General features: G+C 45.4%; 5 protein-coding genes across 6 annotated transcripts in view; all 5 read right to left on the reverse strand.

The window, feature by feature from the left end:
- Positions 1–13,617: 13,617 nt before the first annotated feature.
- On the reverse strand, positions 13,618–23,660 carry B4GALT7 (beta-1,4-galactosyltransferase 7). The gene is made up of 6 exons (XM_056859927.1): positions 23,614–23,660; positions 21,569–21,919; positions 16,132–16,357; positions 15,765–15,848; positions 15,462–15,566; positions 13,618–14,002 (listed from the first exon to the last, which is right to left on the reverse strand). The coding sequence occupies exons 1-6, from the start codon at positions 23,658–23,660 to the stop codon at positions 13,847–13,849; spliced, it is 969 nt and encodes a 322-aa protein (XP_056715905.1). The 3' UTR covers positions 13,618–13,846.
- A 3,147-nt stretch (positions 23,661–26,807) lies between these two features.
- On the reverse strand, positions 26,808–30,901 carry TMED9 (transmembrane p24 trafficking protein 9). The gene is made up of 5 exons (XM_056858417.1): positions 30,751–30,901; positions 30,358–30,458; positions 28,098–28,223; positions 27,816–27,962; positions 26,808–27,234 (listed from the first exon to the last, which is right to left on the reverse strand). The coding sequence occupies exons 1-5, from the start codon at positions 30,899–30,901 to the stop codon at positions 27,085–27,087; spliced, it is 675 nt and encodes a 224-aa protein (XP_056714395.1). The 3' UTR covers positions 26,808–27,084.
- A 2,831-nt stretch (positions 30,902–33,732) lies between these two features.
- LMAN2 (lectin, mannose binding 2) lies at positions 33,733–40,304 on the reverse strand. The gene is made up of 8 exons (XM_056858425.1): positions 40,136–40,304; positions 38,781–38,899; positions 38,482–38,599; positions 36,906–36,985; positions 36,552–36,713; positions 36,172–36,286; positions 35,457–35,576; positions 33,733–34,138 (listed from the first exon to the last, which is right to left on the reverse strand). The coding sequence occupies exons 1-8, from the start codon at positions 40,272–40,274 to the stop codon at positions 33,978–33,980; spliced, it is 1,014 nt and encodes a 337-aa protein (XP_056714403.1). The 5' UTR covers positions 40,275–40,304; the 3' UTR covers positions 33,733–33,977.
- A 6,138-nt stretch (positions 40,305–46,442) lies between these two features.
- On the reverse strand, positions 46,443–51,533 carry LOC130489725 (ADP-ribosylation factor-like protein 3). 2 transcript variants are annotated; one of them, XM_056863519.1, is made up of 6 exons: positions 51,436–51,533; positions 50,760–50,903; positions 48,653–48,769; positions 48,214–48,264; positions 46,728–46,913; positions 46,443–46,557 (listed from the first exon to the last, which is right to left on the reverse strand). In XM_056863519.1, the coding sequence occupies exons 1-6, from the start codon at positions 51,451–51,453 to the stop codon at positions 46,510–46,512; spliced, it is 564 nt and encodes a 187-aa protein (XP_056719497.1). In that variant the 5' UTR covers positions 51,454–51,533; the 3' UTR covers positions 46,443–46,509. The 2 variants fall into 2 exon arrangements, with proteins under 2 accessions (XP_056719497.1, XP_056719488.1); XM_056863510.1 differs by having other exon boundaries at positions 50,760–50,937; positions 51,436–51,486.
- A 9,507-nt stretch (positions 51,534–61,040) lies between these two features.
- LOC130475560 (uncharacterized) overlaps positions 61,041–70,006 on the reverse strand; it is an 11,834-nt gene continuing 2,868 nt past the window's right edge. Inside the window, exons 3-12 of the mRNA XM_056847368.1 lie at positions 69,173–69,266; positions 67,461–67,559; positions 67,125–67,215; positions 65,991–66,197; positions 64,859–64,967; positions 62,952–63,076; positions 62,553–62,733; positions 61,911–62,023; positions 61,734–61,827; positions 61,041–61,103 (exon numbers count right to left, since the gene is read on the reverse strand). Coding sequence (XP_056703346.1) covers positions 61,041–61,103; positions 61,734–61,827; positions 61,911–62,023; positions 62,553–62,733; positions 62,952–63,076; positions 64,859–64,967; positions 65,991–66,197; positions 67,125–67,215; positions 67,461–67,559; positions 69,173–69,266 — 1,176 coding nt within the window. The remainder of the gene's footprint in view (positions 61,104–61,733; positions 61,828–61,910; positions 62,024–62,552; positions 62,734–62,951; positions 63,077–64,858; positions 64,968–65,990; positions 66,198–67,124; positions 67,216–67,460; positions 67,560–69,172; positions 69,267–70,006) is intronic.

Genomic DNA, 70,006 nt, shown 5'->3' on the forward strand with positions numbered 1-70,006 from the left:
CAAGAGTCCAGGAGCACCTTAAAGACTCACAAAAATATTTCCTGGCAGGGTATGAGCTTTCGTGAGCCACAGCTCACTTCTTCAGATACAGATTCACATTCTAGCTGTATCTAAAGAAGTGAGCTGTGGCTCACGAAAGTTCAGACCCTGCCAGGAAATATTTTTGTGAGTCTTTTAAGGTGCTACTGGACTCTTGCCCTTTTCTACTATATAAGAATAAGTTACATTCGATCCCAGTAGCCCCTTCGAGACTAACAAGAGCGTTTCAGGATGTAAGCTTTCGAGAGTCAAAGCTCCCTTCGTCGGACACAGAGAAGCTTCCTGAAACTTCGTAGAAGAGAACCTGGGCAAAGACCCTTCCCCTTCAAAAGAGTCGTCCCGGACGCCAAAGCCATTCGCGCCAGGACACGGCTGCAACCAATAAGGATTCGGAAGGATTCTGCAAGAGGAGGAGCTAGGAATGACTCCGCCCATCCCGTTGCCCGCGAGCCCCTTTCTACGCTGTAAGACAGGAATGTTAGGCCGCGCGCGCTCCGTTGCCAAGGGAACAGGTCGTGTTCTGCGCGAGCGGCCTCCATGGATCAAAACGCAAAGGAGGGATCCATAAGACCCTTCCCAATGACCGGGTAAAGAATCACCCAGTTCTGTGGAACAGCTACGCCTTCCGCCCCACCTCAAATAACCCTGCTATCCATTCTTCTTAACATTTCTAACCCAGCCTTCCTCTAAACAGCTCTGGGCTCCCCACATTTTAACCAAAATCCATGAAATATCTTTATTAGCGCCAATCAAAATGACACAAAATATTGTGGAGAGCCAGCAGGGTGCAGTGGTTAACAGTGGCGGGCTCAAGTCCCCACTCCTAAATATGAAGCCAGCTGGGTGACCTTGGGCTAGTCACGCTCTCAGCCTCGCCTACTAAACGAGGTGTCTGTTGTGGGGAGGGGAAGGCGATTGTAAGCCGTTTTGAGACTCCTTAAACACAGAGAAAAAGCGGGGTATAAAAACCAACTCTTCTGAGCTTGTATGAACCCTCATCAGGCGCTGCAAAAATTAAAGACATGGGCAGGGGAAAGGCTGGAGGAGCAGGAGGGAGAGAAAGAGAGTGACCAGCCCGGAAATTCACAGCTGAGAAGGAATGCAAGCTCCTTGCTCAACTCCAACACTACACTGGTTGCTACTGGGGAATTACTTAGCTTTAAGGTTAACAACAACAAAATTGAAATTGTTCAAGATTTTCTATCCCTTGGCTCCATCATCAAACAAAAGGGAGACTGCAACCAAGAAATCAGAAGGAGATTGAGACTGGGAAGGACAGCCATGAAGGAGCTAGAAAAGATTCTGAAGTGTAAGGATATGTCTTTGGCAACCAAAATCAAGATAATTCATATCATAGTATTCCCTATTACTATGTATGAGTGTGAAAGCTGAACAGTGAAGACATTTGACAGGAAAAAAGTTGATTCATTTGAAATGTAGTGTTGGAGGAGAATTTTACAGATCCATGGACTGCCAAAAAGATAAATAATTAGGTTCTAGATCAAATCAAACCTGAACTTTCCCTAGAAGCTCAAATGACTATCGTACTTTGGTCACATTATGAGAAGACAAGTCACTGGAAAAGACAATAATTACAGGAAAAGTTCAAGGCAGCAGGAATAGAGGAAGACCCAACAAGATGAATTGGTTCAATCATGGCAGCCACAGCTTTCAGTTTGCAAGACCTGAGCAAGGCTGCTAATGATAGTACATTTTGGAGGGCATTAATTCATAGGATCGTCATAAATTGGAAGCAACTTGACGGCTCTTAACACACACACACACACACACACACACACAATGCTATGGAGGCCTCTGTACATAGGTTAGGCCCGCAATATGTTTTAGTCCAGCCCTTCAGTCACCCTTCCTGCTGCTCTTTTCCTTTCTGTTTTCTCAAGGGAGACTTTCACATAACTTTTGAGTCTCGTGTGCTGTGTGATCTGCCTTGAGTCTCAGTGAGATAGATGGACTATAAATGACATAACACTTTTGTACCCCCATCTCCTTTTCCTCATATAAGCTACCTGAGTTCTTCAGAGCATGGCTGGGAGAAGAAGAGCAAGGGCCTAGTTTAGATGGTTTGGTTATGCCCATCTCCCTTACACACCAGCACAAGGTGTGTTTGGTTGTGGGCTCACCATTGGACTAGGCCTACCATATCCATTTCAGGCCTTCTATAGCTGGTACCTCTTCTGCCACTAAGGGTTCTAAATCCTGCCTGCCAACTCAAGTTTGTATGCCACTCCTGAGGCTACAGATGCTAAAGCTTCCAGGAAGAAATGGCCATATCTCAGCCAGTTTGTTGCTCTCCATTTCATCTACAGAATAATGCTTGCCTGTCTGTTAGTTGACATCACATGCTACGTTAAGTACCCAACACACCTACTAATAATGATATTTTTCTCCCTAGGGAGACCGAGGAAAGAGAAAATGAGCAGGAATGGCACCCTACCCACCTGCGTGTGACTGTCCTGCGTGCCTGCTCCCTGCTCTCAAAGGGAACTGCTAGCAACCCCTATGTTGTGATCCAGCTACAGAAGCAAAAGTTCAGGACCTCCATTGCATCCCACAGCCTAAATCCTGAGTGGCATGAGGAATGTTTACTGCAGCTGCCCAGTGTGCTGGATGACTCAGAAGAGCACAGCCTCATCCTCACTGCCATGCACCAGTCCTTGCATCACTTCAACCAGTTCCTGGGCAGAGTCTCCCTGCCTCTGGCCCAACTTTTTCGGGACAAAGCAAAAAGAAAAAATGAGTGAGCATAGTCAGACAGACAGCACCACACCCACCCTGTAGAGTTAAGTTGAGGTCACTTATCCGACCTGCGGAGCGGGATCAAGTATGGGATATGGGAGAATGCAGCTTGGAGGGGATAACTTTGGGGGTTACCGCACTTTGTATTCCCAGCGATGTATTAAGAGTTTGAAAATGTTATAAAAAACATCGCTTTAAAAGGGTTTTTGGATACCACGGCTTATAAATGGTTGGAAGACATCTTCACAGCTAAAGAGGCCAAACAAAGTGCGAACAGTATTTTTTATAAAGTTTTCAAACTCTTAATACATCGGTGGGAATACATAGAAAGTGCGAACAGTATTTTTTATAACATTTTCACTCTTAATACATCTCTGGGAATACAAGTGCGGTAACCCCCTTTGTTATCATTGCCTTAGTAAAGAGGATAATACCATATTTAGGCAGCAAAACTAGGGCAAAAGTAATGAACAAGTGCATCCTACAGCAAAGGAACACAATGTCAATGGTACATTCTCCAACTGAGCTCGGAGGACATCTTATCAGCGGGTTTTATCGTCCTATGCTCAGGGAGGCAGGAGTTAAATTCTTCACTTCTCTCTCTCTGGGCTAGGTGCGCCCCCTGCTATCCAGTTTTTCCTCCTGCCTTAGAGGGAGCAGCAGGCTTTTGGGCAAGCTCTACAGCTAGCCTATTTTTCTATTTCTTATTTCCTTCTACCATCTATTCTTTCTCTACATTTGTTGTCAGCTAACATCCCCCGTTTGTTTTCTACTTCTCTTTCCCCCCCACTTCTCGACCTTTGAGGTTTGTGGTGTGAATTCTCCTCCTCCCCCCCCCCTTCTCCTCGCTCAAGCCCTGAGGGGAATGGCAGACAGTAAGGAGGAGAGTATTGAAGAGCTCATGTCCGGGGACGAAGAGCAGGTCTCTGGACTTCTGTCCCCCCGGCGGACGCAGGGGATGTCTTCTAAACGCCACGGGGAGAGCGGGCGGTCTAAACCCCGCTCGGACGCAGCGGCGGCAAGCAAAAAGAGAGGCGCCGAGGAGGGCATGAAAAACGGCGCGAAGAAGGCGCGTGAAGAGAAAATGGCCGCCGCAACTCCCCGTTCGGCCCAAAGGGGCAACGAGGGTGAGTCGGATCCCGGCGCTTCAGGATCCTGCCGGAAAGAGGATGCATCGGTCGAGGCAGCAGCCGGGTCCGGTAACGTAACAACCCCTCCGTTCCCCTGGCCAGTGGGAGGTGCGGGCAATCGGGCCTTGATAGACCTTATGAGACAAGCTCTTAGGGAGGAATTCGCCCAGGCCAGGGAGTCCTCTTTTAGGGAGGTCGCCAGCTCCAGAGCCTCTTCCCCCGGGACATCGGTCTCCGTACGCCGCAAACGTAAAAGCCAAAGCGGCCCCAAGGTCACTAGCCATGCCAGGTCTTCCAGGGCAGCTAGGCAGCCTTCCCCCCCGTCCAGTAAGCCCAGCCCTTCCCCACCATCTTCTGACGAAAGTGAGAGGGAGGAAGGCGAATTCTCTTCAGGAGAAGGAGAAGAGGGGGGGGGGAGGAATCTACTTCCCAGGAACAGCAGTCTCGCCTCTTTGCTGGGGAAGACTACCAGACCCTTCTTTCCAAGGTTATGGCCACCCTGGATTTGTATGAGGATGAACAAAATGAGGCAACTAAAAGTAAAGCCAAATTCAGAGGCAATAAGAAATTTTTTACCAGGCTGAGAAGCCAATCACGCTCTGTCCCATTCCCTGAGTACTTCGAGGATTTGGTGAGGGCAGAGTGGGAAAGACCTCTGTCAGGTAGACAATTCCCCACCACCATCAAGAAGCTCTACTCTTTAGAGTCCAGGGGGGAGAAATTACTTCAAGTCCCCCTAGTGGAAGCTCCAGTATCAGATTTGCATTCCATAGGCCTGGTTTCCCAAGACGGGTCGGGTAATATAAGAGACCGCCTAGATAGGAAGGCAGACTACGCTGCTAGAAAAGCACACGAGGCCTCTGCAACCTCTATCCAAGCCTCAGCTACTGCAGCCCTAGTCTCACGTGCTTGTATTATGTGGTCAAGAAAACTAATTGATTTAGTCCCACAGGACAACAGGAGAGTCTTGGATGGCCTGAATCGGATCCTCAAGGCGGTGACCTTCCTGGCTGACGCCACCCTGGATTCAGTTACATTGTCTGCCAGAGCCCTAGCAGCAACCGCAGTCACCCGGCGCGCTCTGTGGCTCCGCCCCTGGTCAGCGGACAACGGTTCGAAATCTATTCTACTGGGCTACCCATTCGAGGGCGACCGTCTCTTCGGAACCAAACTGGACGGTATCCTTATCGAGACAAAAGACAAGAAGAAGGCTCTTCCCAAGTACCTTAAGAGGGAAAGCAAACCCTCCTACTCGTCCTACCGGCCCTTTCGGTCCTCCCACACCCTGTCCCGGCCCAGGGCTGACAACAAAAGGGGAGGCTGGTCTTCAGGAAGAGGATTCTTCCGCAGAGGCTCCAGATCCGGAAAGTCATCTCAATTCAACCAGAACCAAGACAAACCAGCCAGATTCAGTGACAAACCAGGGAAGCAATGACTACGCTCAGCTTCCGGTGGGCGGGAGGCTACAACACTTTCTCCAGTTCTGGGAACCTACCCGTCCAGACGCTTGGGTAACAAGCATCATTCGCAACGGTTACAGATTAGAATTCCGCAAGACTCCCCCAGACCGCTTCCTCGTCTCGCATCCCGCTTTCAAACAGGAAAAGCATGCCCGAACAATGGCCGCAATAGAACACCTGCTAAACATAAAAGCCATCGAGTCTGTTCCACCAGCAGAGCTGTACGCAGGGGTATACTCCTATTTTTTCACAGTACCCAAGCGCAACGGCGACTGGCGTTCAATCCTGGACCTGAAGCATGTGAACAGGTACATTCGCCTCAGACGCTTCAGGATGGAGACTCTGCACTCGATCGTCGATGCCTTACGCCCACAATCCTTCCTCACCTCCATGGACCTGAAGGAAGCGTATATGCATATCCTAATCCACCCTCTGGATCGCAAATTTCTACGGTTCTCCTACAACACTCTTCACTACCAGTTCCGGGCCCTCCCCTTCAGTCTGTCCTCAGCTCCGAGGGTCTTCACGAAGGTCCTGGTGACTCTAGTGGCCCATCTGCGGGAGCAAGGGATACACGTCTTTCCTTATCTGGACGACATCCTGGTGATGGCTCCATCGAACCAACTGTCCAGACAACACACAAACAAGGTGCTTTCCGTTCTGGAACGTCATGGCTTCCTGGTGAACAGGGGCAAGAGCAAACTCGTTCCCACGCAGTCTCTACGACATCTAGGGGTGATCATAGACACGGCACGAAGCATGATTTTCCTCCCAAAAGACAAGATTGCCAAAATAACATCCTCGACCAAGAAGGTGATCTCCTCCAGGTCCACTGGCCTCTCGTTTCTGGCCATGTTGCAGGGTCTAATGGTATCGTGCATCGGCTCAGTCCCGTGGGCTCGCTTTCATATGAGAAGACTACAGTGGTTCTTGAAACCCTATCAGGCACAGATCGCACTGAAAAAGAATCCACTCATTCCTATTCCATCTCCTTTCAAAATCAACTTGAAATGGTGGACCAAACACCATAACCTAGCCAAGGGTCAGACCTATATTCAGACAACGACCGTACAACTCTTCACGGATGCCAGCTTAGAGGGGTGGGGAGCCACCCTCCTACATCACATGGCTCAAGGTCAGTGGACAGCCTCAGAAAAACGCCTACACATCAACAGGCTGGAACTGCGAGTGATCCGGAACGCCCTCATCTGTTTTCAACCTCTGGTTCGAAATCAACATGTCCTTATTCGAACCGACAATGTGGCGGCGAAGGCTCATCTGAACAAGGAGGGAGGATCCCGCTCCTCCTCCCTCCATTCAGAAGCGGAGAGCATCCTGACATGGGCAGAGGCCCATCTTGCCTCTCTACGGGCGGAACATGTCAAAGGGGTACTAAACACCCAAGCGGATTGGTTGAGCCGCCAACAGATAGACGAAGGGGAGTGGTCGCTGAAGAAGGAAGTCTTTCTGCTAATATCAAGAAAGTTCGGCACCCCCATCGTGGACTTGTTCGCGGCTCCCGACAATCTTCAAACCCCGAGATTCTTCACGAGGTTCGACCACCCGACAGCGGAGGGGGTAGATGCACTGGAATCACCTTGGCCTCCAGGTCTCTTATTTGCCTCCCCCCCTCTCCCGATCATACCGAGAGTACTTCGGAAGATCAGACAAGAGAGGGCACATGTCATCGTCATTGCCCCGAATTGGCCCCGAAGGCCGTGGTTTCCAACACTGAGAGAACTTTCACAACGGAACCCCTGGCCACTTCCATCAATTCCGGACCTTCTACATCAGGGTCCCCTCGTACACCCAGACCCAACCTGGCTGCAACTGACCGCCTGGGACTTGAAAGGAAGCGGTTACTAGACCTGGGATACTCTGCAGAGGTAGTCTCCACTATGCAAGCTGCCAGAAGACAGTCGACCAACCGGATTTATAACTTCTCATGGAGAGCTTTCGCGTGGTGGTGTACCCGCAAGCATCTGAACCCAATATCCATCACTACAGTGAATCTGTTAGAATTCCTTCAAGACGGAGTAGCCAAGAACCTGATGGCTTCCACACTGCGAAGACAGGTGGCAGCCATAGCCACCGTGATTCCACACTTGGAGGGACACGCTACAGGCAGACACCCTCATATCATTTCCTTCCTAAAGGGTGTGTCGGCTATCTCCCCTCCAGTTTGCCACAGGTTCCCCACATGGCGCCTCAATGTGGTCTTGCAAGCACTCACAAAGCATCCTTTCGAGCCCTTGAGAGAGGTTCCACTTTCTCTTCTTAGAATGAAGGTGCTCTTTCTCACAGCGGTCACCTCGGCCAGGAGAGTCTCCGAGCTGGGGGCTCTCTCCTCTAATCCGGGACTGTGTATTTTCCACGCGGACAAGGTGGTCCTTCGACCAGACCAGACCTTTGTCCCCAAAGTTAACTCCAGGTTCCATCTGCAACAAGAGATTAACTTACCTTCTTTTTGTCCTCGTCCTTCCCACCCTACGGAAAAACAATGGCACACCTTAGATTTGCGACGGGCTCTGCGTATCTATCTACGGCGGACCAAGGACATTAGACGCTCAGATGCTCTATTCATTTCGGTATCTCCACCTAACAAAGGCAGTAAAATGTCCAATTCAGCCATTAGTCGTTGCATCCGACAGTGCATACAGCTCAGCTATCAACACAGCGGCATTCCAGTCCCAGTCGGGATTACAGCGCACTCAGTCCGTAGTTCAGCTACCTCGGCTGCATTCAACAAGCAAGCGTCGGTCGAAGAGATCTGCAAGGCCGCCACCTGGTCTAGCCTATCTACCTTCACGCGTCACTACAGAATAGACTCCTTCTCGTCTTCGGATGCCGCCTTTGGCAGAAGGATTCTTCAACACGTAGTGACTGACGATTGACCCACCCGTGATGTCCAGCTTTTGAACATCCCGCTGATAAGATGTCCTCTGAGCTCAGTTGGAGAATGGAACCTTGGCTTACCTGTGAGGGTTCCTTCTCTACTGAGGGAGGAGGACATCTTGCCCGCCCTGGGTGAAGATGAGGCAAGTACGAGTTGAAGAATGGGATCCGAATAAACTGAAATCAGACTTTCTACAAGTCATCCGAAATCGATCTTCGATCTGTTCCCCTTACGTTGTTCATGTTAATAGTTTTCATGTTATTAACGGTTCTGAGTTCTTTGTTCTTAACGTTACCTCTTGAGTGACTAGTTCAAGGTCTCCTTCGATTTATCCTGCTTGGGAAGTCGTCACACTGGATAGCAGGGGGCGCACCTAGCCCAGAGAGAGAGAAGTGAAGAATTTAACTCCTGCCTCCCTGAGCATAGGACGATAAAACCCGCTGATAAGATGTCCTCCTCCCTCAGTAGAGAAGGAACCCTCACAGGTAAGCCAAGGTTCCATTCTCACATGGTAACATCTTAGAAGGAAACCCACATCTGCAAACAAAAAAGACAAATTCAACGTATAGTCCCCTTAAATAGTACATACATATTAAGGGTATGAAAATGCACCTACTTGCAGCTGCAGCACTTTTACTTTCAAGAGCTGTTGGAATTTATGTCAGGGATTGGGTTACCAGCAGGCAGTAGAATGAAAAGCACTGGGCTAGAAGTTATGGGGAAGTATTCTCAGCTGGCAGTGGCTGCTAGATCGCAGATCTGTTCTTTTAGCTTACAGGGAATATTTAGCATAACCCCTTCTTTTGCCATCAAATCACAGCTGACTTATGGTGAGCCTGTAGGGTTTGTAGGATTTTCAAGGCAAGAGACGTTGGGAAGTGGTTGCCATTGCCTGCCTCCGCATCATGACTCCGGTATGCCTTGGAGGTTGCCCATGCAAATACTAGCCAGGGTCAAGGCTGAGTGTGTGTGACTGGCCCAAGGTCACCCAGCAAGCTTGCATGGAGCAAGTGGGGATTTGAACCTGGGTTTCCCAGGTCCTAGTCCGACACCTTAACCACTACACCACGCTGGCCCTCCCTACTAGCCAGGTGCAGTATCTGGCAAGTTCCAACTGCAATGAAGCATCAACCCTACTACTTTTACCATTTGCACTGAAGGGCAGGCAGCTGTTACAGTGAATAAAGATAACCTCATACCAAGTTGTATCTTACAGTGGTAGCTATATAACCAAGTAAGTAGATGGTCATCTGTAGGATCTTGCCAAGTGGTGGCAAGAACTTTTTTCAGACATCTTTCTCTACTCAGAACTCTACAGGAGCAATAACATTCTTTTCAGCATTCAGTAGGACCCTCCAGCTAACACTATTGTTACATTCACACTATAGTCAGGTACCAGCTGGTAAATTAGCATCAGCTTTCTTCCAGGGTATATGGTATCAGAGGCTGAAGCTTGATCTGCTACAATGTCACCCTAAGGGTCAAGATACATATTGTGCCTTGGTAGCTGACAGGAGTTGACCACATGTGGCAGGAACCATGCTTTTATGTCTGCAGGTGGTTTGTACTGAAATCTCGGCCTGGGAAGAAAGAGAAGATGAGAGGACAGTTACAGCTCGACATCCAGTTCCTGCAGATCTCCTCACCTAGCAATGAGACATCGTTCAGCTCTCCTGGGACCTGGTCTATCTTCACCAGATTCTGTGGCAGCAGAAAGCGCAGCAAGTACAAGGCATACAAAGAAACTCAGTCCCAAACATCCAGCATGGTATGTGGAGCAGGGCAAACCTGTTGCCAGATCTTTAATTTTCCCTTGGAAGAGCTGCATGCCACAGAGAGCCCCTGATCTGATATTCAGCCAGGAGGGCCCAGAAACACTTGGAACATGTTCCATAAGGGTCATATGAATATCATTTTACATTATCCACATGAATACACTTCATGAGACCTAAATTGGTTAGAACATACATTCATTTTATGAACAGCTCTCTTCTACTTCCTATTCCATATTAATACTGACATATTGCAGACTAAAAAGCATTCCTGGTATCACATTTGAACAGTCTTGGTCTGAGTCCAAAATACCTGGACTTAATGCAGTGCCAAGCTTCCCTTCCCACTAGAACCAAAAATGCTACTTAAGAACGAATACTAGAGAACACAGCTTCCTAAAAAGCAGCTTTCCGTGTAAATAAAAGAGGAGCATGACTCCCTTTCTCACTTTGTTTGGGGAAACAGTTCTCTAATGGGGGAAATGAAGTAACGTTGGGGAAAAGAGCAGCCTAGACCATGAAATATTGCAAATAGCTTTACAGACTATCTTGCTATAAAGTGCAGCACCAGTTGGGGTGGCACACAATAATTCCAATTGAGGGTTGGTGTTTGAACAGCAGCATGTTTGTCTCTAAGGCTGCTGTGCTGCCCTCATGCGCTTTTCTTCCACAGACAAATGAAGAGGATTCCTCTTCTTCCAGCATGAACACTGAGCTAGAGATCTCTGCAGCAAAGTCTGGACCCAAGCTGGGGGGCTCCTTGCCCATGGTAGCAGGTGACTAAGACATTGCAATGCCTCTCTAGACAATTACAGCTGTACTCAAAGACCTCATTGACTGAAATGAGTTGAAAAATCCCCTCCTGTTGTTAATTTCTACACACACACACACACAGCCCTTAGATGTAGACCCTGGGGTTAGATTACCAGAGGTGGTCCCTGGTTTTATCCTTGTGTCAGAGAAGGAACAAGTAATTAACCTTCAGGACATGGAGCACAAGCTTACTTGAGGCAGAAGTACCATTCTTTGTTGGAGAAGGAAGCATATCCAGATTGCCTTTAGGCTAATAAGATACCTGCTCAGAGCCAAGAATGGCAACACTGTAATCAAACCCACCTATTATTTTCACACATCCTTCTGCATTCAAATAAGCAGCAGACACCCAAGTTCAGAAGCTGCTTAATAAGAACCAGATAACTGAAGATGAGGATTTTTAAAGCTTTAGGCCAGCTTCCTGAATTGGCTCCCACCAATCCCTACCTGCTGAAATAGCTTCCTCATAGCTGAACAGTGAGATGTGAAAGTTCACGCTACCAGAGGGATATGGTCTGCAGCTGGCAGGGGCTTGGGGAAAGTATTGCTCTGCTCCCTTGCATCATTGTCTCATTCAGGGCTGTACCTACTTTTTGGTAGCTCTATACATACTAGAAAGTCTAGGCAGCACAGTCCTATGTTTTCCCTATGCCTTGTTCTTTTCCATATTTTCTCCATTTGCCTTGATTTCTTATTCACAGGTAAATATAATCCCTATATCTAACAGCCAAGAGCAGTCTCTCATAGAGATAGGAAATCCCCACAATGGGGCCAGCCATAGTTACAATAGAGTTTTGCAAACCTGGAGGAATGCCCCAAGAGGAGAGCCTTTGGTGGTAGTGGGGAGGAAGGAAGGCAAAGTTGGTGTCAGAGGAGGGGGAAAATATGATTTTCACCTCCCTTGCAAGTCCTCACAGCCTCCTTCCAATCATTATGCCAACCCCTCAAAGTTTTTGTTAAGGGACCATAGATTTGGCAATCAGTAGCTCATGCAGAGTAACCTACTTCACTGTACTTTTTGAATAGCTGAAAAATTTGAAAGATGTGAGTAGACTGGCAAGGAAATATTAGGTTGAGAATGGGAGGCAGTATAGCAGACCCAGAGGCTTAGAAGCTGGGAAAGAGAAACAGGACATAACATTGGAAACCAGGTTGAAAACTCACTTTGAATGCAAGTATTGAACCATCTTGTATGGTTTTCAAACATTTCTGTATTCTCCTATAGTATCGGGCCACAAACGTGGATTTTAGGTTCCAGATGCTACAGTGTAGCGGAACAGGCACCCTGGGACACCTTTGCCTTATGACAGCCTTTTTGCATGTGGTCTCCAATGCAGTAGAGGCAGTGGTGGGGAAAGCTTTAAGTGGTAACCACTTTCGGGGAGCTAGGAAGTCACAACTGTGTATCCCTTGTGACTTTACTCTCTTACAGCAGCTATTGCTGGGAGAAAACCTGCATCTACAACAGAGCTGCAGAAGCTCACGCCATACAACTACAAGGAGTTCTCATCTGAAGCTATGGACTTTGCAGCCTGTTCACCTTACACAAGTCAGTCAGAGCACCCAAGTACCCTGGAACAGTTTGGTAGCATCTTTACTCAGCCTCCCAAGAAAAAATCTAAGCCTCTGAAAGAAGAGAGGAGTCCAGAAGCAGCAGGTATCGCTATGGAGCCTTGGCAAGCATCTCTTCCTCCTCTGCATGCTGCAGGACCCAGTAAAATCCCACCACGGGCACAGACCCTCCACCTCTCTGCAGTGAGCCTTCATCAGACCACCAGCTCCCCTAATGCTAACTCTGCAATCAGCCACTTCCGCAGGTGCCAGCTGCAACTACATAGGAGCTATGACTCCTGTCTTAGATGTTTTGGCTTGGGTTCCTGATACTGGAGTTTCAGCTCTGTTTCAAAACATTCTTGCTGAAAAAAACTCATTGAAGTAGGCAGCTATGTACAAATGTATCATAATCAAACAATATCTCTGTGTGTGTTTGTGTGTGTGGCTGGTTGCTTTGGTGTTAAGGAGCTTCTGGCAAGATCAAGGCTAATCATGGCTCAGAAGATTGGTTTAGGTTACAACTCTGGATTCCAGAATTAGAAAGCTGCATTGTTAGAAAAGGAAAATTGAGAGAATATGACTGTTTATGTGACAGTGCCTACCTACATGCATATTCCACCTATGTTGTCCTTTCAACGTTCACTCGCTTTAATGCCCTTTTTGAAATAAGCCAGCAGCCTTTACATCATCGAAGACCCCAAATCCACGTTCCCATGCCACGACAGGCTTCAGTAAGGTGGAAGGCAATTATGCTCTTGGAGCAGGACTGCAAGACATCATGAAGTGGTCCTGCAGGGGGAGTTTCACAGCAGGAGCCTAAGCAGATTTTGGCACATAAGGGGAGTTTCACAGCAGGAACCTATGCAGATTTTGGCACACAAGCAGCCTTCCAGCAAGCTAACCAGATACTGATTCTCTAAGAGTGTTGCCCTTAGGTATCAGCCTGAGCAAAAAGGTCTCCAAAGCAAGCTTTCAGTCTTTGTCCCCCACCCTGCCATTACGACCGAGGGACTGAAGCCCCGGCTGGCAGAGGCAGGATGATTCAGTCACAGTCCTGCTGCTTAGTCTTCAGTTTATTAAAGTGTAGGCAAACAAGTTAATTCTTCCAGCAGAGACTATCTTCAGGTAAGTTGAGACAGCATCCTTCTGAATGGCAGGCTACACAGCGACTCAGCCAACTGATGCTTGCCAGCAACTTTGCATTCATTGTCACCTTACAGTATCCACCCAGGACAGGCAATGCCCTGCATATGCCTGTCACCTGATGGGACTCCTCAGCCTTCTTTTTAACCATCTGACCCACAGGCATCAATGCCCTGCTGTTAGTTTCTGTGGGGGGGAATCTGTCTTCTGTGGGTTCAGCTGCAATCCTGGCAACCAGCTGCTGCTGTAGTAACATAGTAAGAAGTCTGTGCAGCGAGCGCCTCAGCCAAAGGCACACCAGGGTGTCTCACTGGGGTCACAGTCTAGCAAGATATTGAGGACTGTGCAAGGAGCTCCTGCCACACTCAGTGGAGTGCGTGATTCCACTCTGTACTGCAGGTTGGTCAGTCCTCCAGTACGGTCCACCTTGAACTGCTCCTGAAACAAAAATGCCATTATTATTCACAAAACTCTGGAGCAGGAGATGAAAGAATCCCCTTATGAAAAACCTGAAAGGAAAGGCTAAGAGAAATACCAGGAGGAGAGCAAGCCCAGGAGGAGACAAAAGTGCCATAAAGAAAGGAAGCACAGGCTCAGAGCATGGCTATGCCAAAGGGGAGGAGGTCTACAGTTATCATAATCAAGGGCCCGAGCGAGAATTCTGCATTAAAAATTCCAAAATTTTGCCATGTTGCAAATTGGAATGAGTTGTGCAAGTCAAGTCTGCATAAATTTGCTTAAGATAATTCACACAAAGAGTTGCACAAGTTGGTTTTTGCAGGGCCTTTAGCAAATGTAGGAACCCTTTGTTGTTTGTTTAAGGAATAGGGAAGAAATTGCACTGAGGCTGTTGCATTGAGTTAAGATGTTCCGACATTGGAACCCCTTCTCAGACTTTTATAATTTTCAGGAAAAACTGCTATAATTTTTCAATTTCCCCTCATACCCAAAGGAATAAAAAAAAAAAGGGGGGGGAGCAGAGATTCTTGGGATTGTCCTTATAATTCTGGATCCCAGGTTAAATGCCACAATTCATGGGTTGGATCAAATTACCTTTTCCATTGGTGTAAAAGGGAAGAGGAAGAAACCCCACAGACCATTAAAAAGGTTATGCTAAGTATAATTCCTTTTAGGATGGCAGAAGGGTCTCACTCAGTATAGGGCAGCTTCATGTGGTGACCCTTGTGAGGGCAAAAATGCAGGATATAAATTTTGTAAAATAAAATTAAATAAATGGCGCTGAAACAGCAACCTAATGAAACAGCAAACACTGGCCGATAGATATGAAAAAGGTAAACTTTTAGGATCTTTCAGGAAGCTTTTTATTCTCTGTTTTGTGCCAAAATCAATTACTTGAGAACACTTTAACCATACTAAATTGCACTAAAGTCTCTCAGCATCTGCATAAACTTTGCAATTAGAACTGTAGTTTGTATATGTGTACTTCATATACATGCAATGCATTTACATTTTTTTGAATTCCTAAAGGACCAAAAGCTAGTATGCAGGGAATACTGGAAAGAAATTATAGAGGCAAAGGGACAGGAACTGTAAGTGGCCTTACTGGCAAAGCATATGTTCCCTGGTTTCTAGCATTCACTTCTTATCTAGCTTGGTTTTTACTTATAGCCATGAAGGACTGAAATGTGTGTTTTAAGTTACTGTTCAATATTGACTAGATTTTGCAGAAACAGTAGCTCTGTTCTGTGATTTTTAGAGAAAATGTCCTCTGCCCTCTGGCTGCTAGGAAAGAACACAATTGAGCAAAAAGAACTGCTAATTGAAGAAACAGCTCAAATACAAGCAATAATCTTCAGGCAACAGTGCAGGGCAAGAAACAGAACTCCACAAACTCCACATCTTCTATTCACTGATGGGTCACAAAAGAAATGCCCACCTGCTTCTGAGAAGCAATGCGTTTCTGGTCTCTTTTGCGCCACGCGGGGTCGTGCAGGTGTTGAAAGGTCTTATATCCACTTGTTATCCCTGAGGGCCGGAAGAGCTGAAATAAAATAGTAGAGCCCATGTGCATCACTTGTCTGAGGACAGGCATCCTTGCTGTTCGCAGAAATTTCACTGCAGTGTGGAGGACCTGTCTAAACAGCATTCCTCCGTGGGAAGAGGTGAGTAGGTCCAGGGAGCCCTGAGGACCAAACACTGCCCTGCCCCACCTCCAGCTAGAGGCGTGCCAAGTTCTTACTTGAAGTCCAGCCCCTCTGATGCGACGGTAAAATTCATCATCCTCTCGGCCCCAGCCCCAGAAGCGGTTGGACATTCCGTTGCACTGCAACAACAGGACAGCTGCCGTTAACCGTTTCACTTCCACAAACATGCTGTCATCTTTACTAAGGCACAGCCAGCCTCTACTATTATATTAATGCTCTTCAAGAAGCGAGTGGTGCTCGTTATGACTGAAGACAGACAACACAGCATATCAGGTCTAAACATTAAGCAAGTGGGCTGACTCCCATTCTGCTCCCCCCCCCCAACAGAGATAAATAACACATTTTCCAAGCAAGGATTCCAGCAGCCTTCCCTCCAAGAAAATGAAATAACTTGAACCTCACCATTCGGTAGTGCTGCTTGGTGAGTAGCAGGATGCCACCCACATAGGTGCTATAGTGGTAGAGAGGGTGAAGCTCAGGTGATGCCACATGGAAAGGGCCAGCAGCTGGGAAGCTGTAGTCCAGTTCCTCATTGAGAGGCAGCAAGTCCACATCATGCATGGCAATGTAGTCCGTGTCATTGCCACTCTCCAGGAAGCCCACATTGATCAGAGATGCTCTGTTAAACCTGCCCAAGACACCAATGTCAGCAGATTAATTAGCCCTAAGCCCAGGAACAAAATTCTACCCAGTTATTATGTGTCAAAAGTACTCACCTATGTACCCAGCCACTATTACAGCAAAGGTTTAGAAGGTTTAAAACTCCATGCTAATCCTCAGATTCCACAATCAGATGCAATTTAGCAGAAATCACTTTACCTGCACATATATATTTTGTTTAATGTGCATTCTCCCCCACTCAAGCCTTTTAGAATTTTTTTTTTTTTTTTGTGACTGGCATGATGCTGAGCCATGAGGGGAAGGGTCCAAACAGTCATTTTCACTAGGTGACTCCAAACACTGTTGTTATGAGCAAGGAAGATAATTCTAACTAAAAATCCCTAAATGATTTAGCCTTTCCATGCATCAAAGGAGCTCCAAGCACTTAATCATTTTAGCTACCCTTTTCGGTACCTCTTCAAATTCTGTGTGTTTGGGGGTTTTTTTGAGGGGAGGTTGAGATCAGATTTTGGGGTGATCAGATGGAATGGAAGGACAATAAAGGGCAAGCCTGGCAGGTCCACTGAAGAACTGTAGAGAGCTCTAGAAAGAGTTAAACGTGCACAGGAATTAATCTTATCTATATTTAAACAACAGCCTAAAGTTTCCACCCCTGCACCAGTCTCCTGAACAATTTCTCCACAAACTCTATAATCTGGGGAAATAGAGGGCTAATAACATGGGATTATGTGCACATGACATTTTATTATAGCGGTGGCAAAGCCACAGTGCTTTAGGAGGAAAAAAGCTGCATGATCTTTAAGCTCAATTATCCCCCAAGCAGAGTTAATAGCTGAATGTAGCTCTATGACATGCATATGTTATACATGATAGATAGAAGGGGTGGTATTAAGAAAAAAGGTTACCCAAAGCAGCAGCTTTTGAAAAAATTATTTGTTCCTCACAATTCTGCATGTTATTCATGGAAATAGAGTCACGTCAACATCATCCACAATGTGGCTGAGCACTTAATAAAGTCACTTGGTCACCTTTCCACCTATCTAGAATTATAAAAGTCCCGAAATTCCCTGACTTTTAGTCAGTTTGTAAGGAAAACCATGCTTTTGCCTACTTGGGCCATGTGAACACCAACAGCTGTTGAAATGTCCCGCTGCTAGCAACTACATGAGAAGGTTACACTGTGCACGGGATGTGGTGCAAACAACCACCCTTTGTGTTCTGCTTCCTGGGTTTGTCCCACAAAAACTTCTCTCTCTCTAAAGAGCAAGCATTTTGCATGACTGACATGTATATTTGATCTTTCATCCTGGGTATTCTAAACAGGCAGGACATTTTTAAAAAACGAAAATGGCCAGGTGAACATGCACGGATCCAAGTGCAATAGCACAAATTCAGCATCAATATATTACAACCAGAAACCTTTATGGAAGCAACTGGGAGAAGCAGGCATAAGAAAATGGAATGAGGAACAAAATTGAAAAAGTGATGGTGTGCACAGTCTTCGAGGAAACAGAAAATGTCTGATATGCCTTTTGCTTTCTGGGACATATTTGAAGCATACTTGAAGTTTTCTTCACATTTTGCACTTTAATGGTCTTTGAAGGTTCCTTAAGAACATAAGAAAGGCCCTGCTGGATCTGACGAAGGCCCATCAAGTCCAGCAGTCTGTTCACACAGTGGCCAACCAGTTGCCTCTAGGAAGCCACAAACAAGATGACTGCAGCAGCACCATCCTGCCTGTGTTCCACAGCACCTAATATAATAGGCATGCTCCTCTGATACTAGAGAGAATAGGTATGCAGCATGACTAGGATCCATTTTAACTAATGGCCATGAATAGCCCTTTCCTCCTTCCACACAGAGCTTTTGCTCAGGTTTGGCATCCATGCCAAAGTGGGTGTTTTTGGAGCATTCACCCTACGCCATCCTCCAGTCATCCACTTCCCACATTTTCCCCAGCTTTGCTGCAATTTTTCCCAAACCTAGTTTGGTATTATTGTTTTGAAAAGATCACAGTTGAATCATGTTTGTATGCCATGTAGATGGGAAAATACATATTTTTGTAGGTCTCACTTCCATTGGCACCATTTTCTTTCCTCAGCCCTCCTGTGGCTGCCCCCTCCCAAAGGGCTTTTGGGGCTATTTCTTAAATTAGCAATTGGCATGTTGATAACGCATTATAATTTTATAACAATCTAGTCACTCTGAATAGCAGCTTTCATTTTAAAAAGTCTCTAGCCCTTTTCATTGCACAGACATGCCATTTCCCTTCTATCTCTGCAAAAAAAGGAGTTAGAGATTTATTTATTTTTAAATTAAAAAATCAGAAGACCTAGTAGATAGATTGTTATAACACTAGCAATACGTCAACTGCTGGTTTTAAAAAACAAAGAACAAAAAGCCCTCTTTTGGTGAGAAGGGAAATGGCAGCTGTAGGGGACTGGTGCAAGGAAACTGCATAGAAAGGTTCTGAATTCACAGTGGCAATGAAAGCTACACAGAGAATCGCCACTATGTGGAAGCAGGCCAAGTGAAACTCCTTCGCATGAATACTGGAGCAGATTTCTAAATAATTCTAGCTCAAATTAAACCCATTGTCTGCAAATCACTCCAGATAGAATTGTAAGTAACAGCGTACAAAAAAGAAGAGTAGATTTCAGTCCAGCAGCACCTAAGAGACCAACAAGATTGTCAGTGTATAAGCTTACACCCCGAAAATTTTGTTTGTCTCTAAGATGCTACTGGACTTAAATCTAGCTCTTCTACTGCAGACCAACACAGCTACCCATCTGAAATATTAAAAATACAAATTAAAAAGAATAGCAGAATTGTGAGCAACTGTCCCAACAGAAAAACTGCCCCAGCAGGGTATTGTTGAAGAAACTAATGCTTTCAAATGACAACTCCCACCTTGTTCTTTACATGCTTTCTTAAGGCTTAAAAAGGAAGACAAAAAAAAAAAAGGCCACCTCATAATCTAAAAAATTCAAAAAGCTCTGAAGTGCCAGAAAACAAGATATGCTGATTGGGAAGGCTGATATTCTAGAATGACTGAATCCACTTGCCCTAGAGGAGTAATGTTGGCTTTTTCCAGAGCAGGGTAAGAACTTGAGAGTGCTCATGGACCCTACCTTGCTCTTTGAAAAGCATGTAGGCGTGTTGGTCAGGAGCACTTTCTATCAGCTGCATCTGATTTGCCAACTTTCTTGTTACCTAGACTCATCTTATCTGGCCATGCCAATCCATGCTTCTGTAATCTCACTGCGGGATTACTGCAACACACTCTATGTGGGGCTGCCCTTGAAGACAACACGGAAACTACAACTGGTCCAGGATGTGGCAGCCTGGCTGCTGTCAGGGGCTTGCTGCAGAGAATATACGTTGCCCATTTTGAAATAGCTTCATTGACTGCCAGTCTGTTTCTGAGTTCCATTCCAGTTGCTGGTGATAACCTTTACAGACCTTCATGACATAGGACCCACATATTTGAAGGACCCTGTGTGCCACCTACAGTCATCAGGCAGCCATCTGTTGGCTATCCCACCATTTAAGGTGACCCATCTTACATCAACCAGAGCCTGAGCCTTTTTCATCATGGCTCCAGCTCTATGGAAAGGCCTTTCTAAAGAGGTGAGAGTGCGCCCCCTCTCCGAAGATCTTCAGGAGGCGATGTAAGGCCTGCCTGTTTGTCAGGGCTTTTGAGGGTGTTTGAATAGCAAGTATCTTTTAAAGGTGGAGAGGAGTGATTTGGGACTTGTTATTATACTTTTGGTTTTAGTTGGGAATGTTCTATTATTGTCAGCTGTCTTGACGAAAGAAAGAAAGAAAGAAAGAAAGAAAGAAAGAAAGAAAGAAAGAAAGAAAGAAAGAAAGAAAGAAAGAAAGAAAGAAAGAAAGAAAGAAAGAAAGAAAGAAAGAAAGAAAGAAAGAAAGAAAGAAAGAAAGAAAGGAACACAAGCAAAACTAGAGTAACAACTCACTTGGGAATTACACACATATGAGACAGAAAAGGAACATAGTAAAGTTAGTATCTTTGGGATGTCTACTTGAAATCCAAGAAATGCTTCATTAAGAGTGACCAGAGACACATCTCCAGCTTGTACATCTCCCAGATGCAGGAAACACAAAAGCTCTATTTCAGACTATAAGAAGATGTGAAGGCACATCTTCCTCTTCCTACCCAAGAATGTCTTATTTATGTTATTTATCGTCCACCATTCTCACTGAGACTCAAAGTGGATTACCAATGTAAGCAATCTAACAGGACTAGGAATTGTAGAAATTTGAAACAGAGCTGTGATGTGAACAAATTATGTGTTAACCATGACACGTTGAACAATTCTAAGCATGGTATTATGTTAGTGGAAACGCAGTGCATTTTCCAGGGCCAATCTGTTGTGATGTAGCCCTATTTCCTTTACAAAAATGCCCTCCCAAACAATTCTGTTTTACTTTGTTTGTGAAATGCTAGGAACATGGGAGCCTTCCAAACTTCATCACACAGGCCTTTCCACAGGTGGGGGCCACTACAGAGAAGGCATATGTATGGGCGATTGTTGCTCTTGCCCATCTGTATAGTGGCACCTGCAGAAGCCCCTGCTCAGTTGTAGCAGCAGGACATAGGTGGAGAGGCGGTCCTGCAAATATGAGGGTCCAAGGCCATGAATATGATAGCCTATAGTTTGAATTGAGCTTGGTAACTGATAGGAAGCCAATGGAGTGACTGCAGAATTGAGATAATATGCATGCCTCACCTAGCTCCCAATAATAACCAAGCTATGGCATTCTGCACCACCTGAAGTCTCTGAATTGATTTTAAGGGAAGACCTATGCAGCATGCATTTCAGTAGTCTAGTCTCAATGTTATTACAGCATGGATGCAGTTGTCCAGATTGGCTGAGTCAAGGTAGGGGGCCATTTCCCAGGCTAAACTAAGTTGGAAAAAAGCATTTTCGTAGCTGCATTAACTTTCTTCTCCAGCAGTAATGCTGGGTCTGGTATAACCCCATGCCCCTTAACAGAGTCAGCATGGGTCAGCTGTACCCCATCAAAAGCGGGAAGCACAATGCCATTTAAGACCTCAGGCTTCCCAACCAGCATTACTTACACAAAGCTGCTCTGAAAAAGGAACATACCAATTCTCGGATAAATAACAGATTAGAACATGGGGGAAGATATCATGTGTACAGGGTTCAAGTTCACCCATACCTCACAGTACCTGTAATGATCCACCTGGTTGAGTATGAAAATGTGATGGCGGATTTTCTTCCTGCTAAGGAAGCGATGCATGTGAGGTACAAAGGCCAGTAGCTCTTCAAAACGCTCACGGAAGGGTACCACCACGGCCAGCCGGTGGGGTCCCCATGAAGGGTCATCAGGAAGCTGAGGTAGAGGCTCAAATGTGCAGGATTTCCCAGGTACTGTGGCCTGAACTCCTCGATTTCTGGCCACGTCTCCCGAGCAACTGAGCTGGAGCCACAACAGGGAGAGAAATCCCAGCAAAAGGACAATAAAGAAGAGCTGAAAGAGGGAGCATTTCCAAGGCAGGATGCCCAGCAGCCGGCAGGACCTGAAGCAAAATCAGAACAGGGCAATACAGCAGAGTGAGTGGATGAAGTACTCCAAAACAGCACAAAAGGAGACAAACAAACTACTACAGGTTTCCTCAGAATATCAGAGAAAATACAATCCATGGTAGTTGATATACAAGCCTCTAGTTTTGCCCACTCCTTGGCATCAAGAACTTAACAGGCTATTATTGTAATGAGCAAATAAGAAGTAAGTACTGAATGGATGTGGAAAGAAACCAATACTAAACTTTTATACAGGCCTTGGAAGATTCTGAAGTGCTTCACATATTATTATTACAAACCCTGACTGTAGTCCATTGTTATTCCTTTACTGTGGATGTTGGGCTGAAGCCAAGAGACAGCAGTTTAGCTAATTTACCAAATGAGTTTAAGCCTGAAGTCGGGTTTGAACTTGGAACTTCACAGTTCACACTCTTAACCACTTCTACTTCTTCATGTTCAACTGAAATGGAATCCTGATGCCAGGTACATGCAATACAGGATGTAGGGACTCATGCCTGCCTATAAATTACATCCCCTGATCTGAAAACTCTTCCTCCTAACTTCACATTTGTTATGATTACTCAAAACAGAATTCCAGTGTGAGAAAGTGTGGAACTGGGAGTCATCAAGAGACCCCCCCCCATTCTTTCTTCCCCCCAAGCCTGAACAAGGGTTTCCTCACTCACTGTAGGTGCTAATAGTTCTATATGACTCACTCTTTACAGATACTAATTAGTTCTATGTATCATGTTTCACACATCGGCTTCCTTGATGATGGGATATCAGTCCTACTCTGCCCATTTTCAAGTTATGAGTGGTTCTCACCCAGTCTAAATTGACTGATTTCTCTTTAACTTATTGTCGAAGGCTTTCACGGTCAGAGTTCATTGGTTCTTGTAGGTTATCCGGGGTGTGTAACTGTGGTCTTGGTATTTTCTTTCCTGACGTTTCGCCAGCAGCTGTGGCCGGCATCTTCAGAGGAGTAACACTGAAGGACAGGGTCTCTCTTTAACTGTTTCAAACTGCTTTTTCCTTGGAACATTTCCCCACTCCTACCCTTCTGTTGCTTAATTCAGAAGACAGGAAGAGACTCAGAGATAACACTATCTCTATTACTATTTCTTTAGCCAAAAGACAGTGAAATTTAAATGCTAAAGGGGAGGCTGGGGTAAAAGAAAGGTTCCAGCCACTTTTCCACTCCAGCTCTTCTGTTCTAAACCCGTCTCCTCGGAAATATTCCCCAATCCTTCTCTGTTCCCTCTGACACCGGCCTTTCCCCTCTTCAGGTCTCATGCAGTGTTTTCATTCCTCCTGTAGGAATGAATGGCAGTAATTTACTTGGGCAGGAAAAAGCGAAAGGATGCCCTCGTGGCACAGACGGCAAAAGAAGGGGCTAAACTTGTTCCCGGCGACCCACCCAACGCCTGTTTCCATCTCCACAGCAGCCCTATCATTGCTCCTCTTGGTTTGTCACTCTAGATATGCGACGGGAGGGGGGAGGGGCGAGTAGAGCTAGAAAGATCCCGGAGACTCACATTGGCATTTAAAACAAACCATGCCGAACCGTGATAGAAACGGAACCGTTGGCGCTTCTGGTTTGAACACCACCGCCAGACTCCTTCCCACCCTACCTTCTCGATCTCCCGCAGCGTTTCTTTTTTCCTAATCCCCTCCCCGTCGATATATTTACCCGCTGCCCGCCCGATGGTACATAGACTTGCGTCTTGAGGGGAACATCCTTCTGCTTCCCCAGCGGGTCTCCCCGCCCGGCAGGGACACGTTGGCTTGGACGCCAAGCCCGTCGGTTATTGTGTCCCCCCAGAAACGCTTCCCTCATTGGCTGTTCCGCCTCTTTCTCGTTCCTAGGCGGGGATGGTCGTTCCTCCGTATAGGCGCCTGAAGACGCAGTCCACGAAAGCGGATGGTGTCATACGTTTGACTTTAAAGCGCTGCTAGACGGTTTATTCTCACTACAACGGACTCCTCTGAAGCAGACCTATTCATGGCCACGCTGGAATTGTATAGGGAGACCTGGTCAGAGAAGCGCTTCTAAGGAGCTCTGAGGCAGTGGTGAGTAACAAGGGATATACTTTTGAGTCTAATGGAAAATTAAAGCTGCAGGTAGTCTTGTGCATTTAAAAACAAACGATCAAATTATAGGCTTCTGTTTACATTCACTTACATGTGCCGGTTACCAAAATTTCACTGCAGATACCTTTTCACACTAAGTCGAAAATAACTTGCAGTGTAATAACGCTACTACTCAATGGTTGAACGAAAGACCATCTTTAATTCCCCCTCCCCTTCTTTATTACAGTAGCAACCAGGCTAAAATGGCCTCAAAATAAAATAAGCATGCCACCACCCTTTGGAATTGATTCTTTACCGGTAGCTCTTTAGTTGTCAGACTTCCAGAGTTTTCCGTCCAGCTCTTTCACACACTTCATCTGTGCTTGGTCCTATAAGAGTGACAGACCACTTGGTTTGTGTCTCCAGGAGCAAAAACAAGGTAGCTTTAGGGTCCTTGTGGAATGGCCAGGATACTGGAAGTCTGGAAGGTGTAGTTTGTGGACACAGACCCAAGTAAATTCCAAATGCTTTGTATTGTGAAAGCTTTAAAAATGCACACACGTGAACTTCAGACAGTCCCCGTCCCAGTACACTTCCATTTGATACGCTACTGGAACGCTGAGCATTCACCTAATAAAGGAAGCTTCCTTCCCCAAGCAAAAAAGACACCCCCCAAGCCCACCAAACAGTATTTCAAGATATAACTGAAAGCAAGACACAGTCATACAAACAAGCCCATTTTAATATGCTCAAAATAATACTCAGATACTGGAAAGTGTGTGTGTGTGTTAAGTGCCGTCAAGTCGCTTCCGACTCATGGCGACCCTATGAACAAAAGTCCTCCAAAATGTCCTATCTTTGACAGCCTTGCTCAGATCTTGCAAATTGAAAGTTTAACTACCTGAATTAGACTAATGGCTTTTGATATGTTGTATCCCTCAGTGAGTACAGTTCAAAACTGATTCGTCTGAATCTCAAGTACATAAGCCTGGTGAAATTTGAACTACACAAGTGACTGCATTTGTTCCTTGCAAGTAATCCCTGCCTTTGCTAAACTATTGTGCATTATAATTGGGCATCAAAACAAATTTCTTTCTTGCATTCAGTCAAGGGAAAAGAATAGTTACCTGCTTACAAGCGGAACCAATTTATATAGAGCGTGAAACCTAAAGCTGAGCAAACAATATATTATCCTCTCATCTGCTACCATTAGTCTCAAGAAATGCAAATGAAAAAGTTTGAGGTCTGTATGACAAATATAAACAAAAAGGGTTTTTGCCCTATCTGTTGCTTGTCCTGTCCTTGTGAGTGTGTCAGTTTCTCATGACCTGACAACAACAGGCCAGGTAAGCTCTTGGCCAAATCACTAATGCTTAAAACAATGGAAATCACAAACAAATCCTTCACTCAGGTCCTTTAAATACTGTACTTTTGCTCTCCTCCTCTTCCCCACTACAGTCACAAATCTTGGGGAAGAGCAATGAATGAAATCCCTGGAATAATCTTTGAATGCCATCTATACAGTACCAGTTTGTTGAGTGCTTAGAAATTAATTTAAGGAAACAAATCCCAAGGAGACTTGAGCTGCAATATAAAGCAAACTTAACTGGAAGGGTAGAAAAGGGCAAGTAGTAGAAAAGGGCAAGAGTCCAGTAACACCTTAAAGACTAACACAAATATTTTCTGGTAGGGTATGAGCTTTCGTGAGCCACAGCTCACTTCTTCAGATATCTGAAGAAGTGAGCTGTGGCTCACAAAAAATATTTTTGAAAATATTTTTGTTAGTCTTTAAGGTGCTACTGGACTCTTGCCCTTTTCTACTACTTGCCCTTTTCTACTACTGCAGACAGACTAACACAGCTACCCACTGTGAATTAACTGGAAGGATGTGAGTTCCATTGAAATCAACAGGCATTACTTCCAAGTATGTATGATTAGGACTGAGTTGTTGGAGCAATAGGAAACAGGCACATCAAATGTTCCTGCTGTAAAAGAAGCATTTTGTAAAACAAACCTTACAACTACTTAGTAAGCTTATAGTAGTGAGGAAATGGAAGTACCAAATCTGCCAAAAGAACAGTGGCTGCACTTTTACATTAAAAGCTCATTTAATTCTGACAAGCAATGGGAGGAAGACATAAGGAAAATCAAGTAAATTTTAATACTTAGCTCCTGATGAATATCCCAGTGGTTATCACATTCCCCTCTCTCCCTCCATCCCCAACATACACACAAAGAATTTTAGAAATATCCCAATATTGCCCCTTAGCATAGCAGGTAATCACAAAATCAGTCTGCATTCTATTCACATTATGAATACACAGGACAGAAGACTGAGCAGTAACTTCAGATTTCTTCATTTAGCACTTTCTCTTGGAGCAACATGCTGGTGGTGGCAAGAAATCAGAGCCCATAAAAGTGCAGGGGGACTCAAAACTGGCATCATTTTCTTGGCATTGACATTTTGAAATGCTGGCTAAAGAAAGTATCCCAAGTGCCCTGCACAGAGGAATCCAACTTAGAGGATGGTGGTGGAAAGTGCCATCAAGTTGCACCCAATTTATGACAACCTCATAGGGTTTTCAAGGCAAGAGATAAACAAAGTTTGCCATTGCTTGACTCTGCATAGCACCCCTGGACTTCCTCAGTGGTCTCCCACCCAAGTACTAACTAGAGCCAATCCTGCTTAGCTTCCAAGATTTGACAAGGTTCGGTTAGCCTGGGCCAACCAGGTCACACCCTAACTTGGACAAGAGACCCTTTTTAAGCAGGACAAATGCTGCACGTAGGGTCCTTCCCAAGAATTCTTCAAACAGTATTAAAAAGTTCAAGGTGCCTCAGCAGCAAGCAGTCCCCAACTGTCTGGAGAGAATAACGCCTTGTAGGGGCCAACACTGCATTGGAATCACAGGAGGCTGAGATGTGGGAGTAGTGGGAGAGAGGCAGAGAGAGGTAGATGACACGGATCCTGGCCAACAACTGTCTTGTGGAAAGGATGATTGAGGAGAGAAGGAGGACCAGTGCAAACACCTGAAGACCTGGGAACTGCTCCTGTGTAAGATGCAGGCCTTTTGCTGACATCACCACTCTTTTACACCAGCTTCTTGGCCTCAAAGAAACTTTTGAGATGCCTCATCTGCCAGACTCCAATGGCTACAAGGATGAGGGTCTGGACAATGGACCACCAAAGAACCCGTTGGTTTGTGCTCTCACTGGTTTGCCGGAAGCGCTCCTCCCGCCACTGAACAAAGAAAAAATAGTAATTCAGGATTCTGCCTTTCCGACTCATGACCTAAAGCCAGCATAGTTTATTGGACAGGTGTTGGGCATGGAATGTGGAGACCAAATTTCAAATCCCTCAGGCATGCAACTCATTGGGTGACCTTGAAGCATTTATTATCTCTCAGCTTATTTTACCCCCCAGGGTTATTATGATAAGAGCAGAGGGAGAAGCAAGACCATGGATGACACTCTGAGCTCATTGGAGGAAGGGTGGTATGATGATGGTAGTAATACCAACAAATGGGCTATTCTCCCAACATGGCCTGAGTCAAGGACACATCGAAACCAATGAGACACAGTACTGGCTGTGTTCAAGAACTAATGCTGCAGTCCTTATTTATTTATTTATTTATGCCATCAAGTCACATTTGACTTTTGGCAACCCTGTAGGGTTTTCAAGGCAAGAGACATTCAGAGGTAGTTTGCCACATTTCCTGAACAAGCAGAATCACACAAAGCCATGTGCATTGCCCACTTCCCTTCCTAGCTTTACATCACAGCACAAAGAATACTGTTGGTGGCCTGCTCAAGGCCTCTTACCCTCTGGTAGTTCTGCTCTTTCTGGATCTGCTCTATCTGCTCCAGAAGCTGGCGCACACGCAACTGCAGCTCACTTAGCTTGTCTTTGGCAGCAATCTCAGCATAATCATTGGCATGCTCACCAACCTGGATGTCAAGGTGGACCCTCTGAAGTGTGATTAGATAAGACAGAATAGTTAAAAAAATGGTATGCACATACTCATCAGGGCAAGATGCCCCATGAGCTGTTTAGCAGGTAAAACTGAGCACATACCACCCAGATTATCACACAGAGCCTCTTACCAGCATGCCCCCTGCAAAGAGCGAAAACTTGGTGGAGTTGGAATGCAGGCAGATCTGATGGTCTCCAGGTGTGTGTGAAGTAAAGGTGAACCGGCCCTCTGAGCCATACTGTCGGGACAGCACCACCTGCAAGCAGAGCGAGCATAACATTTTCATGCTAGTTTACACAGATAGGAAATCTTAGGAATCCACAAGCACTCCATTTCATCTGCCATTCATTCTCTTCACATTTTACATCAGGAGCAGAGTGGTTAACAGCTGCTCTGCTCCTCCCCTCTAGCCCTTGGAAGCTTAAAGGGAAACTATGTCCTGGAAAAAAGCATTTGGGGAGAAACTATTTCTACTAAGGCCAAAGTTTTTACCATGTGCCCTGCATCTCCTCTCCCCTGTAGATGACAAGTAGACCTGTTCTATTTGATGGAGGGTTGTTGTAACCTGCTTTGAGTCCTCATTGGATGGAAGAAAGTGAGATAAAAGTACCCAAATAAATAAAACCTGTTGAAGTCCCAACTTACAGCCCATGCTTAAGGCTAGTGAAACATTACAGTCCATCTCAATCAACAGCATTGTGCCATACCTTTCAGGCACTATAAACCCTCTACACCAGCGGCCTTCAGCAAATTAGTCAGGACCCTTAGGTGGGTTGCAGAGTCCATCTGCTGGGCTGCAGGTCCTTCTGGAGTAACTTTTTTAAAGCTACTTTTTGGAAGGAGATGCTCCTACAACAAGTGTAGAAGAATGTGTGGCTGCCCTTGGAATAGTCTTCCCAGTGACATCAGGGACCTGCAGGACCTTATAGAATTCCTCAGGGCCTGTAAAATGGAACTATTCCACCAGGCCTATAACTGAGGACAGCCGCGAGTTATCCATCATTGCTGGCCTCCCCATCCTCCCCCCCACCTGTCACCGGTGGGGTGGGGTGATCTGCTGTAATCCAGTTCCATAATGGCAACTGGTTTATTTAAATGCCATCCTGCTGTTTAATTAGTGTGATATTATATTTTTAACTTGATGTTTTATGGTTTTTATGTGATTATCCACCCTGAGCCTGGCTTGGCTGGGAATTGAGGATGGGCTATAAATTGAATGAATGAATAAATGTATAGGGAACAAGGGTGTGATGCCTCCTGCCTCTCTTCACACACACATGTTGAGAGGAGCAGCAGTTTTTGGAAGGCATTTAATAGATTTGGACAGTCAAAGGGAAATATTTCTTTACTCAACAATTGATTAAATTATGGCATTCGCTGCCAGTGGACATGTTGATGGTCATGAGCATAGATGGCTTTAAAATGGGATTAGACCGATTTAGGGAGCATAGGTCCATTAATGGGTTACTAGCCATGGTGACTAAAGGGAACCTCCATATTCAGAGGCAGCAAACCTCTGAATATCAGTGCTAGGAGGCAACATCAGGGAAAGAGGTTCTACACCTTGTTGGCACTCCAGAGCAATTGGCTAGGCACTGTGTGAAACAGCACGCCAGACTAGATGGACCACTGATTTAACTGAACAGTACTCTTATGTTCACTCTGCCCTTGACACAGAAGTTTCTAATGCTACTCTACTCTTCCTGTCAAGTGACTATGATGACAAGTGACTTCCTGTTATGTGTTTGCAGCTCAGTAGGACCCATGCTGTTGTCTAGGGGTTAAAGGTGGGTCCTGGCTCTGGGAGGGCTGAGGAGCACTGCTCTAAAGGACTACACAACAGACAGAAAGTATCAAAAGATCAGTATTTCAGGTCCATCACTAAATGCTATAATAAATGCACACAATTGTGGTAGAGTGATAGGCTTTCCAGTTTACCACATATCATTAAATTATTACCTCAGAAGCTAGGCTTCTTTAGGGACCAGGGGGATAGCCTCACGAATAGCCAGCTGTGTATCCACAGTCATAACTGGCAGCTTATCATGGGGCGACAAACATAAGCTGAAGACTGCAAAGAAGATTTCTGGTACAAAGTACAGGTGGTAATTGAAAGGAAGTTTCCATCTTTGGACAGCCATCACCACAAGCATCTATGCAGTGAGTCTAAAATATTGCTTCCACACAGAGTGAACAAAGTACTGCATATTTAGCTCTGCCTCTTTGCCCAGAAGCCAGTAAAAAAACAATCAAAACAAGGACTTTCACTGTACAGCAAAGAAGCTCCAAGAGGACACTTGAAGAACAATCTGTTCTGTAATCCTCCTCTCACATACACAACAGCCCTCGGACTGGACAAGGCTCCAGGACACACCCCTGGGCCCCCATACCTTTTCATCAGGATCCTTCACTTCCACGAACATGCCTAGACCTGGAGTGGCAGGCAGGTATTCCTCCCTTTGCTTATCATACAGCTGTGTCCGGTAATTCCCTGTGTTGCAGAAGGAATCAGAATGAGAACAGGTGAGAACCACCAACACGGATTTCTATGCAGGACTACCACCACATAGAGCTTCTTGATACATACCTCCCTCTCCCCATCTTAACCACCGCTTCAGTGCACACTTTCTGTGAAGCAGCCCCTTAAAGCTTTATGCCCCAACGTCATCCAAGGTCCCCAACCAGACATCCTATATAAGGGCCCCTCCCAGGACACCCCTCCCCCCGCGCCCACAAATCAACCCCATTCTTCTTGGACGGTCTTCTCCTGTCTCTGTGCGCACCGATGACCATGGTCTCGTCCGGGATCTCCTCGATGAAACACTTGCGCTCCGTCTCGCCCAAGTGGAAGTAGAGACCCCATGCGGGAGACGCGATCCCGGACACCACCAAGAGCTGCAAGAGCACCCGCGGCCAGCGCCCGACAGCCGCCATCGCACCACGCCGCCTTCGTACCGACCCCTCCTACGCTCCAGCCCTCAAGCCACGTCATTGCTAGGGCGGGAGGCTCACCCTCGACGAGGGAAACTACAAGCCCCAGCAGCCCTGCGAGCGGAAATGACGCAGCCAGCGGGAAGCCGGACGGCTCAAATAGGGGCGGGCGTTGCATGATAGGCGTAGGAGCCGGAGCGTGCAAACGGAAGGCGGTGCGGGTGTGCCACGCCAGCCCGGTGAATGAGACTCGCTTGCAACCGCATTGCCTGTCAAGCTCTCCTACTCAGTCGAGCAGCTACTGTCTAGTATTATGTTCCGTCTATGCATTATGATCCGTTTAGTATTAGTATGATCCGGCCCGAGTTAGTGTTTCCCTTATTTTTAAAACAGAGAATTTATTTATTTTTAGTACAGAGAATAGGCAATGAAAACCCCTCGGCTACAAGAGGATTATTGGTAGTGGAGTGAGTTATCAATGCCTTTCACACAGGGACTGGATTTTGTGGTTCCCCCGTTTCTAGTGCAGCTTTGGCTGCAGGTAAAGTGCAGTGGCAGCTGCGAAGCTGCCACATGGCAGATGTCCCTGCCCCAGTCTCCCCAGTAGCGGTCATTTCCATCCCCTGGGCAACTACGGCTTTTCATTTTGAAAAAATAAGTTCTAGAATATCAGTATCGCTATATCGTTGCAACAACAGGTATAGATTTCTCCGAACGGCCAGTTTTCAGTTTTTTAAAAAAGCCTCTAGCAACTTCTATTGTGAAGATTAATCGTTCCCCTTATATCTCCACAAGGAAACAAGCTAACGAAAGCTGAGAATTCAGTGAACCTGCGACACCTCTTTACAATGGCATATTGATATATTCTAGTGCAGATTTCAAAGAAAATTAAAAGCCTGGATGGCTGCTGTTTGGGCAGGAAAGTTGCTTTTCTGGTTCATGTGGTAGCTATTTTCCCTGACCCTACCTAGGTCAGGGAAAATGGCTGCCACGTGAACCAGAAAAGCAACTTTCCTGCCCACATAGCAGCCATTCAGGCTTTACTGCAGTCCTTTCCCAGAACTTTGGAGCAAAGCAGGTTTGAGAAAAACGAGAAAAGTCAGGTAAACCCCTAGAGGTGAGTGAATGCACCATAATACTATGGGGAAAGCAGGAAAAAATTCCCCAAACCATTGATCTGAGTGTAGATAACTAGGAGGGTTGTATGGTGGGGGCGATATCCAGGGAGAAAAATTAAAATGAAAAATACCTGACCACAACGTTCCCAGCAATTCCAAAACATTACCTGGAAGTGACAAGGGTATCTCTAGCTAACATTGCTAGAGCTACCCTTGTAACTTCTGGGTAGCTTTCAGACTTCCTGTAAGTAGATGAGGCCCTTTTTTTCCTTTTTAATTCTTCACCCCAGGACAGTTGCCCTCCCCAGCCCGTTTCTGCCCACTGAGCATTGGTGGGCATGGGCTGAAATTAGGGTTGCCAACCTCCAGGTGGTGGCTGGAGATTCCCCCCCCCAATACAACGTGATAGAAATCAGATCCCCTGGAGAAAATGGCTGCTTTGGCAATTGGACTCTATGGCATTGAAATCCCTCCCCTCTCCAAACCCTGCCCTCCTCAGACTCCACCCCCAAAATCTCCAGGTATTTCCCAATCCGGAGCTGGCAACCCTAGCTGCAACTATCTGCAGGTTGCCCGCCGTAAGTGGGCAAAGGGGAACCCTTCAGATAAGCCATGTGGAAGACATCTTAAAGGATAAATAGTCTGGACTAGAGGAACACTCTGGCGTAATTTTCTCTCCCCTTATCCCTCTGGCAATTGTACTGCCTTTGCTCCACATTTTGTACATTTGCTTGAAGTTCAGTAGAATTAGCTTACAACTGGCCCTATGGCTCCCAAGCCCTAGAGTAGATCACACCATTGCATGCTTTTTTCAATCTCTCTGGTAAAAGCTGATGCCATTAGACTTGGTGGGCAACTCTGTACTACTATAGGTACAATTCATGCTACTCAAGTGGGAATTTAGGGGCAACGCTGTTATCGTTGTTTTCCAGGAATGTGAAGAATGGTAACTTTATTGTTGTGAAGTGAGGTAAAGTGCATTAGAATACAACAGCAATGAATAGAGGCACTTCTTGATTGAATCCCATCCATGAAGACAAGTTTGCATCGTGCTCAAACCCAACAAGAGCCTTATCCCCTTAACTACATTACATCAAAGGTTCCACAAAAAAGCCACTATAATTGACTCCCCCTCCCTTCCTTTCATCCCCAAATTAATACAGACCAGCAGCTCAAGTCATTTTCCACTTTATTCACATAGCCTTTCTTCCACCGATCACCCTGCACGCACACACAGCTTTGATGCAGAGCAGTCTTGTCACTGGAATCACAACGATGCTTAGTGAAAGCGATCAGAGCTGGGTCTGAACCTCTGAACAAGCTGTAGCGCATATTTCACAGTGACTGGGGAAAATTCAAGCCCCTTCTCTCCCAAACCAAAGCAGTCACAGTTTCCATCACCAAAAGGGAATAATCAAATCTGATGGTCACCAGTTGTTTTGGTGTAAGTTAGTCTCACTCTCTGCAGAAATGGCCAACATTAAAAGTAAGTTCCAGGGCCAAATGAGACAACAAAATACATTCACTTCAAAACACCAACCTTGGACTAGGTTTATAGGCCAAGCAACAGAATCTCCCCAGAACGTTGGCAGGACTAGAGAAACACTATCTTCATCAGTGAAACATCCAGTAGGTTCTAGCTGGCAAGCAGAACCATGTCCCATGGAGGAGGAACATTTGCCACTTCTAAGCTCTAACCACAGGGCTGTAGTCTTTTTTTAAAGTGGGGCTGATGTTCTGAACAGCAGTCTAAAAGAGGAGGGAAATGGGCTCCCATTCTTGATTGTTTGCCACAGGTTGTCTGGCTAATGTGGCCAGGAAAAAACAAAACAAGATATGAAAATAATCCATATATTTCTCTGAAAAGAGCCTTTTTAGAAACGAGAGTCTATACAATTCCCCCTCCCGCCCTCCCCTGTAAAAAATGTTCCAAAGTGCCCAGAATGTAGGCCAGCTTCCCACTAGTAAAACCGTTTGTTCCGCTCCTGCCGTTTCTGGAAGACCACAGCACCCACCACAGCGCACACGATGATGCCAAGCAGAGCACAGAGTAGCAATAGGAACACCTTCCAGCCTGTCAAAGGTCCACTACGGAAGTTTCCTGTTGGATCATCCACGTTATCTAAAGAGGGGGGAAAGGGGGGGAAAGCACTTAGGAAGTGAGACATTTACAGCACATACACTCAACAGGAAATAATCTAAGGCATCCTTAAGCCATAAGAAGCTGAAGAACCATAATGATGGGGTTCAACTGACCCCTGCTGACACAATAAAGAATTTAGATATTATACTGGACCCATCATAATTCCTACAGAAACAAGATAATGCAGTTGCAAAACATGCTTTCCTCCAACTTTATTTAGCCCAGAGGATGGCTCCCTACCTCAACTTGCCCAATTTGGCTGTTTGGATCCATGCCACGGTAACCTTGAGACTAGGCACTCTATATTGGTCTGCCTTTAAAAGTCAATTGAGAAACTCCAGCTGGTACAGAATGCCATGGTTCAGTTATTATTGGGAGTTAGGTGGAGCACACATATTCCACCTATTCTGCAGGTGCTCCATTGGCTACCGGTCAGTTACTGGGTTCAAGTCCATACTAGTTATTACATATAAAGCCCTTCATGGGCTTGACCCTCATGTCTCCAGGACAACCTCTCCTGCCATGCTCTGCCACAACCGCTTTGCAGATCTGAGCAAAGCCTTCTAAAGGTACCACCCATCAAAGAGGTATAAACAGCCACCTGTACCTAAGCTTTCTCTGTTGTGGCCCACTTTGTGATATGGAACAACTTGTATTATTCCACACATTGTGTAAAACCAAACTATTAAGGGGGATATTTTAAGAAAGAAAATAGGCTTTAGTATAATGGAATGGTTCAGGAGGGTTCTTTTATAAAGGGAGTTTGAATGAAGCCTATTGCACTTGTTATTACATATAGTCAATTTTGCTGCCCTGTCTTCTGCTTTAGTAATCCACTCTCCGCATTGTTTACGGTATGTCATGCCTTAGACTGCTTTTTCCCTGTGTATTGTCTTCTAATTATGTAATCTGCCTTCAGTCTCCGTGTGAAAAGCAGACTATAAAGTAAATAAATACATCAATCTATCGTAATAGGATTAAATTAAAACAATGTACTACACACACACACAAATACATCCCTACACAAGTTTCCTTAGATGTTTGACTGAGTTCAGTAGGACAGAGTTAATGGAAAGTATGCTTAGGATTGCAGCCACTGCCCTGGCCTGCAGAAAGCATTGCTCAGTGGAAGACAGCCATGTTTTCATTTCAGTCTTTCAAGCCAAGCATTGAGCACTAATCCAGGAGAGTTCATCCTGACTATTTAGCACTCACTGCAGAGATAGGGGATGCTCACTTGTATTGGAGGGTGATTTCCCAAATGATTCACAGAGCATCAAGAGATCACGGAACTCACCTTTGGGTGACTTGAGGAGGCTGGTACTGGGTTCAATCTTTGTCCAATCAATATTCTCTTCTTCTGGTGGATGGTCCACCATCAGCTGGAACAACTTCATTGAGATGATGTCATGATTGTCTAGGAAACAAAAGGTCAAGTTGCAACGTTGCAGTTGAATGTTTGTCTCATGCTTCGGTTCTGAGTCTGGCGGCTGGACCTAGAGCTGGGCAGAAGATCAGCCAGCAGAGAGGAAAGACCTCCTTGACCATTAGTAGCCTCTCCTCCCTTTCCTGTTTAGTTTTTCTTTTCTTTTTGTGCACTCCATGAGGGGTTGCCATTAGTTAGTTGTAGCTTGATGGCACTTAATTATTTATTAATTATTAACTGCATTGGGTTCACATGGGGAGAAAAGCTGTGTGTAAATATGCTAATACATGGTTTTGTTTTTTGTCATCAAGTCGCAGCCAAGTTATGGCAACCACATAGGGTTATCAAGGCAAGAGATGAGCAGAGGTGGTTTGCCATTGCCTGCCTCTGCATAGCAACCCTGGGCTTCCTTGGTGGTCTTCCATCCAAGTACTAACCAGGGATGACCCTGCTTAGCTTCTGAAATTGGATGCGATCGGGCTAGCCTGGGCCATCCAGGTCAGAGCTGTTTACCACAGTCTATTTCAGGGGTCCCCAACATGGCAATGTGGCCCATTCCATATCAGTAGCCAAAAAAACCTCTCACCAGACAGATCTCCTGTACCAGCAGAAGCCCCAAAAAAGTAGCCAGTGGGTAGCCGGACTCCTGCAACATCAAAGCAGTTTTTCCATTCATTTTTGTCTTCCACATCAGTCATCACCTGCAAAATAAGTGTAATTTTGGATGTGAGCATCAATCAAGCATGTGCTCTCAGCCACCTAAAAAAAGATCAACACAGTTCAAAACAAAATGAATCAAGTCAACTATATTGGATAAGCTAGTCTTGGAAGTTCACCACCACTCCACTTTCCACCCATCAGTGATTACAAAAGTAGTAATAATGATTCAGCTTGGTCATGCACATTTATTATGAAAACCCACACACATATAGCTAAAGCAACTCATGCACATAAATGTCAACTTACTGTCAAGCGGCCCCGAGAATAGCGTACAGCCAAAAACGTGTCATGATTTTGGTTACGAAGATCAGCTGTGCAGCCTGCCAACTCTGTCCAGCGGCCATCTTTACCATGATCATAGGTCAGGGATCCATTGTTTACCATGGCAGAAATGTAGGGGAATACTCGCTGCATAAGAAAGAAAATGTAGTTCAAAATCTTTACCATGATGCATCTATTTGGCTCTTATCCGAAATATTTCAGAAACCTACATATAGAAGTTTGTACAATGCACTCCACCTGTATATTCCTACTAGTTAATACCAGAACTGAGTTTACAAGTAGAAATAGCTCTCATAGCAGGTTCTTAGCACTACTCACCTCTGTAGCCTCATCATTTGGGTATGTGTCCAGGAAAATAGCCATCCCATGGAAGTTATCTTTGCTGCCAAACACAGGGCCTAAGGGAGGCAAGGAAAAGAGAACTTGCATTCCTGTGCCTTGAGACAGCTAGATTTACCTATCTAATGGGCAGAACACTAAAGATCACATCCCTGTTGTCTGTCTACAGCAGTGGTTCCCAACCTTTTTTTGACCAGGGACCACTAGGACTTTTTTGTTCGGTGCAGGGACCCCAAGGTTCAAAATAAAAATTCCGGGAATTTGAAAATAAACTTTAATCATAACTGTTAGTTAAACATTAAACTTAGAATTATATTTGAATATATATATTTTATAATAGAGAACTTTTAATTGAAAATATTAATTTATTATGGGTTTATAACTTTGTTTCGTGGACCTTAATTTAGTTCTCGCGGACCCCTGGGGGTCCATGGACCCCTGGTTGGGAACCAGTGGTCTACAGCATGGGATGACAACCTGCAGGCTGGATACAGTGAAGATATTTCCCCTAATCTACCCTTACAGGAAAGGCAAAATTCAATCATATCCAGGAGACTGGGCTCCTGCCCTCCTGTCCGCTCACTGCTGGGTACACCATTCAGGAGCCAGATGCCTCCACCCAGCACAATGCAGGAACTACCAGGAAAACAGACAGCCCATTAGAACTCTCACACCTCTTGGAACTCACATGAGTTTGGGGAAAAACACTGGTCCTGCCTGGTCACAGGAATTAATGGGCAGCCAATGAACTATTGTTTGTCTGTCATTTTGCAAGTGGGCTGGAAGAGGCAAGGGCATAGCCTGGGCGAATGATGAACCCTGCTGCACTTCAATTCTGAGGCCTTTTAGGCCTCCATAAAATACTGTTATTATCCCAGCCTGCACCAATATTGCCCCATAATTGTTCGGTTCATCACTGGTAAAAACATATACATTAGCTGCCCAGTTAAAAGCACTTGGATATTGTAATCTTTTAAAGAAAAAAAATCTCATATTTTCAAACATGCAGAGGAAATAACTGTTGTGGAGAATACTCTGTATAGCTTCTGGAACAGCAACTGCTGTGGAGAGGCATACACACAGTGATACAGAAAAGAGTGGGTATCATCTAATACGTATGGATTTAGAGTTCAAATATCTGCTCAGCTCTGAATGTACTAAGTGGCCTTGGAAGCAAGTTATTATGACAACTTCCATTGTTGTCAGCAAAACAAGAATATAATCAATCTCAAAGGAGTTTTTGTTATAATAGAGGAAATAAAAAAGAGGAATCATATGCTACATTTTCTTCAGCAATGACCAATATGCACCATGGATAAAAATAGCCAAACAACTGACAAACAAGTTCGGAATACTTTAGAAACATGGACAACACTTTCCATTTAAGTTTCTTAACAACTTGCTACGAATGCCTAGTAACTAAGCTGTACTACTTCAAATTTTAAGTGTGGGCTCATGAAAAGCTCTTGCATAAAAAATCTTTCTACATTTAACACCCCCAAAACATCCAGGAAAAGGTTTAAATCACTTTGTTATTGTGGTTTCAGCAAAGTACCTGGAGTAAGGCGCTCCCGGGTGTACCACAGAGCAAATCCATCTCCATGTAGATTTTTCTTTCCTGCTCCATGGATCTTGAACTGGACATGGAGCTCCCAATCTTTTAAGAAGCAGGGCTGAAAGACAGAATATAGCAGCACTTGGAAAAATGGTCATAAAATCCTTTAAATAGAAGGCTCACACACTTTTAGTAACTGTAAACAATTTTATTTCCACTAGAACACTAAAAAAAGATAGAGATGGGTTTATCTTCTGGTTACACTCCACCATTTCCTTCCACATAGCAACTACACTCACCACTCGGTTCCAAATAGAACCCTCCTTGCTCCGTTCATCAGGAGTCAGTCGAATGTACTGGCTTGTCAGCATTGTGCTCCCTTGAAAATCCCAGAGAGGCATTGAACTGGAGCCAACCCCTAAAACACAAAGAGAATACTACTGAACTCACGCTTTGGAGAAGGACATATTAATTTATCATTAAAACCACAAAGGTAGCCAGGATTCTCCTTCTCTTAGTTTTATATTCAGCAGAAGTAAATCTATTGTAAGCTTGATGGGAATTTGGAACTCACCAACTTATAACAAGTTATTTAACTGAGCAACAGACTTTCTTCTGATTCTAATAAGCTCTGAATATATGTCTGCCTACTGTACACAAAAACTGGCCTTAGCTCCTGAAATGCTCAGGGGAAAGGTGGGCATGTAAATATTTAAGTAAGTAATAAAAACAGAACCCTCTTCCCCTACTCCTTTGTTACTGGCACTCATTTAATCAGTACAGAGTTTTTGTATTCACGATGCAGGCTATCATTATTGTAATCTTCTTTCCACAAAGACAAGAGTTTCTGCTACTAACACTGCCTGCACAACTCTTCACACAGGAGCAGGCAAACAGCCTCAATATTACAGCCTGAAACGACTCCTCTCCCCTCCATTTTACAAGAAGCCCGATGAAGGACTCTGGGGAACGCAAAAGACTGCACACTGCCATTGTATCATTTGGCTGGTCTTGGCAAGGACTTTATTTTCTGGAACAGACTGTCCTGGAGATTTAAAGAACCTCTCTAGGTTTGTTTTGAACTTGCTATACTTCGTTGGTTCTTGTAGGCTATCCGGGCTGTGTGACCGTGGCCTTGGTATTTTCTTTCCTGAGGTTTCGCCAGCAGCTGTGGCAGGCATCTTCAGAGGAGTAACACTGAAGGACAGTGTCTCTCAGTGTCAAGTGTGTAGGAAGAGTATTATATAGTCAGAAAGGGGTTGGGTTGAGTTGAATCATTGTCCTGCAAAAAGTATCCAAGGTAATGTGCTAATCATTGTCCTCTGAAGATGCCTGCCACAGCTGCTGGCGAAACGTCAGGAAAGAAAATACCAAGACCACGGTTACACAGCCCGGATAACCTACAAGAACGAATGAACTCTGACCGTGAAAGCCTTCGACAATATTTTGCTATACTTCCTTAGGAAGGTGTGTAAGATGGCCGGTGGTGTCCTCCGTGGCCCTTTGGGTTTCCTTCCTGCTCACTACAACGAGTGCTGCATCTCTTCCCTAGGGCTCAAAATAGACTGGACTTTAAGAAGGGACGCGAAGTAGGTCAAGAGAAGGGAGGAAGGGGGGGGGATCGCCCCGCTCAGCGCCTGCCCGCCGCACGCACCCTGGTAGGGCTTGATCAGCGAATGCTCCCGTTTCAGATGTTCGCTGTTCCCGTCTGTGAGCTCCGCGGCTCCTGGCGGCGCGGGCAGCGCCAGGAGGAGGTGAACAAGCAGCAGGAGCGACAGCCGCGGCAGCACCATCCTAGCCGCTGCGGTCCGCGCAGATCCACCACCACCCTCACTCCCGCCTGCCTCTTTTCTTCCTACTTCCGGTTAACCCTATGACCCGGAAGTCGGCATCGCGCAAACGGCAACCAGAGCCAAGAGAAAGCTTTCCCGTCTGGTCTCTATGGCCGAAAACTTTCCTCGGACGCTACAGGAATAGGGCCAGAGTGAAACGACACGCGCCCCGACTTCCGGGATCGTGGGGAGCCTCACAAATCTTTTGTAAGAGGCGTCAAACGCGTCTGCTCGCCAGTGGCTGGCTGAAGCTCTTCTGTTGCAATCGATAGGGCGGGAGGAAACGGCAGGGTTGTTACAAAGCGGACCCCCCGTTTCTGCCTTTCCTCTCTCCTCAGCCTGCCATAGTTAGGCTGTTAGCTCCGTTTGCAGCCTACTTCTCAACTTCAGCTACCCCCTTTTGAGAATTATTACAAATGTTAAACACTTAAAATGCACGACACAATTCATCTCTCCGATCCTGAAGAAGGAAGCTTGAGCAGAAGCCTTTGCTGTATTGGGGGACGGAAGGGCACGGTGGACCTAACTCGGTGCCTCGGTAAAGGCAGGGATTTCTGACTGCTGTAAGCACCTTTTGTCCTTACACTGAGAGAATGTCAAGATTTCAAAAAATAACCAGGAGCAGCCGATCTGCGTGCAAAATAACGAGTACTAGTACTTTCCTATTTTCTATGCTAGCAATAGCTGAAATTTAGACGAAGCACAGGACGTAGGCGCAGGAGAGCCAATCAGGACGAGGTTTTTTTTTCAATTTGTCCAATAACAGGAGAAGAACTGCTCGGGCGAAAATTTAAAGTCTTGTGTTCTCAGGTTATAGGCGTGGAATACAAATCCATGCTGGGTATGGAACGTATATTTCATAAACAAAGGAGATGCCCGCCTCAAGGAATCTGCAACCTAGAATAACAAATTTGAATTTCAGTTCGGTTTTGCAGAAAGAGAAAGTGGAGAGGTGCTTTTTGTAAGTTACAGAAGCAGCATGGAGATTGCAGATGGGTAGCTGTGTTAGTCTGTAGGAGCAAAATAAAGCAGGATGGAGACCAGTACTACTTAAAGACTAACAACATTTATTCTACTATAGATTTTCATGAGTCTTGAGAGCTCACTTCCTCATCATGGAGATTTCCCCCCCTTCCCATGATGTTGTGGTAACAATTTAAATACCTGGGTTCTGCCCTATGCATCCGTTGCCTGGTGGAGTGGGATAGGTGGTTAGGATCCATGTGACTTAAGGCTGCCAGCCTCCAGGTGGGGCCTGGAACTCTCCAGGCATTACAACTGATGTCCAGGCTACAGAGATCAGTTCCCCTGGAGAAAATGGATGCTATGGAGGTGGACTTTGAGGCATTATACCATTATGAGGTTCCCTCTCCCCAAATTATGCCCGCCCTAGACTCCAGCCCCAAATCTCCAGGAATTTTTAAACGTTGAATTGCCAAGCCTCCCCCCTAACTTGGTTTGGAGGCCCACTTCTGACTGGGTCCGTCTAGTTTGTGATCTAGAACTAAATGCCATCTTGTTCATAGTATTATATGATTAGTGAATTTAAAAATATGTTTTAATATATATATTTTAATGTATGTTTTAATTGATGCTTTATTATTTGTTGTGGCCTGCTCTGAGCCCGGCTTGCTGAGAATGAGAGCGGGATATAAATCCAATAGATAAATGAACCCAAATGTGACTCCCCTTAACCAGAGAGTTGTGGAGCATTAGACTCTACAGCGTGCATTGTGGGATGAACAAATAAATGGGAAAACAACTTCTGGGCCACTGCTACAATGCAAGAGCAAGCCTCATCTTATCTTATTCATACACATTTACTAGAGTTGCACATGTGGTTTTTCAACTCAGAGGAGAAGCCACTATCTGGAAAGATCTTGTACAGCATGGAAACTTGTGTGTTGCCTCTGGATGAGCACAGCTAGTTCTCTGCACAATTTATTTGTACTGGCACAAGACAGTTTATCAGAGTAGGCAAGAAATGTGAGATTGGGTATTTGGGTGTGAACCTGGAGGATTCCTGCCATGCTACAAACCATCCCAACCTACTTACTTATATGTCCATACAATATAATTACATCAAGAGAGATAACTTAGAAAGAGTACAGGTAATTTGGCAGACTTTTCTAGTGTTATGAAGACTGAGCAGGTCCTATTCCTGGGTGCTCATAAAATTATTCTTAATGAGACTTACAGTGCAATCCTAAACAGGGTTACACCCTTCTAAATTCTTTGACTTTGATATACCAAGAAGGGTAACTGCTTAGGACTGCCCTGCACATCCAGTACTGAGTACCCCCCCTCATTCTTCCCCTTTCCTTTTTCCTCCTTGTTATTTTATTCTTGTTCTCTTGGGAGGTTGGGTGGAGGGAGGCATCATCAGTTATGAGTCTCTTCTTGAAGTGCAAATTTGTTGCTCTATCAGTCCTTCTGTAGTCTGGGTACTGATGAACATTCTGTTTGTATTCTTGGAAAACATAATTCTGAGCAAGTTTCCTATAATGAAAACATTTACACGTTTAAATTAATGTACGGTAACCCTTAGCAAATTCAAATAGAGTGCAACGTGAATGCGGCCCCATGCCTAGCCTCCATCGAATGATCAAAACTTCTGAACCAAGACCCACACTTGTATACCCTCAACATTTGGATGCTCTACACTAGGAATCTGTAATTTCCATTTTTGCAGATATGTACAGGCAGAGTCCACACTGCATGATGTATACACAAAGGCCTTGTCACAAGTTCCATATAACATTTAGGATGGAGACAGCAAATACCCCAATGTATTTATTTGCACCCTGTTTGATCATCTGCATAGGCCTTCTGTTTCCAGCTCCGTTCAGGTATTTTTCTGCTGCCATATGGCTAGTAATCTTGGGTCTCAGCCTCAAAGGGGACCACAATTTTATCTATGCTGTCTCCTTACCAAGGCATTTAGCACTAGAGAGAGATCTGGATTACTGTGTCAAGAAGTTGAGGTCCCTCAAATTCTTGGAGTGTGTTATTTCCTTGGTTCAGGCCTGGGAGGCCTATGAGTTTTGTGCTGTTAGGATTTTGGAGCAGTAAAATAGTTACACTTTGAAAACTGCTTTTGATGGAGGGAACAAGATGGGCCCCAGCTGGTGCTTGTTAAAGCCTTCTCTCCCCTATCTGGAATGCAAGGCCGTGCCTTGCTCTAGTAATTAATCGGTCAGCCATCATGACAATGTCCAGGTGCAGGTAGTTCTGTAAGCTTCCTCACCTGAACACATCACTTAAGGAGTCCGCATTTCTGACTAAGCGATTAATTACCAGCTAAATTCTTTCGTTTTCTCGATTGGTTTCTATGAGCTCATCCTTTTGAGAAAACGAATATAAGGACAGACCAACCCTAAACAAACTATGTATGCTTTGGGGTACAGCAGGAGAGCTGTGCTGGCAGCATCACAACCCATTTGATTTTGGCCCTTGAGGGGGAAACTGGTCAAGCTGACCGGCTTGGAGAAACCTTTGGACAATCTTTTGAAACTCTTGAATGCTGGAAGCATCTTTGGAACTGGGTAACTATAAAACTTGGTGCAAGAAACCTTTGCCAATCCTTTTGAACCAAAAAGGCTTTTGAATGTATTAGCTAGCTATGCTAAATAGTTTATTATTTTCTTGATTGAAACTTCATGAACCTTTTCTTTCCTGTAAACCAGCCTGAATCTTATAATAAATTGTTAGCCTTTAAATGGATTATGTCTTTTGATTTTGGGATTCCAAGCCTAAATTCTAAGTGCCTTGTTTGAGTATAAAAACCACCTACCAAAAGAACCTAAGACATTTTGGGAGTGTAATCTTTCCCTGGCAGGCTTCTACCTTGCAGGGTAAGCGTTGCACTTAACTTTTGAAGCTTGGCAGGGGTTACTCTGGACCCCGTGCCTGGAGGCTTAACTTTTGGTCCAGAGTTGGTGGCAGCTACTGATTAAACTGGGGGTGGAGACCCGGAGTTTAATGTTTTGGGAAACATTTGACCAAACCAAAGCAGCCTCCAACTGGTGGAGACTGGTTGGAGCTCTTTGACATACTGTTGGCTTTTATATTTTCAAACAGACTATACCCATTATTGGAGTCTCTGTCCCAGAAGTGTTTGGTATAAATGGAAATCTTGTTTCACATCTATCAGAGAGTCTAACCTAATTAAGTCTGCATAACTCCATCTGTATTCTGTTTTAAGACTTAACAGCATACATGGTTTGTTTTTTTTCCATCATGACCTGAAATATATCCCCCCACCACCTCTTCCTTTTTAAAACAGAATATTTAACCTGAAGAAGAGCTCTGGGGAATTCAAATGTTTACTTGCTTCTTTGTGACATTTTTAATTGAATAGGTGTTATGCTACTGTTGCTTTCTTATTTTTTTCCTAATGGACCAGCACAGCTGCTTGCAGTTTTAATCCAAATAATGTCGTTTTGCATCTGACACTGACGAGACAAATGTTGTTGGTATCTTTCCCAGTACTGGATCTTATGTTTCTCTCCTTTAAGTGACCTTGAATTCTCTTAACTCACCACCAGCCCTTAAGTGGATTAGTCTCTTCTCAAGCCATGTCCCTCATTTGATCCCTCCTATTGGTAATACCCAGAGGGCAGCCAGTCAAACCATACTTTTGATCCATTAAAAATGGATACCAATCTGGAGACTACAGCCACCAGACTGGAGATAAAAATCTCCCTTTGCTGTGTTTCAGGACTGGCCTTAGGAGATCCTTGGCCAGCAAGGGCATACTCAGAGGAAGTGCTGCCAAGACGGGAGGACTAAGGGGACAACATTCCAGGGGTTCCTCTCTTCCTGGAGATTCATGGAGCTCAGCAGGTCATGTAATTTGCTGTCCTATTTATTTACATCATCTATATCCCATCTTTCTCCCCAATGGGAACCCAAAGAGGCTCACATTGTTCTCCCCTCCTGCCTTTTATCCTCATAACATCCCTCTGAGGTTAGGCTGAGAGTGTGTGGCTGGGCCAAGGTCACCCAGCAAGCTTCTAGGAGTGTAAGAATGAATGTATCTATTCCCCTGATTTTCGGGGATTCCTGCAGCAGTCAATCACACAACAGAAAGGATTAAGCACGCTATGGAGTATTTTCTTTTGCTTCTTAGTTTGTTTTCTATTTGTTTTTCTGGCGAAGTTAGGATATCAGAAAAAGCCACACAATTATTTATCCTTAAAGACTTCTTAGTATCACTAGATTAATAATTTACAATCAGTAAATTAAAAAGGGAGTGTGGATGGGAATTGCAAAGGCCAGGAGTTTTAAAATTCAGTCTTAGTGGTCCAGTGATCTTCATGACAATGCAAATGTTGTATAAAGCAGAATTATTTATTTATTACATTTTTATCTTGCCCTTCCTCCAAGGAGCTTAGGATAGCTTTCATAGATCCTTCCCCCTTTTTATGCATACAGGGTTCTCTTTCTCACTTTATCTTGATAATAACCATGTGAGTTAGGTGGAAACATAGTGAATGGTTGAAGGTCACCTACTGGACTTCAAGGCAGAGAATTGATTTGACTCTAGGTCTTCTCACTCCTAGTCCAATACTGTGATTGCTGGTTGTATTAAAGCAATGCACACCCAAGATGAGTCCAGGATGCTGGTGGATCAGCTGATACTGTGAGGGTGCTTGCAAAGTCAACATTCACTATATGTCCCACATGACAATATTCACTTTATGCTTCCCGTTTGCACTGGGATTTTCATTGCTTCATGTAGGAATTTGGTCACATCATAGTTCCTAGATGGCTCTTAGAATTAATTCCAGCCTTTCTTCCCAATTTGGGCATTCCTTTTAGAGGAGACCTGTCTTTCCAGAGTCATTGTGCAGATTGTCTGGTATGTAAGTGGCTCATACAGGCATTTGTGACTCCATAGTATATTGTCTCTTAGATGCCTTAACCATGCAGAATAGGATGGTTGTTTGCTGGTGGGATCAGCCTTTTCAGAAAATTTGGGGAATTGTTTCATGGAATTTAACTGGAGAATGTAGCTGAAACTGAGATGCTCCACTGAGTATTTCGATGCTGTAAAGGCATCTTCTTTTCTTACCCTGGAATCTTGGCTCAGGTCTGGATGGTACATCTGCTGTGAATGTTGTGCGCCTCTGGGACTGAGGCTGTGGCCTACGGATTCTGTAGAGCTGCGACTACATTCCTGTACTCAGCACTATTATTTCTTCCGACTTGTGATCTGGCTACACATCCAGTTCATCCCATCCTAGAAAGGTGAAAGTGAGCAACAGCCATTACTGGGCCCTGATTCCAGCTCCAAGCATTTCATTTACCATTGCCAACTCTAAAAACCTCCATAGACTTGCCAACTCTAAAAACCTCCATAGACTACTTTGACATCTCTTTATACGCAGACATACACAGAAATCTTTGTACCTGGACTCCCTCACCAGATAGGGCTGAACAGGCTTGGATTTGCCATGGCCGGTCTCGATACTTGTGCAGGCTCAGTCCTTCAGCAATGTCTGCTGCAAGGGATGCTGTGGCCAGATCCTGCTTGTTAGCAAATACCAGCAAAGGGACACCAATGAGATTGTCCTCTTCCACTAGTTCTGACAGCTCCTGGTAAATACACACAGTGTTCTTCAAGGATTCTCTGTCCAAGATACAATGGCATGTATCCTACCACTACACTAAGCAAAGTTTGAAGAAGAAGAGTTGGTTTTTATATGCCGACTTTCTCTTCCACTTAAGGAAGAATCAAACCGGCTTACAATCACCTTCCCGTCCCCTCCCCACAACAGACACCCTGTGACGTAGGTGGGGCTGAGAGAGCGTGACTAGCCTAAGGTCACCCAGCAGGCTTCATGTGTAGGAGTGGGGATACAAATGTAGTTCACCAGATTAGCCTCCGCCACTCACGTGGAGGAGTGGGGAATCAAACCCAGGAAACAAAACCTGATCCTCCCCTCCACCAGCATTTCCTCCAATTGAAGTGGTTCTCCCTTCCCACAGCCTAATGTAGGATACATGCCCGTGGCATCAGAAAAGCTGCATAAATTAAAACAATCAAACAAATGATTAAAATATGTATAAAATGGTAAGAAAATCCACAGTAGCAAAATAGGCAGGCAACAGATGACAAAAGGCTCATGTTATTACTCACCAAACCTCAACAGAATAAAAACAGTTTTACATTGGTGATGAAAATAGAAGAGGGTAGGCACCAGGGACAGTATTCAGGGTGCCACCACAATGAAGGCCCTACTCCAGGTAGCCATGGGCACTTGTAACAGGCCTCAGGTTATAGCCTCTATGAAGGGGCAAGTTCATACAGAAGAATTTGGTCCTTTACGTAGTCTGGTCCAAGGCTCCTTAGGATTAACAGGCCAATACACACCGGAAGCTAGTGCAGCTCTTTTGGAATTAATGGGGTATGCTCAGTATTGCAAGTACCATTTAACAATACTGCAAACTAACTGAGGTTTTTGAATACTCTTCAAATGCAGCCCCCCCTACACTGTAATAATCCAATCTGGATGTTAGGAAGGGGTGGATAACTATGATAAGGTCACTCCCTTCCAAGAGTGGAAACAGCTGCTGTACCAAGTGAAGTTGATGAAAGGCATTCCAAGCCATGGATGCCACTTGAGCACCCATAGTCAGGGCAAGATCTAAAAGGAACTCATCGCTTCTCTACTGTACCAGAGCAGAGTAAAACAAGGGTAGGATTATAGCAAGAACTGTGAAAACATAGTTCCACTATTGTGTAACTCTAGATAGTATTTTTACCCTCAATATTTTCAGTTTATAACCATGGTTGTACAGTTCTGTCCAGTCTAACTGGTGGGGGGAAAGCCTACAGAAGATCCTGCTGTAGGATGGAGTTACGAAACTGGATGAAGAAGCCTGCCTGTCCTACCTGCCCAGTCTCCTCAAAGCGTTTCTGGTCAGCGCTGTCAATAACGTAGATCTGCAATCAGAAAAAGAGTCACCTACTGCCTACCATTACCCTTATTGGTCCCAGATTCTTTTCATCATCTCCTATCCAAAAACAACTAATACTACTGGAGGTTAAAGCATCTTATACAATGGCTCACTTAAGATGACTCCAAGACATTTTGTTGCTTGAGAGAGAGAATCCAAGTAGAATTGTAGTAAAAATAATGTACCGGTAATAAAATAAATTAAATAACTGACTCTTCAGTGTCCTATAATGGTATCTCAGAGTCTGCCACATGAAGCACATTAGCTTAAATTGCCTTATTTGCTGGAGATTGGCCTTATCCTAGATTCCACTATGTCTACTTCTTTGTATACTACAGAGGCAGTCAGGGTAGGGGGATGGTCCCCATGCTCACCAATATGTCTGTGCTGACTAGATACTTCTTCCAGTAGGCTCGGATGGCCCGTTGTCCTCCTATGTCCCAAACGCTGAGCTTGAAACCATCAGAGTGGACATTCTTGATGTTGAACCCCTGGGGAGGCAAAGTGGGAAAAGATGGTTCAGGAAGACATAACAGTCACTGAGTGTGTGATCATAGCATAACACAGGAGGGGGACCAAATGTCTTAAGACATAAATGAGTACAATAATGGCTTGATGGCCTGTTGGGGTTGGAAAAGCTACTTCTGGTGAAGGCATTTTAGGGTTGCCAGCCTCCAGGTAGGCCCTTGGGCTCCCCTGGAATTACAGCTGATCTCCAGACTACAGAGATCAGTTCCTTTGGAGAAAATGGATGCTTTGTAGGGTAGACTCTATGGCATTAGACCCCATTGAGGTCCCTGTCCTCCCCAGGCGCCATCTCCAAATCTCCAGGAGTTTCCCAACCTGGATCTGGCAAACATACCTCCCATTCCCCGCCGGTGGCCAAGGGGACCTGGAAACCCTAAAGCATTCAGAAGTGAAGAAGTATGTATGAAGGCCTTAGCCCCTCTGATTAGGGCAGCCTGGGCCAACTCCAGCTTGGGAAATACCTGGAAATTTGAGGGTAGTGTCTAGAGGCACAGAGTTTGGCCAGGAAGCTCAGCAGGGATGTGATGCCATAGAGGCCACCCTGCGAAGCTGGCATTTCTTCCAGGGGAATTGACCTCTGTAGTTAGGTCAGCTGTAATTCTGGGAGAACTCCAGGCCCTGCCTTCAGGTTGGTAACCCTGGCTGCTTCTTTGTTCCCAGTCATCCTCATCAGAAATACATTTTTTGGACTGAAACTGATCATCAGACAACTGTTTACATGTGCATGCATATCATGGGTAGTTTGGGCATTTGAACATTCAGGAACAAGCGATGCATTACAAGCAATTTGCACATAATTTTTTTTATTGCTGCGGCCAAAGTAGATTCAGCAGGGGACAAAGCAGAAAAAGTGCCAGGGAATAGTATGGAGTTTATACACGCACACAAACACATTGTGCCACTTCTTCATTGCAGCTTGGAGGGAGTTGGCATATAATGTGTGATTTGGCTCTAAAGATGCTTGAGAATTCAGATGAGAACTTTTAAAATAAAGTATATGAATTTAAAAAGTAATTTCAGTCTTTCCAACTCTCCTGATCAAATGCCTGAGCAACAGATCTCTCACTACTAAAGAACCCCTCACAGCATAGAGGAAGGGGTTGATGGGCTAGGCGTATGATGGCTAAGGCAGGGGTCCCCAACATTTTTGTGCCTGCAGGCACATTTGGACTTCTGATACGGCACTGTGAGTGCAGCAACAAAACGGCTTAACTTTAGTAAAGGTAAGGTAAAGGTCCCCTGTGCAAGCACCGGCTCATTCTTGACCCATGGGGTGATGTCACATCCCAACATTTCCTAGGCAGACTTCGTTTATGGGGTGGTTTGCCAGTGCCTTCCCCAGTCATCTTTCCTTTACCCCCAGCAAGCTGGGTACTCATTTTACCGACCTCGGAAGGATAGAAGGCTGAGTCAACCTTGAGCCGGCTACCTGAAACCAACTTCCGTTGGGATCGAACTCAGGTCATGAGCAAAGCTTTGGACTGCAATACTGCAGTTTACCACTCTGCGCCATGGGGCTCCTTACTTTAGTAACACAGTGTAAATCCTTGTGCTGTGGTACACAAGGATTGTGCAACATTTTTAAAAAATCTGCACAGCTAATCAAATCTCCAATAGACAATCAGAAGCCTTGCTGGGCAAAAGCCCTACCTGGCCCCACCCAGCTTCTAAAAATACTTGGCAGGCGCCAGAAAAGGTGTCGGCAGGTGCCATCGTACCCATGGGCACCACGCTGAGGACCCTTGGGCTAAGGTGTTATTGCTGGCATATCCTTTAGGGAGTGTTTCAGTTCTACTTGTTGGGGTTGGGCGTAGTGTAACAGCTGCAGCAAGAGTGGTGGTTAGGATCCTGCTCACAAACCAGCTTCTTTAAGTCCCTATGTAATTAGTTGCCCAAGAGCTGAATGTCTCATCCCAATACCTGAACACTGATCCTCTTTGCTGCAGTGCTTACCTGAGTGGGGGTGACGGTGTCCAGCTCTTCTGATGCCAGACACTTCAGCAAAGTGGTCTTGCCAGCATTGTCCAGCCCCAGTAGAACAATCCGCAAGTCTTGCTCTTCGGAGCCTTTCAGCTTTTGGATGACTGACAGAAGCCCCTGGGGTGTGAAGAGGGTGTTCATGGATGTGGCCCTTTAATCATGAGGCCAAGAAAAAATGACATGCCAAGCATTCTGTGGAAGCACAATGGGGTGCTCCTGTGGTTGCTGTAGGGATGGGGTCTTACCAGAGGGCGAAGCTTGCCTTCCAGAACCTTCCCCTGAACTGTCTTTTGGTTCCTCAAGACTTCAGAGTTGACCTTGAGGTCCAGGGCCCTAGCAAAATGTCTACGATTTTAGCTCTACTTTACGGACTATATTGTTCTGATTTCAATATCTGTCCTTGCTCTTCTCACATAGGAACAATTCTACCAGCCTGCCCCACTGGCTCCAGGGTTACCTCCTGATACTTTTGGTTGTCTATTACAGATTACCCTATAATGCCAACAGGTCTTGTCTCTGAAACCAGAGGTCAGGAATTAATTCCAGGGAACAAGTTGGCAGCAAGCACCAGTGGCTGACTAGCCACACTGTAAATAAGGCTCTTTGCCACCCCATGCTATTTGCTGCAGGGTCTGAAGAATCCACTTACCTTTTGCACTTCACCCATGATCAGGCCCTCTACATCCTCTGCAGGTCCAGACGTTGAAGCTGCCTGTACCAGTGGCTGGATCCCTGCTGTGTGACCGACATGCCTGGCTCCAACTCAAGGAGGAAGAGGATTATGACTCCAGGATTAGCTTGTGTTTCTCCATTTACCTAGGCTATTTAGTAATACCCTATGTAAATCCCTGCTGCCAGCTGTCGCCCCAGCCTGACCACACTTCCCTGTTTAAATATATAGGACAAAATGCCATGTCTTGCCCAGCCAATGTTAAAATGAATACCAGGGAACTACAGAGATTTTGCTTGGGTAGTTGTTGCCAATGAGGATTGGAATCTTTTCCCTTGAACAGTTCAAGTGGAAATAATCTCCAGAGAGATGACTTGACCAGGTTGGTAGTTAAACTGCAGAACTCCCTGCCCCAGGATGTGGTGATGGCTGCCAACTTGGAAGGCTTTAAGAGGGGAGTGGACATGTTCATAGAGGATAGGGCTATCCATGGCTACTAGTCAAAATGGCTACTGGTCATGATGCATACCTATTATCTCCAGGATCAGAGGAACGTTCAGGCCCTATAATTTATATTAGGTTCTTTGCAACACAGGCAGGATAATGCTGCTGCAGTTGTCTTGTTTGTGGGCTTCCTAGAGGCCCCTGGTCAGCCACTGTGTGAACAGACTGCTAGACTTGATGGACCTTGGTCTGATCCAGCATGGCTTTTCTTATGTTCTTATGGTCATGGTCCCTGCTAAAAAGGAAAGGGACAGGAGGCTCTGCTATGGAACAAAACAATCAGGTGGAATCTAGGTTCAGAAATATATTTAGGAATTTCTGCCAGCACTCTTCCCTTCTCTCCTGGGTTTAGTCAGTTTATTTATTATCCTGCCCTTCCTCCAAGGAGCTCAGGGCAGCTTACTTGGTCTCCTTCTTCCTCCTTTTCAAGTCTCATTTCCATCTCTTGGAATGCTTGCAATTATTGTAAAGTTTTTTGAGGTTCAAAATATTGTCAAAAGCTTTTGAGGTTCCCTAACTTGGCAGATGCAGCTTGCATATAAGATATAACTTCAATTTCTTCTCTCTTGTAGGGTCCCTGTGTAGTATAAAATCAACAATTGAGGCAACCATGTAAATCTACCAGTAAAAAATAAATGGCATCTGACTTTCTCCCCAAACCATTTGGTGCATGTATTGTTGGACTACCTGCCCTCTTTGAGTTGTGTTTCTGTTGCTCCAGCTTCCGCCTCTTAATTTTGACCATCACTTCCTATTTACTGCTTGGATAAAGTAAGTGCTTCTCAACAGAGTTCCTAGCCCATCAGTGTTCCTAGCAGGGTCTCCCCTTTGGTGTTGGCGTCATGGGAGGAAGTACCAGTAGGGGTTCTGAGCAGAGCAGTGTTAGTCAAATCAGGGCCAGATCCTGCTTTCTGGGGTGGGGGGTGGGGACAGGGCAGAAAGTGCCTCCCTCCTCTGCTCATGCTTCCCTTTGCACCCACCAACCCACATGCCTCTGCATCATTCCCCTACCCCCTCACGAGCTCTCCCACTGCCCATGTTCACAGATGCCTGCAGCACCCACATGCCCTTTCCTATTCTGGGCAGTGTGTAAGGCTGGGAGTGTGGATGCCAGAGTGCTTGCAAGCAAGCAGGTGGGGTTAGGGCATGCAAATCCACCGCAGGGGAACCCAGCAGAAGCCCTGGACCCCGGCAGCTGCCCCACCTCAGCGTATGTTGTCACTGACAAATGCAACAATGTTAGTTCCCTCCTTGGCTGATTGTGGCATGTGCTCCCGCTGTAATGCTAAATGCACTTTATGTGCCTTTCCCAGCCCCAATTTGCAAACCCTTTGTACTCTTAAGTGTGTGGCATGGGCTAAAGAGATGCCATGCGCCCTAGCATCTGAGCTCTGTGTAAAGCTTGGATGTTACATAAGTGCGGGGGGGGGGAGATTGGGCACCATGCTGGGTATTACTAGCTGCTGGGGAGATATATAATTGGCTGCCTACTAGGTTGGCATCCCAAGCTGCACAAGTGCTTAGAGGGGTGGGGAAGAAGGGGGGGCACTTGCACACACTTCCGTGGGTTGTACCAGGGTTTGGGGAGGCATAATGTTATGCTGGCATTGGGGGCATATGTGAGGCTGAAGGAGCTTAATATCCTAAGTCCCACTCTGCCATGCCATGCACTTGATGCAGCCCAAATCTATGCCAGCATAGCTATCATGTGGTGCTGGTGCAACACCAGCCGGACTTGCCACTAGCATATCTTCAGTGTGTGCCAGCATAACTTGGAGTCATCATCCTAAGGCCTTTTGGGCCAGGGTACAGGATGGGCCTATGAGGGTCTCTCCGGGTATTGAATATAGCGAGCAAGAAATACATGGCTGTTGTTCGCTGGTTGCATGGGATCCAAATGTCACTCTACCTGAAAGTGCTTTTGTTTAAGTCATATCAACATCGGCTAGCATTCTAATCACCATAGATTGTCACTGTCTTCCCTAGCTAGCACCATGATTTAGAGAGCAGTATTTGCATGAGTAAGTAAAGGTAAAGGTCCTCTGTGCTAGCACCGGGTCATTCCTGACCCATGGGGTGATGTCACATCCTGTCGTTTCCTAGGCAGACTTTGTTTACAGGGTGGTTTGCCAGTGCCTTCCCCAGTCATCTTCCCTTTACCCCCAGCAAGCTGGGTACTCATTTTACGACCTTGGAAGGATGGAAGGCTGAGTCAACCTTGAGCCGTCTACCTGAAACCAACTTCTGTCAGGATCGAACTCAGGTCGTGAGCAGAGCTTGGACTGCAGTACTGCAGCTTACCACTCTGCTCCACGGGGATTCATTGCATGAGTATACATCCTTAAATAATGATTAGAATAGTAATGATTAGAACACCAAGCATTTCTTAGTTGTTTAAAAGAAACGTTTAGTTTCCCGGGACAGCTGAGAAACTTATTATAGGCATGTGAATTCTTGTCACTTTCAGAAATGCAACTTTTTTTTTTTTTTGCAGTCCCATGCTTTATCCTGAAATTGTTTCCACTTCAAGGAATTCCCCTGCTCACTGAGTTCCCCAAAGTATCAGCAGTGATCCATGAGTGGCAGGAAGCAGTTTCTGATAATATTGAGCGAAACTTCGTGGTACAATAGGGAGATCAAAACACCATCTCTGTGTTGAACCAAGGGAGGGGCCGTGGCTCAGTGGTAGAGCATCTACTTGGCACGCAGAAGGTCCCAGGTTCAATCCTCGCCATCTCCAGGTAAAGGGACTAGGCAAGTAGGTGATGTGAAAGACCTCTGCCTGAGACCCTGGAGAGCCGCTGCCAGTCTGAGTAGACAATACTGACTATGATGGACCAGGGGTCTAATTCAGTATAAGGCAGCTTCATGTGTTCATGTGTTCAAGGTACACCTGAGCCATTGGGCTGAATGTCCTAAAGGAAATAAAACAAAGCTACTTTTATCATACCTCCAACCTAGGAAAAGGCTGTGACAAGCAGAAGTATACAGCTACTATATCAGAAGAGCAAAGCACAAAATTGTGCTGATGGCTATCCCAGAGCCAAGGAGCACACAGATGAAACCATTGCCACTGGCTACCTGGCATGATTCTTTGCTTGAAGAAAAACTTTAAAGAAAGACCTGGCAGAAGTGGGGGGCAAGTGACTGGTAACATTCAGGTGCAGAATACTGGCATAAGGATTTTTCAGTTGTGTGGGAGTACTACCATAAGTTGTGCATTTCAAAAGTTAAAAATCCGTCTGTGTTCTCAGAGCGTTGTCATGGAAAGTGCGCTCAGTGCTTAATTTCTAAAAGGAGAGTTGCCAGAGCTCAGGCTTGCCGTCTGCCTAGGGAGAAAGGACTACTCTTCAATTTCAAGACTGTGAGGATGAGGAAAATGCTCTCTGTACATGCTCAGAGGTGCTTTTAGTATTCCATATATGCTTGCTTAAAGAAGAAGCACAAACAATGGTGAGAAAGGTGCTGCCGCAGCAGTTACAGAATGAATGGGGGCTATAAGACCAACAGTGTCTGCAAGACGTAGGGATGCAGCCAAGCCTCTCCCAAAGCAACAGGAGTCCTGAATGGCTGCAAGTCAGTAGTAGAGGAAAAAAGAGGGGAATAAAACCCAACCTAGAAAACAGAAGCTGGGTACCCAAGGTTGGGTGGGATGAAATATATATATATAAATAATGAAAATATATAATTTATTAAAAGAGCTATGTCAGGATTAAAATTATTTTAAAAAGTTAAAACAACACAATGGCCTTTCCATTGTTTTACTTGGTTGATACTTGCACACATCTTATATGGGAGACATATACAGCCCAGCATAACAACTTGAGACAATCTTACCAGATGTTGGTGTACTTGGTAATATATAATCTATTACATTCCTGGTCTGTTTTATATTGTCTGTATATGTATATGTATCTGTAAACATGTGCATGTTTTACATGGGTTTCAAATAGACCACTGAGGAAGGCCATTTAGGCCGAAACGTGTCTGGCATGTGGTTATAGATATCAACCTTAAGAAATGCCATTGTGCTGTTTTAACGTTTTAAAATAATTTTAATCTTGACATAGTGCTTCTAATAAATTATATATTTTCATTATTTATATTTTTTTTCATCCCACCCAACCTTGGGTACCCAGCTGGCTGCAAGTCACCCAATGGGCCAGCTCCATTAGAATCCATCTCAGCAGCAAGAGACAGCATAACTCACAGCAGTTATTATGAAAGAGTAGGTTTATTGTACACCTACAGCTCCACTATCCAGGCAGAGCTACAAATGGAGTGACTGGGAATAGAATCCTACTTCTGACAGTTCTCCAAGGGAACCCAGTTCTAAGCACTAATACAATTGTCTTAGATAACACTTCTGACCTACTGCAGTACAGATGAATACTGGGTTACATGTGTTATCCTAGGATCTTATTTGACACTGCTTTCTCTGACCAGTTGGTTACCATAGGCAAGCACGGCTCCTTGATTGCTTTGCAATCAGACCTGCTCTGAGCAGGAAAATCTTTGATCAGGAGGCTAAAACCTAGCCCACAAAATAAATGCATAGACTGGTGCCTGGAGGCAGCTTTGGACAAGATGGAAGTGCTATGGGTGAACGAAAGGTCTGACCTGGGATTTGAGGTGTCACCTATTCTGGATTTGGGTTGCACTCCCCTTGAAGGAACAAGTCCGTAGACCGGGGGCTGCTCTTGGACCCAGGCCTACTGTTGGATAAGCAGGCAGCAGCTGTGGTCAGGAGTCCCTTTTACCAGTTTTGACTGGTTAGCCATGCATGGCCTTTCCTAGGCAGAAAAGATCTGGCCACTGTGTTGCGTGGTCTAGTTACATCTAGATTACGGCAACGTGCTCTACATAGGGCAACTCTTGAGAAGTGTTTGGAAACATCAATTGGTGCAGAATGGTGCCGCTAGAATGATGACTGAAATTGATTGACTTGTAGGGACCATATCACTCCAGTCTTGGTCCATCTACACTGGCGCTTAATTTGTTTCTGGGCACAATTCAAGGTGCTGGTGTTGACCTTTAAAGCCTTATATGGTTTGACACCCCAAAGGAATCCATGGCAGTTGCAAAGATTCAAAGCACAACTTAGGCAATTATAGAAATTCTGGCATCATTGTGACATAGACGGCAGAACATTTACATATAAACAATAGCTGTTAATCAAGATAAGCATATCCAGTAAATGAAGTCTCATCCCACTAAAAACTCAGCTCTCTCCCGGTGGGGATTTGGCATATAGAATCATAGAGTTGGAAGGGGCTATACAGGCCATCTAGTCCAACGCCCTGCTCAATGTAGGACCAGCCTAGAGCATCCCTGACAAGTGTTTGTCCAGTAGGGTTGCCAACCTCCAGGTACTAGCTGGAGATCTCCCGCTATTACAACTGATCTCCAGGCGATAGAGATCAGTTCATCTGGAGAAAATGGCCACTTTGGCGATTAGACTCTATGGCATCGGCATTGAAGTTCCTCCCCTCCCCAGACCCTGCCCTCCTCAGGCTCTGCCCCAAAAACCTCCAGCTAGCAAAGAGGGACCTGGCAACCCTATTGTCCAGCCTCTGCTTAAAGACTGCCAGTGAGGGGGAGCTCACAACCTCCCTAGGTAGCTGATTCCACTGCCAAACAACTCTTACTATAAAAAACCTTTTCCTAATATCCAGCCAGTACCTCTCTGCCTGCAATTTAAACCCATTATTACGACTCCTATCCTCTGCTGCCTACAGGAACAGCTCCCTGCCCTTCTCTAAGTGACAGCCCTTCAAATATTTAAAGAGAGCAATCATGCCCCCCTCAACCTCCTCTTCTCCACAGTAAACATTCCTAACTCCCTCAGCCTTTCCTCGTAGGGCTTGGTCTCCAGGCCTCGATCATCCTTGTCGCTCTCCTCTGCACCTGCTCCATTCTGTCCACATCCTTTTTGAATTGAGGCCTCCAGAACTGCCCACAATACTCCAGGTGCGGCCTGACCAATGCTGTGAACAGCGGAACTATGACAACTTGTGCTTTAGATGTTATGCCTCTGTTGATGCACCCCAAGATTGCATTAGCTTTTTTTGTCACTGCGTCACACTGGCTGCTCATATTTAACTTACGGTCCACCCATACCCCAAGATCTTGTTCACACACACTGCTGCCCAGAAGTGTATCCCCCATCCAGTATGCATGTCCCTCATTTCTGTTACCCCAAAATCTTCTTAGACAGCACAGATGTCTGAAGAGAAGGGAGGAGGGCACCCTTTAACACAGAAACAAGAGAAAATGGGCCGTAACCATAACAAAGCAAGGACAATAACTGCAACTGTAGACTTTTTTGCGCTCTCTCTCTTCTCTCTCACCATGTTCTTAGGAGAAGGTTTCTATTAGGGTAATGAGAAGTGCATAATGTAAAAAATAATACATGTATATTGAATAAATCCTTTTTTTAAATTAAAAACATAAATTTTTCATCATATGTGTTTGTGTGTGTGTGTGTGTGTGTGTGTGTGTGTATATATATATATATATATATATATATATATATATATATATATATATGTATGTATGTATGTATACACAGAGAGAGAGAGAGAGAGAGAGAGAGAGAGAGAGGCAACCAAGAACACACACTTCATGTACCTGATCCGTGAAAGTGCATGCCACAATAAAATGGTTAATCTTTAAAGTGCCACAACCTCCTTTTTGGTTTCTGCAGCAACACATTCACACAATGACTCTTCTGGAAAGCATAAAAGCCCTTTCTGCTTTTGCTTCTCAGGCCTGTGTGTTTGTAAATGCCAGTTTGGCCTACTCAAACCCACCTAGGATCCCATTCTGACACACACAAGAGGTTTTTCCTTATTTATCCCACTGCCTGGCAACCAATAGGGAACTAAAATAGGCTTCACAGAGAGAGCTACACTCCCTTTAGCTTTGTCTGCTGCACCACAGGTTCTAGTCTGGTCACGAAGCTTTCATCACTGTCTAACTGAAGAGGGTGTGTTCAGTTCAATAGGCATTAGTAACAGCACCTATTTCATGCAGCCTCAAGGACAAAGTGACACATGATTCGACAAAGATTTTTTTTAATGCCAACAACTCACAGTTGACTTATGGCAACCCCGTAGGGTTTCAAGGCAAGAGACGTTGGGAGGTGGTTTGCCTCTGCAAAACAACCCTGGCCTTCCTTGGTGGTCTCCCATCCAAATGGTAATCAAGGCGACCCTGCTTAGGTTGTGAGATCTGATGAGATTAGGCTAGCCTGGGTTATCCCACAGATACTTTGGAGGTAAGCAAAGTATCTGAAGAAGTGAGCTGTGGCTCACGAAAGCTCATACCCTACCAGAAAATATTTTTGTTAGTCTTTAAGGTGCTACTGGACTCTTGCCCTTTTTGACTAATTTTTATAAGAGTCTTAAATAATTTCCAAAGTATAGTTAGCAGGGTGAGTCATCCTCTGTAGTGTTTAATCTGCAAACATTTTAGACACTCCATGTCTCAGGGCAAGGTGTTGTAATAACATGCCAACATCTTCCATATACTCAATGTGTAGGGTTGCCAACCTCCAGGTAATAGCAGGAGATCTCCTGAACTTCTGGTGAACAGATGGCTGTTTCCCTCTCCATTAGAAACCCTGCAGCAAAATATTTAATGTTTGATTATCAGAGTAGATGGTTTCATGCTTTCCAAGTCGTTTGAGGGCAGCACTGAAGGATCGATTTCTTTTTGAAAGGAAATAGCAGAGACTTACAGAGTTTTATAAAATTATGTTTATTTGCAGACATACAACTGGACATGCAGAATTAGACACACGGCATCAGAGGCAGAACAACATCAGTACAAAACCAAGAGCACTCACGTAGGGGATTTTTCCACCAGCCAATCCCAGAAATTATTTTTTTTCTCTTTCTTTGCCTCAGGAAAGAGATTTATTTATTTATTAAAATATACCCCCCCCCTTTCTTTTGGGCTCGTTTTACATGTAGCAGTAAGGAAAACATTACAAGTTAAAACCGAATAAAATTAAATACCCCAGATATAAGGTTGCCAGGTCCCTCTTCGCCACTGGCGGGAGGATTTTGGGGCAGAGCCTGAGGAAGGCGGGTTTTGGGGAGGGGAGGGACTTCAATGCCATAGAGTCCAATTGCCTAGGTGGCCATTTTCTCCAGGAGAACTGAACTCTATCAGCTGGAGATCAGTTGTAATAGCAGGAGATCTCCCGCTAGTACCTGGAGGTTGGCAACCTTACCCAAATACCTCTCTCTCTCTTCTCAAAAGATGTCAGCAACTCATTTCCCATCAAAAACCTTGACAAACAAGAAACCTTGTATCGCCTTCTGAAGACCTAATTAATGGGCTCCCCATACTTCTTCAGGGAGCCCATTCCATGGATTAGGAGCCTCTATGGAAAAGGCCTGGGCTGTGGTCGATGCCAGGAGGCCACTCTGAATGGGCCTTTCTTCCATTAGGTCCTCTCTTTCCAAAGTCTTTTCCATATACATTACTAGAGATTTGGGGATGGAGCCTGGAAAGGGTGGAGTTTGGGGAAGGGGGTCATCAGGGATGTGATGCCATAGAGTCCCCCCTCCAAAACTGCCATTTTCTCCAGGGGAACTGATCCCTGTGGCTAGAGATCAGTTGTAACTCTGGGAAAACTCCATACCCTGCCTGTATGTTGGCAACTTTAACCCGTCAGTATCTTCAGGGAGGCATCTGGCAGCATGCTTGGGGGAACTCATAGGCGGAATAAGCAAGCAGCTGGAACTATTTAGTATATATAATTTGTTCTTTCTGAAAAGTATGGGTTTTCATAAAATATAGCTTTCATTTTTACACAGATTTCCATGGCAGAAAAAGGAAGAAGGAGAGGCAGATGGACAGGTGCTAGAAGCTATGCAGGAAGGATCACAGCAAAGAAGCCACACCCTTGACCACTGGAAGTCCCGCCTTGATATTTTCTAGTTTCTGAGCATTTTGCACAGACTGCTCATATATTTTTGAGCTTTCTGGTGCAGGCTGAGACTCTCAACGTCCAGGTTCTTGCTAACATGCATCATGAGAATACACCACCACTTGATGAAGGTCATCAGCTAGTCTCCCTGACGATAGGCCTTCCACATGCACACTGTGCCATCCAGTGAAACTGAGACATACTGCAGGGAAACAGAGAGGTGATAAAATCAGGGGCCAAGAGTGTTGGCATATTGCTTTCTTCAAGGACTGGATGCATTCATACAGCACACTGGGAATGTTCCCACCAGCAATGGGAAGACTTGGGCACATTCTTGGTTTGCCAGAGCATACCTCAAAACAAACAAACACGAACCACCCATGGCAACTTAGATACAGGCTAGGGTGGGAGCAGACATGTTTCTTCCCTCAGAAGGCCACAACTAACAACCAGCCCAGAAAACAGAAAATTATCAGTTCAGTCTGACCCATGTCTGTACTAACACCTTGGTTGTGAAATCAGTGGCAGCATGGCAAAATACCCCTGTTTATACAGGAATGGTTTGGTGTGGGACGATCCCGTGCCAGTGAACCACAATCAGTAAAGTGGGCATGTCCTCACTTTGTAACGACATATATACCTGCACCCAGCCCTCTGATGGGGGATGGGACTGATAGACACAGGTTGAGCACACAGCATATGTAGACCACATGGCCTGAATGTGGTCAGGGCAACTGCCTTCAAACAGTCCACAGTGCTAATAATGGTAAAGCGCCCAACCTCAGATCCACCGATCTTTCCCCCTACAGGGTGGTGCCACTATCCCTTATACCTGTTCCATTTCTGGGACATGGATGAGGCCCTTGATGGTGTCTTGATGCCCTGTGTGACTTTGTACCTGCACCCCAGAGTTTGCATCATAAACCCTGCAAAGGAAAGAAAGCAGAGCCATAAACACGTTCGCAGGTCCCCTGTCCTCTCTACCTCCCTTCCCAGCCGCATTGTCTACCTGATGGTGTCATGGACCCCTGCAACAATGCAGCCATTGGCCTGGTCAATGCAAAGGCAGGTGATCCCTCTGGGGGCTCTCAGGACCTTCATGCAGCATCCCCCATCTTCACTCTGTATGCACCATAGACAGAGCTTCCGTCAACCATGCAACTAGCAAGCAATTCTTTCTAGTCAGCTCCCAGCAAGGACCTTTGTAACAATCTGTTCTAGCCATTGTTTTTCTAACTGTTTGATGACAGACCTATTTTCAACACCTCAGATTCAGCAGAATATGGTCAGGAATTCTCCCCAGTTTACCAGTGGTTGAGGAAAAATTATTTTCGTACTTCCCTGTCAGCATAACAGTATCTATCACACTTTTATACTCCTTTTCTTCTAAGGAGCTCAGGGTGGCATACATGTAACTCCCCATCTCCATTTTATCCTCATTGTAACCCCGTGAGGTAGGTTAAGCTAACTGGTCCAAGGTCATCCAAAGCTAACTGGTCCAAGGTCATCCAGAGACTGGTCTACGGTCATCCAAAGAGCATCATGGCTGTGAGATAGTTTGAACCCAGGTCTCTGCAGTCCTGGCCCAACTCTCTAACCTCTACCCCACACACAAACTCAGCATATAAAAAAAGTTTGATGAAGCCCTTACCCAGAGCCGAATGGAGCCATCTTCAGAACCACTGACCCACTTGTCCTCTAATGAATGCCAGACCAATGCCACAACACTAGCTTGGTGTCCAAGTTCAGCCAGAAGTACCAGATTGGCACAGTGAGGATTGAAAGCACAGATAAAAATTCTGCCAGTGCTAGAAGATAAAGCAAATTCTCTCCTGATAGGATCAGGAGAGCGTGGATTGTGGATGTGAGAATGGTAACAGGAGGGAGAAGTCCTGAGCCCAAACCCAACCATGGTGGTTCTTGCGCTTGATATTGCCCCTGAGCCAAGAGACAGATTCTGTTATATTCCTCCTCCCGCTGGGGGCCTTCAAAGAATAAAACTGCAGCTCACAAACACTCTACAGCTGTGCCACTCGTCAGACTCACCCACCTCTTTGGGGAGTAGGCCATATCAAGGATGGGCCCATTGTTCCCAGGGACACTGGAAAGCTCATTTTGCAAGGAGCGGTTCTGCAGATCCCAGAGACACAGCCTTCCATCCCATCCCCCACTGAGCTACAATGAAAAGCAACAGGGTGAGGCTGTCTTTCAGCATTGCCTTCCCTCCCCAGAGCGGTTTACCTTGCCCACCCATACCCTCTGTCCACAGCATGGACTACGAAGGCTGTTCCTGTGCTCGTGGCCTTCTACTTGTACCCTATTCTGTCTGCCCAGAGACAGAAGTGGAACTGTCTCCTGCCATCCCTAAAAAGTCCATTCTTTTGTTCACTTACTAAGTAGGGGAAACAGATGGTGGTGGTGTCACTGCCTGCCAAGGTGAGTGCTGTTACCATGCCTGTGTGCCCACACAGCACAGTTCTGCAGGCAAAACCTATTCAGAGAAATATTGGCAAGAGAGGTAGTCATAGGATATTGGGTGGGGGGATAGAGAGAAGCTTTCCAGAGAGAAATATCCAGCAAAATCCCCTGGATATAGCTGAGGTGACTTTACCGCACAAAAGTATGCTTAGCCAACCCACTCAATCCACTTGGTTAACCTGCTACACACTTGCTTGAAGAGTCCTGAGCCATCTCATCTTGGGCACAGGCTGGCACTAGGGTTCTGGAGTCTTGGCCCTGTACAGGCAGGCATGATTACACCATGCAAGAAAAAGAAAATCAAACACTTAAAGGAGTCTCTTAAATCTTCTTCTACAAGACATCTTTGAGCACTAGATTCTTAAAACAATTCTACACTACAAAGATAAAAACATGCCTCTTTGGCTCACATCCCAAGAACCCTGGGAATTATTAGCACCCTCATAAAACTATAGTTTTACCCAGGCGGACTACCTTTGAGAACCGCCATGACAATTTAACTGTTGCAGACCCCTGCTACATACCCCAAAAAGGGATGCGTGCACCCCAAGTACAAGTAAGAGCCCAGAAATTTTCATCCTAATCCTCCAGTTGGAGAGAATGAAAACTTCTGTATTTTTCTCCAAGAGCTGTGCCTTTATTAAGGGGCAGTATCAGCATCTGATTAACTTCTGGCCTTCATATTCTCAGAGGAAGAGTGCCTCCCTGTTCCAGTAGCATGTTTGTACTCAACACCATGTACTTCAATTCAGTCTGCAACACAATCTGTATTCCATTAAGACTCTAGAAGCTCCATGCTGGGGATTTTCATCATGCTCTGAACATCTTTTTCTCCCACCTCCTTTTTTAATTTTTGTACTGAACATCCAGCCTGTTGAAGATTTGTGGGGAACTCAAATGCTTACATACTGTTTTGTAACATTTTGATTGGCCTAGATAACAAAGTATTAGATGACTTTTGATGTTGCCTTTCCCCCTTGTCATTCAAGATTACCCAAGAGTACTAATGGTTAGGGTTGCCAACCTCCAGGTACTAGCTGGTGATCTGCTATTACAACTGATCTCCAGCCAATAGAGCAATTCCCCTGGAGAAAATGGCCGCTTTGGCCATTGGACTCTATGGCATTGAAGTCCCTCCCCTCCTCAAACCCCTCTCTCCTCAGGCTCTGCCCCCAAAACCTCCCACCAGTGGTGAAGAGGGACCTGGCAACCCTACTAATGGTGGAGCAGAGAATGGGGTTTCCCAAGCATGAACCTGTGCCAGGAATGGACTAGCCTACCATGCTGCTGTGATACTACACCATAGTTCACAGTCATCTCATACTTTATTAAATCCTTCAATTAAATCCCTGAGAGTGGCTGGCAGATATTACCTGACAGCAAATGTCACTCTCTCCCTGCAGATGACCTACAAAGGAATAACTTTTGCTTTCCTCCTTTCAGTCACTGGAAATGTTTGGCGTAAGGTTTTACTCTCACCTGACCAGGGGATTCAGTGCCTGGGTTGAAGCTCTCAAACTCCCAGAGATAAATTTTTCCGTTAGTTGCCGACACCACCAGAATATCCAGCTCCTCAGCAAAGATGGCCCTGCCAAAGGTCCAGGGTTTTATTATTGTGGCAGAATCCTATTCAAATGTTCACCCCTAATTTCGTAGAGAAAAAATAGGCCAAAGGGCCAGTGGTGCAAATGATGACATTTTATTGTACAAGTAAAAGGTTTCCTATACATTCTTAGTGAAAGACTAGCTTTGTGTATGGAACATTTTACTTGTACAATAAAAAATCATTCTTCATCTGCACAGTTGGCTCTTTTGCCTATTTTTTCGCTGTGATTGGTGGAGCCCTTCTGTTTTCTCTTCACCCCTAACTTCATGACAAAACACCATTTTCTTCTACTCTTTCCTACATATTTTGGTCAATTCTGAGGATGCAACTGCTAGATCAGTGCTGTTTCATCTCTTTTGCAAGAATCATCTTCCGAATGCCAAGTCCAGTCCTATCTATCAATTGAGCACATTTTTAGCTTGCCCTTTCTCCATGGAGCTCAGGTAGTGTTGCCAGGTCCCTCTTCACTACCAGCAGGAGGTTTTTGGGGCGGAGCCTGAGGAGGGCAGGGTTTGGGGAGGGGAAGGACTTATAAAATTAAGCATTGCATATATTGTTTCTGTGCTGTTTTGGTTCTCCAATACTTCTACAGCACTGAGCCTTTGTTTTCTCCACAGTACCTGGAGGTTGGCAACCCTAAGCTCAGGGTATCATACACGGTTCTCCTCTCCTCCATTTTATCCCCACAACCCTCTGAGGTGGGTTAGGCTGAGTTGAGTGGCTGGCCCAAGGTCGCTCAGTGACCTTCATGGCCAAGGGGGGATTTGAACCTGGGTTTTCCAGTTCCTTAGTCCAACACTGTAACCACTACACCACATTGACTCTCCTACATGCATGGCCTAGTGTATGAGACTATACTGTCTCTACTTCTAGTCCCTTTGAGAATCCATATGGCTAAATGCAAGAGGAAAGGTGGTCAACCAATTGGTGAAGATGGCCTGGCTGACTTCTGGAGCAAGAGGGTGACCCAACTCATATTAATGGAGAGTGCCCTTTTTTATTTACCTTGTGAAGCCTATGCTTTCTTTTTGTGTGTCCTTGGCTGTGGTCCGGAATAGGCTGTGGCCACTCTGGCGGCCACTATAGGCCTTTCTCCATTTTCGAGGGGAACATGGACGAGGCTGTGGCTCCTCCTTGCCGCTCTTCACCATCTGCTGTGCAAAGGGGCCTCGCCGCTCCAATTGCGCTTCACTGATGTGGAAGGACTCCATGCTAAATGAAAAGTAAGATGTACAAGGTGGGCTAGGCTGGTGGTGACCCATTACTGTGGAGAGGATGGAGTAGGGCATTGATTGGCTATAGGTGAGAGGACTGTGAGCTTGCAAAGTTATGAGGTAGGATGGTTGCATTACTAGAACAGGCAATGGATGGCGAAGTGGCAGGGAGCAGGTGGACGACTGATTGGTAGGGTTGCCAGTTCCAGGTTGGGAAATACCTGGAGACTTTGGGGCCTTCAACACCATAGAGTCCAATTGCCAAAGCAGTCATTTTCTCCAGGTCAACTGATCTCTATCGGCTGGATATCAGTTATAATAGCAGAAGATCTCCAGCTAGTACCTGGAGGCTGGCAACCCTACTGGTTGGCATGGCAAGGGGGGGTAATGGAAGGCGATAAGGAGGGAGAGCAGTAAAGGTGAGGAGGATAGCAAGTCTTATTTGGCAGCTGGCTTTCAGATAGTTCTACTGAACAGGGCAGCAAAGAGGCAGATGCTTGGGAAGAAGTACCCTTTAGAAACCCCAGTGAGCGCTGGAAAGGGGGACTCCACTCCTACCATGGGACTCCTAACCTTCTGTCTCTTGCAGGGCCAAAGATCCTAAGACAGGACCATACTCATGATGGATAAAAAGGCAGCATTAGTTAACTTCCCCTATGAGTCTTCAAACTAGCAGAGGACTTTTATCTGGGCAACAAATCGTGTAGACCTGCTACAGCGTTTCATTTCCCAGGCTGTTTCTGCAGAGAGAAGAAACCATCTTCAGGAGACAAGACACAGGAAGAGATCTGTACAATTTTGCACCCAGGTAAAAGATACCTGTGAGTGACAGAACTCTGCAGCTCTCTGACACACCTCTCCTTGCAGCCATTACCAGGGACTGACAGCTCTTTTTGGACAGTGGACTGCGGGGATGAAACATTACCTGTAGATGAAGGGCGATATGTAGCTCCTCTCCCATTTCTGCAGCATCCCACTGCTGTCTCCACTGAAGAGTAGAACGGGCTCCTTCTTAGCTAGTGGAGATACATTCAGAAGGTCAACCAAGGACAGCATGGCTTGAAGAAACCATTATTCCAGGACACATAAAGCACAGACTGACTCTGGCCAGCAGCTGGCTTGGCCCTGCCAAATAAGCTTCTCCTGGCTTTCAACGACTATAGATATACCCCTCAACTGACAGAGCTTATTGTTTCTCCCTGGCGCACCCAGGGATGACGTGGAGCTGACACAGAGCTAGAGACATTCTTGGCCCCCTTACCATAAGCAAGGCACTCTAAGGGGTGTTTGCAAGGCAGCACAGTCAGGCATCCCAACTCACTGTAGCGCCAGACCAGCATTTGCTGGGGTTTTGCTGAACCTGAAAGAAGAAGGTAAAAGTCTTATTGTTCAGTGGACTCTAACAGCAGAGCAAAGAAGTTAGGTCAGAGTTTTAGATTAGAATGGGAGTTTTATGGGTGGGGAGCATCACAACTGGTCTTCTATTTGTTTTGTTTTTTATTGAAACAAGATTATTTTCTTTTCCTTGGGTTACTAAAGGCTGTGGGAGGGAGGGAAGGCAGCATGGTATAGCCTCATCTCATCAGATCTCGGAAGCTAAGCAGGGAAGGGAGACCCCCAAGGAAGACTCTGCAGAGGAAGGTGATGGCAAACCACCTCTGCTTCTCACTTGCCTTGAAAGCCCCCTTGCTGGAGTTGCCATAAATTAGCTGCAATTTGAAGGCACTTTACACACACACTAAAGCAGGGGTCCCCAACATGTAGCCCACTGGCACACTTTTCTTGTGTCCGACACTCACTGGGAATGTTTAATATGTGGATTTTGACTGGGTGTTTGTTTTAGCACGTGGAGGAGAGCTTCCCTCTGTCCCGCTGACCTGGCTCAAGTAACTTCTTTGATCTGCTACAGCCTTTATAGCTCCCATTTTGTGTGCCTTTGCGAATTCTTTCTGTTGAAAAAAGTTAAAAGAGCCCCCTACCCCATGTCACAACCCCCAAAGTGCCCACAGACTCAAAAAGATTGGAGACCCCTGCACTAAAGGCTGTAGCCACCCAGCCCTTATACCACCTGCAGTCTGAAGTGGTACTCTCCATTTTACCAGTTTAGGATTCTGCCACCACATTATCACCTCACTCTCCTGCATGTGAGATCTAGATCTTAGTCTCTCTTAAGTGTTAAAAGTTGCACCTACTCTGGGTCCGAGAGCCTAAATACATATTATATTTCCTCACATTCTCCCAGTTGCACATGATCAGGCATGTATTGTGAGTTCTATACCGGGAACTTAATTCTCAGGCATGTGCAGAACGGATTTGAATCAGGACTGTGATGTATGGGGAGAGAAAGCTTAAGTATCCCTCCCCTCATGCAGATTTCCTGACCTGAAATAGCCCCAGGGAGCCACTATGGGATCTTTTCGGGAAACACGTATGGGCTGTGAGGTCCATGCCCACAAACCCTGGGGGCTACTAGGGGCGGAAGCATCACTGATGCTGTTACTGCCTCCCACTGCTCTAGCAATTCCCCCGAACTATATGGTAAATATCCCGCCTCCTGAAATTTTCTTCTGCTCACTAGATTGAGCACAAGCAACAGATGGGAGGGGCAGGAATTCATCTACTGAGGGAGGGCAACTGGCAACCCTATGCATATAGCCCATCAATACATGTAGTTTCCCCATTAGAGCAAATAGCACCTGCCAGGGGCTATTTCAGATTGGGAAAATGGCTAAAGCACCCTCACCCCACCTTCTGTAGCCCCAGTCTTAATCAGCCTATGTATCTTTTCCCACACTTCATCCCTTTTGTACCAGTCTCTCCTACTGAGCTCTTACACCCTCCTCACTACATGAAAAGACACGGCCTACAGATAAGCAAGGACGGTGAATTCAGAACCCACACATTAGTGACTAGGAGACCAAGTTGGGTCTTGGACTGCAGAATACAAGGGAGGCATCCTTCTGGGATACTCACCAATCACATGCCTTGAGTCTGGTAGGCTGAGAAGCTGCTGAAGAACAAGCCCCTCCATCTGTTGGCCTCGAAATGTGGATATGAACTGTGAAACCTGAAAACAAGTCAGCACAGAGAATCCAGGGTAGAAAGATTTAGCATCTGTTCCTCCGTACTCCTGCCCAACACTGTGGAATTGTACACAAGAGCCATCTTTACTTGGGAGTCAGGCAAAGGCCTAATGGAAAGAGGAAGGAATCCAGTCCCATCTGCCTCCTATAGTACATGACAGAACACTTGATGGAGCAGTGAATTACTGTTGTCATAGTAAGTTCACAGCAATGTTGAATCACAGAAAATTCAGCACTTCAGAAGCAAAGTGCTAACCATGCAAAAGTGATGAAATTCCATTTTGAGTATATTTAGGGAGCAGCTTGGGGACTAAGGAATATAATATTGAAGCATCCAGGCAATAGGAGTCGTAAAACAAAAAGGCATGTTTTTCATCAGGCATTTCGATTGGGAAAATACAGCTAGGGAAATTATTTGAAAAGAGACCAAATTCAATCTTAATTCTGTCTGATACATGACATTGAAGAGGATCAGAATAATTTTTCAGTATAAAATGGATGCATATGGTCTTTGTTACATACATGATACCATTTACTCATCAACTTATTAGAAGAAACCTGTCCCAAAAAAGACTTGTCTTTGTAGCTTAGGTAATTTTCAGCTAATAAGACTAAACAATTTCTTTGTGGTCAAAGCCAACTAAGAATGGGGAACTCTTTAAAGAAAAATCATCGAAGGAGACAGTTTTTTATAGGTCACTGATTCTCGAGCGATCATTTGGTA

The sequence above is a fragment of the Euleptes europaea genome, chromosome 1 (genome assembly GCF_029931775.1).
Source record: "Euleptes europaea isolate rEulEur1 chromosome 1, rEulEur1.hap1, whole genome shotgun sequence".
In the NCBI taxonomy this organism is placed as follows: Eukaryota; Metazoa; Chordata; class Lepidosauria; order Squamata; family Sphaerodactylidae; genus Euleptes; species Euleptes europaea.

Coding starts and splice junctions, on each gene's coding strand:
- LMAN2 (XM_056858425.1), bottom strand. CDS start 40,274: ATGGTGCTGCCGCGGCTGTCGCTCCTGCTGCTTGTTCACCTCCTCCTG. Junction 38,900..40,135: donor GCTGATCAAGCCCTACCAGG/GTGCGTGCGGCG, acceptor TTTGTGTTTTAG/GGGTTGGCTCCAGTTCAATG. Junction 35,577..36,171: donor TGGTACAGGAGATCTGTCTG/GTGAGAGGTTTT, acceptor TTTGTTTCCTAG/ACAATCATGACATCATCTCA.
- TMED9 (XM_056858417.1), bottom strand. CDS start 30,901: ATGGCGGCTGTCGGGCGCTGGCCGCGGGTGCTCTTGCAGCTCTTGGTG. Junction 30,459..30,750: donor GGACGAGACCATGGTCATCG/GTGCGCACAGAG, acceptor TCTGCAACACAG/GGAATTACCGGACACAGCTG. Junction 28,224..30,357: donor TGAAGGATCCTGATGAAAAG/GTATGGGGGCCC, acceptor CTCTGCTTGCAG/GTGGTGCTGTCCCGACAGTA.
- LOC130489725 (XM_056863510.1), bottom strand. CDS start 50,927: ATGAACACCCTCTTCACACCCCAGGGGCTTCTGTCAGTCATCCAAAAG. Junction 48,265..48,652: donor TAGTCAGCACAGACATATTG/GTGAGCATGGGG, acceptor TTCTGATTGCAG/ATCTACGTTATTGACAGCGC. Junction 46,914..48,213: donor GCTTTGAGGAGACTGGGCAG/GTAGGACAGGCA, acceptor TGTATTTACCAG/GAGCTGTCAGAACTAGTGGA.
- B4GALT7 (XM_056859927.1), bottom strand. CDS start 23,660: ATGTTCCCCTCAAGACGCAAGTCTATGTACCATCGGGCGGGCAGCGG. Junction 21,920..23,613: donor TACCATCGGGCGGGCAGCGG/GTAAATATATCG, acceptor ATTTTGCTTCAG/GTCCTGCCGGCTGCTGGGCA. Junction 16,358..21,568: donor AACCAGGTGGATCATTACAG/GTACTGTGAGGT, acceptor TGTCTTGGGCAG/GTTTAACAGAGCATCTCTGA.